This window comes from Corvus kubaryi, unplaced genomic scaffold (assembly GCF_017639235.1).
Source record: "Corvus kubaryi isolate FWS band 111438036 unplaced genomic scaffold, C.kubaryi_AGA036_p1.0 133, whole genome shotgun sequence".
Taxonomy (NCBI): Eukaryota; Metazoa; Chordata; class Aves; order Passeriformes; family Corvidae; genus Corvus; species Corvus kubaryi.
In genome coordinates, this window is record NW_024580667.1 from 2,839,559 (window position 1) to 2,911,647 (window position 72,089).

General features: G+C 42.9%; 2 long non-coding RNA genes across 2 annotated transcripts; both read right to left on the reverse strand.

Annotated features, from left to right (window-relative positions):
* Positions 1–11,522: 11,522 nt before the first annotated feature.
* LOC121667530 lies at positions 11,523–38,769 on the reverse strand. The gene is made up of 3 exons (XR_006017091.1): positions 37,363–38,769; positions 14,290–14,342; positions 11,523–11,924 (listed from the first exon to the last, which is right to left on the reverse strand). It is a non-coding gene; the product is annotated as an uncharacterized LOC121667530 (long non-coding RNA).
* A 7,559-nt stretch (positions 38,770–46,328) lies between these two features.
* On the reverse strand, positions 46,329–58,131 carry LOC121667534. The gene is made up of 2 exons (XR_006017092.1): positions 57,079–58,131; positions 46,329–46,684 (listed from the first exon to the last, which is right to left on the reverse strand). It is a non-coding gene; the product is annotated as an uncharacterized LOC121667534 (long non-coding RNA).
* Positions 58,132–72,089: the final 13,958 nt, after the last annotated feature.

Consider the following 72,089-nt stretch of genomic DNA (forward strand, 5'->3'; position numbering starts at 1 on the left):
GTCCTGTTCATCTCACTTGCACTCTCAAGATAAATGATTTTTAGATGTACATGGCTAGACCTTGCATTTAAACAGGCTCTAATCCCCATGGCCAGAGATACCATGAATAACTGAAATACCAGAGAATGAATAGTTTCACTAACCATGTTTTGTCTTAAATAATCTGAGCACCTGGTAGATCCACACACATTTAATTAATTTGCTGTTTGCTCCATTGCATAATTAACCATTTAATTTCATTGCCCTCTGGTTTTGCTCACTAATTAATTATTTCTTGTTATTTCATTGATCAGCTACTTGTACATTTCTTGCTTTTCCAGCATTCATGTTTACCTTCTTCTTTTTATATCAGCCCTCCTCCCTTTTTTTTTTTCTGACCAATTTCCATTCCTCTTTCTTTTCTTTCTCAGCTGTTTCTCACTCTTCTGTCTCAGCAGTGGAGCAGCCCAGTCCTCACTGGGGCACAACCACTGCCCCCAGACCCAGAATGGACCCAGCTGGGCACCATGTTCAGGTGTTGGAGAGGGTGGGGACCTCACTGACAGAGCAAAACCTGTTTGAAGTGTGATGATCCCAGGAGACACTGTCATCCCAGCTGCAAATGAGTCATTTCCAGTTATTAAAGCAAACATAACTGGACTGGGGAGACATGATTTAGGACAAATGCTGCTTGCAGTTGTTTGAAATGGGAAGGGTTTAATGACTTTGGGATTTTCTGTTCCTCAGACAGAAACTGCTCACTGGCTGATGTCTTAAACCTACCGTTAATGCTCTGTGGCATCCTGCAGGTTACTAAAAAGAGTGCTGTATGCACAATATAACAAAAATTATCTAGGAAATTAGCTCCTATGGGTACACAGAAATCTTTACTAATGCCGAGAATACAGATTTGTTTCCCCTCTCCTCTGTGAACCGATGTGCTCATTGTCCAATCTGGGTTCACTTAATTCTCCCAGAAGTCTTTAAAGCTATTTCTACTAAACATTTTGGGTATTTTCTGTTCTCACAAACTGCTTTAGTGAGCTTGCACTCTCTGCTGCAACCGTTCAGTCAGCGAGTTTTAGGAATGCAATGGTGACTTTGAATTCAATCTCGTAATGTTGGGCTCTCATTATCTAAGTGTAGCTGATGCATTTTATTTCTGTGAAAGCTTGTTTGGATTTCCGCCTGCCCCACTCTGCTCTGGTTTAGATTTCTTGTCTGAATGCTGTCCAGAATCCAGTGCTTACGCTACCATTCACCATATCACTTTTTGCTAATTGCTCCCATATTCGAAGGAGTCACGTGTGCCAAATTGCTGGATTGTGACTGCACTCTCAGGCAGCTTCTAGCACCTCCCCAAAGAGGCAATTAAAACTCCAAACAGTGCAGGGACAGGAAAATTGCCTGTCAGAGGCTCTGGGGGTCATCTGACATTCCTTCAAAAATGTCTTTTTTGTGTGTTTGACCTTTCTAAGAGAGGGAATATCTTTACTGCTGGATTTTCCTCTTTCTTTCAGCAGACTGAAAGCCTGTTTGGGATGATCATTGCTTGAGAAGATCAGGTAATATTTGCTCTGATGGATAGGACTATCATGGCACTTCTGCCCAGGTGGTGGTCCAGTGAAGGACTGAAGTCAGCTCTTCATTTCATGGACATGAGGAACGCTGCTGATCTCAGCAAGACTGTATGCGCCCCTTGATCCTGTCAGTAGCAAACTGGTCCCAGAAACTAAGAAACAGCTCAACTTGAGCTGAATCTGCAGAAGAGATCAGTACGTAACCGTGTGTCTTGATGAATTAAGCACTTTTCCTAAGGATTGCTCCTACAGATTGATACGACTCTTGGAAAAGGGTGACACAGAGGCTCTGAAACACAGAGCAAGGTGAGGCCTAGTTACTGCTCAAATCTGGTCCTAATTAGGAGCTTTTTGTTCCTATTACCGAATAAAAGGAACAAAAATTCCCTAATCCAATATTCTACGTAACAACAGGTGAATGTAGCAGGATGAAGGCAAATGACATTTCTGGAAAGGCAAAGAACCTCCTGTGACTGAAGGAACATCATTAAAAGCAGTAAGAATGGTGGTTTCAAAATCAGTTCAGAGTATTGGATCACACAGGAATTCATTTGGCTTAGGTAACAGAGGAACTAGTGGGGAAAAAAGACATAAGAATGCTTTCTGCCCTGTGCTGATGAGAATCAGTGAATAGCTTCACATCCAGTCCTGCATGTCCTTGGTAATCTGGGAAAAGCATCACTAATGCTGGGTGAGCCCTGAGCCCCAGAGCACCCAGGATGGGTCATGTTTCCCTTCACCTTCCAGAGGAGCCTCCTCTGTCTGCAGGGGGACACCAAAAGTCCTTAAATGTCCAGTGAAAGCTTCTCCATATGAATCTTCAGTCACGTTACACCTGAACACATGTTTTTGGACATCTGTCTTCCATTTGAAAAACAGAAGGCTGAAAAATGTTTCTGGGTCCTTGGAGGGGGGAAGGGGAGGGAAGGGACAGAGGATGCAGCTTTTCCAGCATCAGGATCCTTGAACCAGTTCTCCAGCAGGGTCAAATGTCTCATTCTTTCTCAAGAGCTCATTTTTATATTTACCCAGGCCCCTCCCTACACACAGGGAGCTGCTCAGGCCTGGCAACAGACACATGTAAGACAAATTGTTTGGTGCTGGGTAAAGAGCTCCATAAAACCCCAACCGCTCTTGGTGCTCTAGCTGGCACCTTGGCAAAATATATGTATCCATTCACCCTGAAGGTGGGACTGGCAATAGAAAATCTTTCCATAAAGAGGAAGAAAGCCTTCAACAAAAGGGGGAAAAGCTGTTTTTCAACCAAAGTATTCCACTTCTCAATTTTGTAAACTGATAAAAGGGTGGGCGCTCCGTGACTGATGGGAAAGGTGAGGCTCTTCTGAGGTCAACTGGTCCCATGGCAGCAGAAATGGCCCTGTTTGCCAGGTGCCAGCCAGCAGGTGCAGGTTGTCCCAAGGTATTCTCCCTCAGAGGGCCACCAAAATCCCCAAAGAGGACAGCTCCAAGGGATCAGCTATGCCTGAGGTCCGCACATCCCTCTCAGATGTCTAGAAATAACATCTTTTTCAGATTCAGCCCAAGTTTGCCAAATACTTGAGCTATTTCTTTGTCTCTGGGACCAGTTTACCAGTGACAGGACCAAGAGGAGCAGGACTGTTCGTGTGACCCTGCTCTGGATCAGGCTGCACAGGGGGCTGCCACAGCTGATCGATCCCTTTGGCCTCTGCTCTGCCGGCTCCGCGGCGGAAATGTCAAGGAGTGAGGAACAAGTGTGGATTTGTCTGGGTTCAGTGGCTTTGAGACAGCACCTGGCAGCACAGTGCCCAGACAGACATGAGCCTTCACAAAAAGTTGGCTCTGGCCCACAGCAGGCTCTGAGCTCTACCAGGCAGAGGGTCCAGGCAGTCGGTAGCTTCCTGAAGGGATGTTTCTGGCAAAAGGGGAACGTGGATGGAAACAGCCCTGGTTTAAATTGCTTAAAGTAATATTTGCTGGGGGAAATAACTTCAGAGAGGGGTGTTTGCAGCCCTGTTGTGGGAGGTGCCTGTCGCATAGGCAGAGGATGATGCTGTGTGTGGTTCCTCCATAGTTTGTGGCAGATTCTTCCCTGCCTCTTTGCCCTGACTCCTCCCTGTCATCAGTCTGGTCATCAATCCCATGTCTGATTTGCTTTTCTTTCCCTCTCCCTGCCAATTCCTTCCTCTCCTGCTACTTTGTACTAGCAAATCAAGGCAGGTGAATTTCTGAATTTTTCAGGAGAAAATGGCCACTGGCACCACACCAGGGACCTCCCTCACCTCTGGCTGCACTCAGTGCTGGTCAAGTCTCTGGTGAGGGTGGGAGGGGGCTGGGGGGAGCAGCCAAGTGAAGTGCTTCAAGCTGTGAGACATCTTCTGTTTACATTGCAGGCCAAACCTCTTGGATTTGAACCAGAATGGCCACTTTTTGTGGAGGAAGATATATCTGTGGAGAGCAGGAAGGAGTAGCATGTATCCTGGTCATGGTGTTCTCCCAGGGAAAACAATAATGTGAGGCAACACTCTACCTGCTGCAGGCTGCACATTGTCCTGCTCAATGGCAGCAATGGCTGGGAAAGCTGGCATTATACCCTAAATAGGGAGCAGCTCTCCGGTGCAAAAAGTCACCTCTGCGCCGCTGCCACGCTGCTCCAGATTTTCCTTTGGAGGGGCAGATTGCTCAGAAGGAAGTAGCAAGGCAAGCCCAGTGTCATGTGGAATAGCTGAAATTCCTCAAGTTCCTTTTTGCCAGGATTTCAAGCTGTGAAAGACACATGATCTCTGCTGCTTGAGATTTTAACTGAGGATTTTCCCCAACAGAGATGGATAGGTAGCTGTACAATTTTACTTTATTCTTTTTCCTACATCTGAGTTAAATCATTGTTAGGGCCTGCATTTGGAAACAGTAACCTCAGATGGAGTTTATCAAAAGGAATATATGACTCCTTACCCTCAGGAACTGATCTGCCCTAGGATCACTTTTAGAGGAAAACACAATTAATTCAAATTTTTTCTCCTTTTATGCCATTCACATTGTTCACAGCATACCATGAAACTGGAGGTTGAGATCTAGAGGCCTCAAACCCCTCATTGCTGTGTTTGGTCTCAGTCAGGGGCCAGTAACAAGCTGTACCTATAAATCTTTCTTGTATGTCTGTAGCAGGAGCTGCTGTCCATTTTCACATTGATAGGGAATTAAGTTTAAACACTGAACAGCTTCATGCTGATATTCGCTGATTCATCAGAAGTAGATGAGATGAGGAAAAGAGAAGTTTTATTCCTTGCCACGTCAGTCATTTGCTAATTGCCCAGCCCAGTCCATCAGGGGGTACCTGGTTAACTGAAGAGGCATTGCCATTTGAGGGGAGAGGAGAGATGTCAATAATTTGCAGACAGGAATGTTGGGGTCCCTCCCCCCTGCCATGTGGTCCTGGGAGAGGGGCCCTGGGAGGGAGACACGGGGTTTCCCTAGCTCCTGGTCAGCCTCGTTCCCCCTTGGTTGTTTTGTGTCCCTCTGCGTGGGCAAGGACCCTTGGTCCCGTGACTAGAACAGTTCCTCAGCAGAGCCCCGGCCATGTGGCTGGAGAAATAAACATCTCTGAAACATCTAGCAAGAATCAGTCCATATATATTTCTTTTCCATGGGCCTTGTTGTCTGATATATGTGTTGCAGTATCCCCGATGTAACAAATGGTGGAGAAGTGTGAGCAGAACAATCCCTGATCCCTAAGGACAGCGATTGATTTGTGAGTAAACTCTGGGTTTCTCTTCTTGTTTTTGTTTTGCTGTTCCATCTCTAAACTATGGAGGAACCGTGGAAAGACTCTTGGCTCTCAGAGCCACATATGGACATTTATCTTAAACTTGAAAAGATTCTTGAACAACGATTTATAAATTTTAGCTTAATTCAAGCTCAAAAGGAACGGAAACATTTCCTTTCGTGGTTGTTTAAGAACTTTTTCTATGTTTCTTGGGGTGTAATTCTTACCAAAGACTTTTGGAACACCACTTGGACACAGTTAATTTTTGAGTCAAAATATATGCCAATGGAAGAATATTTTCGTGAATATTATTTAATTACCGAGAGTGTTGAGCAGTGTCAGCTGTGTCCTTGCGAAGTTAAAACTGCTTCAGGGACTGTGTGGCCCAGGCCACGTGGACCGAGCGCTCTGCAAGCAGCAGCGAGGCAATTCCTGCGCGTGGGCGGAGCCACGCGAGTCGCAGTGTCGGTGGCGGAGCGAGGTGCGGCGGGAGCGGCGGGACCCGGCGGTGCCTGCCCGGCCCCGTGCAGCGCGTGGTGGAGCGAGCCCTGTGAACGCCCGGCCGAGAGGGGCGGCGCGCGGGCGGCAGCTGGCGGCGCTGGCGGTGGCAGCGGAGCAGAGCCGTACCCAGCCGAGACGTGCGCTGGAGCAGGGCACGGGGGGGTCAGCGCTCGGGGGCCTGGCCAAGACGTGGGCGTGGCCCCAGGCAGCGGCAGCGCAGCTGAGAGCAGAGGCGGCGGCGCGCAGGGAGCTGAGCGGTGCGGCCCGGCCCACGCGGCCCTGAATGCGACCCCGGGAAGAGCGCGCAGGCACGAGCAGCCCCGATGGCCCCAGCAGCCCTGGCAGTTCCAACACGGGAGTGAGCGAAAGCAAAAGAGAAAGCAAAAACACAGCAAGACAGAAAACAGCAGCCACTCGGAAAAAGGAAAAAATCACCGTAGCTAAGGTTTTAGGAATAGTAAAATGGTATAATGTTAAACAAAATTATGCTTTTATAACAAGGTGTGACAACCAGGAAGACATATTCGTTCATAGAACTGCTATTAAAAAGAATAACCCTGAAAAATACATCCCAAGTTTAGGAGATGGAGGAGTAGAATTCAAAATTGTGCAAGATAGAAAAGGGTTACAAGCAGCAGAGGTCACTGGGCCTGATGGTGTTTTTGTGAAAGGCAGTATATATGCTAAAAATTGTAGTCATGTTAGACAATATCCGCATTATAAACAGTCCCTACAGTCTTCCTTTCCTAATCCCACCTTTCCCTTTTACCCTATACACAATATGAACCCTTTCCTAAGTTTACCCCATCCCCAATTTATCCCTAATCTGTTTCCCTCACAAAACCATGCCTTTACTAATTGTTTCCCCAAAAATCCCTTTCCAATGCCGAGTGGGGGATGAAGAGGGGGAGGGAAGAAATTAACTATTGTTGTTTAGAGTTCCAACAGGTACAAATGGAAGAAACCCTCTCCTGCCTCAGTTTCCCCACAAAGCATGCCCAGAGAGCCCTGTCTCCCTTCTGTCAGCCTTAAGATGTTCCAGAGAATCTGTCTGGACATTTAAAGACTCGGGAGGGTGGCTTGTTTTGTTTTGAAACTGTTCTTGTTATGTTTATTGAGTTGTTTTCAATGTTAAGTTTTAAATCTCTTTTGTTAAAAATAAACAGGTGAAATGTCGGGGTCCCTCCCCCCCTGCCATGTGGTCCTGGGAGAGGGGCCCTGGGGGGAGGCACGGGGTTTCCCTGCCCCTGGTCAGCCTCGTTCCCCGTTGGTTGTTTTGTGTTCCCCTGCGGGCAAGGACCCTCGGGTCCTGTGATTGCCTCAGTTCCTCGGCAGATCCCGGCGATGCGGGTGGAGAAATAAACATCTCTCTGAAACATCTACCAAGAATCAGTCCATATAGATTTCTTTTCCACAGGCCTCGTTGTCTGATCCATCGTGTTGCAGTATCCACACTGTAACACAGGAGTGTTGAAACTGCCTCTTAAATAAAGTTAGAGATCAGCAACCTTTGGGGAGGGGGCGAGAAGATCTGGATTTGAAAAAAAACAACTGTAGGAGGCACCAAAGGAACATGGTGTAAATGAAGGTTAGCATGATTTAGCAAGAAGGCCCTGTGACTTTGAGCTCCTTGGAAGAAAATGAAGTGTAATTTACTTTAATTTCTCTATCAGTCATGTCTTTATGAACCTTTGCAATTCTTGTTATCTGTTCCAGATTTTTTTTTCAGATGAGTATCTTTACTGAACTTAAGATCACAGTTCATTTCCAGATAAGTTCCAGATAATTAGCTAACAAAGGCATTACACATAGAATTCCTTCTCCCTGTGTGTCTGGAGCACCCATACAAAGAGCCGACACCTCTGCAAGTTTCTCTGCAGTGTCCAAGTCGCCACCTTCCATGCCTTTGCTTCCCAGGACAGCTTGAGAGCTGACAGTGCAGGGGCAAGAGGAGAGGAAGTGTCTCCTGGTGACCCCATGCTAATCAGGGCAGTGAGGTACGCCTTTTTACCTTCAGAAAGTTTGCCACAGACTTCACTCAAGGCCAGGATTTTACTCAGGGTCTGTCAAGCTCTTGTCTGGCCTGTGGATTTGAGTGTTTTTGGAGCACATTTACCCAGCATGAATGACCAAGTCAGCAATATGCAGCTGCCAGCTCAGCCATGGTGGCTGCCTGGGAATGCAGGATGAGCTCCCTGCTGGTTGAAAATAGGGCAGGTAAAAGAACAAGGTACCACGATGCTATCACAGCTTATTTCACTTTTACCCATAGCTTTGAATGAGGCCAATTACTGCTGGTGAAAAGCAACTCTATCACCTCCATTTGAATTTTTTTTTTCTTCTAATGCAGATATCTACAGCTTTGTATTATTGCCTTAATTTTGGAAATGAGAAAGAAGAAAAGAGAAGGAATGACACTTGTCCCTGATGATACAGCCATTGTCAGACCCATGAGGGAGGCTCTGAAATGCCTCCTCTTAGTCTTGTTCTCATTCCTCTGGGTTATAAAGACATGACAGATACAGTATATGTTCTGTTCTTACACTCTGCTTAGCAAAATCAGACAATTAGGAAGATTCCTTGAACACAAAAACTGAAGACTGAATGATCCAGAAATGTACTTTCTGCTGTTTTCTTTGCTTTTTTAAATAAAAAAAAAGTGTTTATTTAAACTCTGAAATAAATTCTGTCTATTTGCTACCAGGTTAAATCTTATTTTATTTCCTCAATTATTCTCTCTAAAGGCTTTTTTTCTCAGCTTGCATTATGTTGGATAACGCTTAGAATTAATATCACATAATGTTAGTCTAAAAATACATGTACCATTATTATTATCAAATAGAGATAAGTGTTCGTTGCCAAGTAAAAAGAAAGCTGTGAAATATAATGCCATGTACTAGGATTTTTTTCATGATCTTCCAGAACATGAAGGATAGACATGGGCTGCCAGATACTCATTTCTGATGGATAAATGCAACTGTGGTTTCCATAGCTATGCAAGGTTTTGTATAGCACCCATCACCATGGTATCTAAGCATCTGTTGCTGCTGCTGCACACTTGAGTCCATGATGCTCTGAAGAGAATTAAATGAAACAAATGAATAGAAGGTCATTGAGCCTGGCCATCCATGATGTGGAGTGACTTAGGCCGGGTTCACTTGTAAAACAGGGTGGTTGTTAATCTGTCTTTTCACAGCTCTTCAGTTGCTCAGCTCCTTGTTTTGGTAGCACCTTACAGGAAAGGCGTGTCTGTGTCTCAGCCAGTGCCTCTCCCACTGTCCCAGGACATGACCACCAAGGTCCTCAGCTATGCACCCAGTCACACAGGCTGCTCCATGCAGTCTCACTGCCTTCTTTAGGACCTGTGGATCCCAAGATCCTTCCCACTTGGAATCACGAAATCATACCTATCAGTTAGGTTGGAAAATGCCTTTAAGGTCAAGGAGTCCAACCACTAACCCACCACTAATCCATGTCCCTAAGAGCCATGGCTCCAAGCCTTTTAGATACCCTCAGGAATGGTGACTCTATGACTAACCTGGGCAGCCTCTTCTAGTGCTTGACAACCCTTTCAGTGAAGAAATTTTTCCCAATATCCAGTCTACACCTCCCCTGGTATAACTTGAGGCCATTTCCTCTCATCACGTCACTTGTTACCTGTGCTAAGAGCCTGACCCCATCTGGCTACACCCTCCTGTCAGGGAGTTGTAGAGAGCCAAAAGGTCCCCCCTGAGCCTCCTTTTCTCCAGGCTAAACACCTCCAGCTTCCCTCTGCTGCTCCTCACCAGACTTGTGCTCCAGACCCTTTCCCATCTCTGCTGTCTTCTCTGGACATACTCCAGCACCTCAACATCTTCTTGTCGTGAGGGGCACAGAACTGGACACAGGATTTGATGTGAGAATTTTGTCTGGGATCACTTTCAGAGGTTTTCTTCCCTGGTCTTTCTAGCTGAAGACCTCTTATGCGATTGTCAGGCTTTCATCCTCTCTGCACTACAGGAAGTGTTAAGTCTTGGGAATTTGGCTTTCACTATGCAGTTGAGATCCCTCTTTGGCGGGATCCCTCTTTGAAGATTTATTCAGATTTTTCTTTTCTCCAGGAGATTTCCTTTATCTTTAATCAGGGAGGTTTACATCTTCCTTTTACCAGACCATTGGTTGTTCTCTCCCTTTTAACAGCACAAATATTTCTTTGGGATGGTCTGATGCAGTTTTTATTGGCTCAAATATTGAATAATTCCTGTGCTATCTCATCCTTGGCTATACTTTTTGATGATGCAGATGCTCCCCGTACTTGGAAGGCAGCATCTGAACTCAGAGCAAAATCTTCCTCTAATGCAATCCTCACGTTGTATAAGAACATGTGCATTGACAACACGATTTTACGCATTCAAATCAAGAGAATCAGGGGTGAAAGCTTTTAACTCAGCTGTGCCTGAGACCAGGTACAAGAGTCACTAAGAGTTTTGAGGCATTAATAGGGCCTGAAGTAACCTGGTCCGCAGGTTTTTCTCTGAGAGAGATTTAATACACCTCTGCATGAAGATGTCAGGATCAGGTCTTGGAAGGTGAACAGCCGTGTCTGTATATCACTGTCCTTAATCAAAGGATCATAGAATGGTTTGGATTGGAAAGGACATTTAAAGGTCATCTAGTCCAAGCCCCTGCAATGAGCAGGGACAGCTTCAACCAGATCAGGTTGCTCAGAGCCCCATCCAACCAAGAGGTCACAAATTCACAGATCCTTTCAGACTACACTGCCACTAATGAAGCAGTCCCATCAGCCCTCAGCACCTCTTCCTTCACCCACACCCTCCTTTTGCTTGAGCTGGCACAAAGCAAAGTGGTTTGGAGAAGTGGAAAAAGTCAAAACTAACTCATACAAACTCTTCTTTTTAAACCTGTCCAGTGCCCTGCTCCAGTTCATGGCACAACATGTGCTTGAGAAAGGAGATGGCATTAGGCAAAAAACTCGCAGCTGGGACTGGAAAGCATCACTTCTCCTGACCGGAGTCGTGGCTAATTCCTGGTTTAAGGGAGCTGTGAAATTGTGCCATTAAGGAGGGGTTAGCTGGCTTTTGAGTGCTGAAACGACCCCACTAATTGTTGAGCCATGCCAAGAGTTTCCTCATTAAACTCTGTTGTGTGACTCTGGATCTGTCACATTATCTGTCTTGAGTTCCTATGCTCCAGTCTTTTCATCCGTGTCTTGCAAATTAGCTGCAGGACTTCGGGGGATGATTCCTTAACCAGCCCTTTCAGAAGGACATCCATTTTCGTGGGGGGATATTACAACAGGCATTTGTAGTACCAGGTTTCTTAGCTGACCTATTTCCTCTAGTTTTCTCAGCACGTTATCATTGGTTAAATAAAGCCTCATTAGGAGAGCTGGCTCCTCTGTCTGATTGCAACGTTCTATTTTGTATTCATGGGTTCCTTTACTGTTTTCTGCAGTTCCTAAAAAAGTCTGGCTGAATGTGGGGCAGGAAAGGGAAATCTGCAATGCTCTCTTTTAGACTGCACTAGCAAATACCGTAAAAATCAGATTCTAGAACTTCCTATAAAATCAGATGCTTTGAGAAAAGCCTGGAGCCTGTGCTCACAGAGTGGGTGGATGTCCTGCAAGAGCAGCAATTACTGTACAATAAACTAGTCAACATGTCTTGTGTAACTAGCATGAGTCTTTATTATGGGAATATCACCCATGCTGACAGATCAGGACAAGAAAACCACCCTTCTCCACGCACACGCACGCACGCCTGAGCAGACGGGAGGGCTACGAGGATGCACCACAACAGCATCCCCCAGCTCCAGCTGAAATCATGCTCCTCTTCTTTCACTCAGCACCCACCACAAGCCTGGAGATGGCTGATTTTGTGGGACAAATGGAAAGGGGACCCAAAACCATAGATTTTCTTCTCAACCTTCTGCCTGCCACACCCAGGACAGACACCGAACGGGCAGGGGGGTGGCCGAGCTCCCCCAGTGCTGCTTCTGCACTCGCACGAAGAGCCGTCGATGGCAGCAATGTCCTTTCCATTCACTGCATAGTACTCACATCCCCTGGTTTGCTCATGGGAGGGGGCAGACTCCGTACTTGCCACTTGAAATCTCACTTGAAACTTGAAGAGATGAGTGGGAGACAGAGAGACAGTAAAACAAGTTGGCATTTAAATTTGTCAATTAAATCCGCAAAGATTCACTACCTTGGATTTTTGCTGCATCACTCCCTAGTTATCCTCTTTCAATGCCTCTGTCTTCCCTTCTGCAACAGCCTCCTGTGCACATGCTGCCTTACAGAGCACCACAGATAATTTTCTGGTTTTTATTAGCTTTCCAAAAACACATGTAGCTGGACTCCTTCACTTCAGCCCCCTTAAAGTTTTATAGGGTGTCTATTGTAAAGCTAACTTCTTCATTCATTTGCTCATACAGGGAATATTTCCTTTGAACAGCAGGCATGTTCTGCTAGAAAAGTCCCTCTGGGAAAATATGAAGCTTTGAGAAATGTTCTGTCCTCCCTCAAAGAGGTCCCATCTGAACACAGACAACTTCTACTGCGATTTGACTATCAATAACCACCCCCTGCTGTACCAGTATCTGCTGAAGCACCGAGCTCTGCAGCCATCCATAACTTCCAGTGAAATGTAAGCAATTAACCCGATTTTAATGTTACACAGGTATGTTACCGACAGTCATCTGTAATTCTTTAACATTCTTCTCAGTGTAAATCACCTCAGAGGTAGGGCAGCCCCTTTCCGAAGGAATTTCAACAAATGCTGAGTTAATAGCCAAGGAGCAGAGAAATAGCTTTAAAAAGGAAAATATACCTCAAGATTTTTCACTAAAAGAACCCAAACAAACAAACAAACCACAAACAACCCAAGACAAAAGCCTTCATTTTAAATTAATTCAAAATGTAAAAAGGCTTGGTAATACAGCTGCCCAAGAGAATGATTCCAAAGAAAATCTTTATGGGATTTTTTTTTTTTAAGGTAACTGAATTTCATATGATTGCACAGGAATAACCAAATATTTCTGCAGATTTGGAGTTTGAAACGCATTTTTGCATTTGAACCCTAATATTTCAGTTGCTCAGAGACCATGTAGGTGCATAGGATCCAAGTGGGTATTGGGTGAAGGAAGGACAAAAACTTCTCTTTCATTTCCTTTCCAAATCCAAAATTCAGTCTTCTGCATTTAGGGTCAAAAACCCAAAAAGCATTCTCCTCCATGTTTGGGCTCTCCCACATGATGCCACCAGTGCACAAGAGTGCACCAGCAGCACACCAATTCCCACTGCATGCACTTTTCCTCTCCCACTGAAGCCATCCCAGAGAACTGCTCCTGCAAAGGGAAGGGAGCAGGCCCAGCTCTATTTTCAGTGTCACCCTGGCAACCGCTTTCCCCTCCATCTGGATGTCACATCAAAGAGAGATCCTGCCACCTCTCAGGTTTAACACAAGCCTTACAACTTCTGGGGAGGTCTCACAGCCTCAGCCCCGGAGACTGGAGAATATCTTCCTGCACACTTCCCTTTTGAAACTTTGGAGCATTTAGCTTTCACACAAAGAAAACCAAGAAAATATGGCCTAGTTATACTTTAAAAATTGGAAATCAAAACAATTAATTTAGGGAGTTTTGTGATTTTAAGTTTATCTTTGGATATTGGAATGCCTGAGGTTAGCAGTACTGCCCCAATTTAGCCCAGAAATTTGAATTTGTGTTTATGCAGCTAATAAGAGAAATAGATTTTCCGTGTGTTTTACTGGAGTGCCTGTAAGGGAGCCATATTGTTTATCCAGCACAAATATCCAGGTTAGTGGGGTGGGAGTTTAGCCTTTCTGCCCCTACGCTCCCAGTGGGAGGCTGGACAACTCCCCCGGAGCAGTGTCTGCTCACCCTCCTTGCCCAGCCAGCCCCAGTCACTTCTGCTCCTCCAGCTTTAGGCTACCCACACCTGACCCCGGTGCTGATCACCCTCAGCCCTCACTTCTCCTGCACCAGTGGCAGCAACAACATCTCTGTGGGAGGGTGAGAAGAGAGGGATTTCTACTGGCATTTTATTCTACATTTATTTTTGTTTTATTGTTGTGTTGCTGATGCTTCAGAAGTCCCAGTCCTTCAGAGCATCCCTTGCTTGTAGAGCCACACAAGCTGGAATGCCTCATGGGGCCATTCAAGGTACAAGGACTGATCCTGAGTCAATCAAAATCAGGAAAAAAAGATATTCACTTGTAATTATTTTCCATGGCCAGAGCTGCACAGTGCAGAGCAGAGAGGACAACATATGGCCTCTTTTTGAGGCAAATGTTGCAGCTGTCCATTGCACAGCCTTGAAGTGCTTTCCACCCAAGCTGCTCATGGTGTTTTGGCCTTGTTAAGTATTATGATGTCCGTTTTAAAAACCTGTGCAACCTGTGGCCCATGGGGCTTCCTACAGCCACACAAATTGTCTGAGATACACTTGAAACTGCAGGGAAATACCATATGCCTTCAGTTCTGTCTTTTCCTCCCATTGGCTGTTCTTTAGTGCATATCTGAAAGAAAAAATAGAAAAAAAAATTATGAAAAAGACCGTAACTCCATAACTTAGGGAAAGTAGTTATTCTCCCACAGTATCAATGAAACACTCCCACAGTCCATCACTGGGTCCACAGCCTCCCATCTGCCACTACTGCCAAGGAAATCAGGAATTACTGAAACTGTAAGGAATTATGCAGTACCAGAGGTGAGAAAGCAGCATGTGTCTTTTGCTACCTGTTAAGGATGGGGACAGGATCTCTGACCAGGTTGCCAGTGCCTGGGAAAGGAAAGCTGACAGGCAACTTCCACATGCCTACCACAGTCACTCCAGGTCTCTGGAGCTGCTTTTGCCCATCCTCAGAGACACACAGAAGTGGGACAAAAGCTGGGTGGGTGGGAGGAGGATGTCTCAGACACCTGAGTATAACTGAGAGGTGCCCAGCTGGCAGTGACTGGTGCTAACAGCAAGTGAGGGAGCCTGTGCTGTGAAGTTCTACTTCTGTGTCACTTGCCAGGGGCAGTGTCTCAGGCCGATGTAACAAATAAACCTTTTTATAGGTGGATCTAGAAGCCTGATCCACATCCAAGCTCTCCATGACCATGGAGGGGTCTCATCTCCCATTAAATCCTGGTGTTTGCATGTGGGTAGCCACTGGATTAGCTACAGGTGCTGTTCTAGACCAAAACTTTACCTCTGTCTAACATCTTGGAAAAAAAAGGAGAAGAAAAAAGACAAAATCAACTTTTAGGGAATTAATTTACATATAGATTATTACTAGTGAAGACAATAGAATCTGAGTGGAATAGGAGATTAAAACCCCCCAGAATTCTCTTGTAAGTACTGAAAAAGTATCCTAAATATACAAAGAAATTTCCATTTAGGATGACATTTGAGATGCACTGCAAGAAAAAAACCAAACCCGAATCAACCTTCCCTGTAAGATCATCAATACAGTTGCTCCAGATTAATGCTGATAAAACTGAAATCTGCCTTCCACCCACGTAAGAAATCTGTGATTAGCAGGTGGGAGATCACACACAGTTTGCAGAAAATTTATATATTTAAAAAAAAAAAAAAATCAGCAATGGAACAGAGCCGGTTGACTTCCCATTCTGGGTTTGTTCCCAATAGCACTTATGCAAAGTTGTGGGTTTTTTCCTCCTTCAGGCAGATTTTGGTTGTGTGAAGCAGCACAACTTGCCCCAGAGCGCGCTGCAGAGCAGCAGCAGCTGCCTGCCACGAGCTGCTGTTCTGCAGGTCCCTGCTCCCCCGAGCATTGCTACAGCCAGGGCAGGAGTGAGCAGCACTGAGAGTGAGATGTGCCACCCCCTTAACGTGGCTCTAGTGCTGGAGGTGGAGAACATGTGGAGGAACATTTTCTTTCGAGCAGAGGCAGATGGAAGCAGGCACTGAACGGAGAGAACGTTTCTGATATGCTGTGCTCCCACAAAACCCACTGAATGTCTCAATACCAGGATTGCACTGAATTTAAAGGAGAGGAAAATAAGTGGAAAAGCAGAATGACTGAAGGGTCTATCAGATCTGACACTCCAAAAATATGGGAGACAAGTGGGAGAAAGGTAAGCCACACTTCACTCCATGTCTGTAAGCAATGAGTGCTGGTGACAAAAGACACAGATCTTGCTCCTGACAGTGACTGGGTCTGATATCTTTGATGTATTTAAGTTTCCAGTTTCTCAAGCAGAACAGGATAGTAGAAATTTAACAATCCCACACTCCCAACACAATGAAACATGTAAGATATTTCTAACAGGTCTGTAACATGAAGGTAGAAAAACAAAGGAGAAAAGATTACTGAACTAATGATTAATCTTGTCACTTGGGATGGAGAGGGGATTGTGATTTAAACACGAGGAAAAAAGACAACTTTGGGGATGGCCAGGAGGACCAAAATCACCTTCAGGAGAGGGACTGGAGATGGGAGAGGACAGTGCTCTGCTGACAGGTGTCTGCTGAAGGAGCCACACCACCAGGCTGTGTGGCTCAGAGGCACTCAGGTGGTCCCCAGCACAGCCAGACTGTCAGCACGTGTAGGGACTGGGCTGGTCAGAAGGGCCTCTAAATGCCTGTATAAAAAGAAAAAAACTATATATATATATATATATATATGGTTTGTTATGTGTTTGGTTTTAGACAGAGAATATAAACGAATGGTTTGGAATTTTTCCTGTGAGGTTCTTGATTTCAGAGACAGGGAGGCTGAATGAGGTTGCAAAAGCCAGTCAAGCACTCACAGGCTTTCTTGCATCTCTGATTCTCTCTCTGGGCTCTGCTCCCCCTTCCTCCTCTGGAGGGGGCCCACCTTGCAGTTTGGGAAACATTGCTGTAGGATAGAAACTGGAAGGTAGGCGAGGAGCTGGAGGCTGTTACAGGGAGTGTTTTAGTTTGACAGGGTAGGAAAAAAATGGAGCAATCTGCAGTAATGGCAAGGGAAAGTTTTGTTGTGCTTGTTTTGCTTTGCTTTGCTTTTTACTCTGTGCGACTCCTTTGCTATTTCATTGAATTCCCGACCTCTCCCTCTCCAGTATTGCTCCATCCCTCCTCAGCCATCCCCTGAAGCCTCCCACTCACACGTTTGTTAAGGATTAATTATTTCCTTTACACTCATCCTTGCCAGCCCTGGCCTTCCCCACATATTCAGAGCTTTACCAAGCTCCTTCACCTCTGCACAACCCAACTTCTGCTCGCTCAGAAACCCCCTGTTTGAGAGACGACAAACCTCTATCCAACTAGCCAGGACCATTCTTTCTTTCCCTCCCTCAGGGCAAATCACCGGCCCAACCTCGAAGCCAGGCCTTCCCTTGACCTTGACACTGGGCATGTGCTGCCACATCACCCAGAAAGTCTCACATCCCTGCCATCGGTTCCACCTGGGCTCCAAAACCCCTTTATTCTTGTTCTGGCCCTGGAAAACTGAAGAAAGCAGCAGGAAATCCTACAACTGGCCTTTATCAGATCAGTCTGGTCTAGGCAGAAGCTGATGCACTCTGTGCTTGGGCAGCCCAAGGGCTCACAGGAATGCTTATCCCAAGGGGTTGCAGCCAAGCTGCTCCAAGGCACTGTGGCCACCCTGGCTGCCATGCAGGTAGTCCCAAGCACTGACCACACTGCAAATTGCAGGATAAACACTCTCCTTGCCCCCCAAAAACCCAACCCAGCCCACCCAACAGGTGGAGTTTGAATAGCTGCAGTTCTGTCCATCACCTGTATGACCAAAGTGCAATGCAGCTACATGAACTATAGCTTGTGTCCAGGGGAAGGCTGGAGGCAGGAGAGGGGAAGACACAAATCACCCAGGCACAGAGAGGAAAAGATAATGAGGAAAGCATGTATTTATAATACTTTTTTTTGCCTGCAAGGACACCTACACCTTACTCACAACAGGAGTGTCAAACACTCAGATCAACTAGAACTGGGGGTTTGGGAGGTGGAATTTTTGTCTGGCTCTTTCCCTTTTAATGAAAAGTGTTACTCCATCTCAGTAGCTGAAACTTAAGGAGCCTTGTGAGAAAGAGGTACCCTCTCCACTGCCACTCAGGATGAATACATTGATTTAAAGACAAAACAAATGTGTTTGTCCTTGAAACAACTGTGACACTGCTGGCTGGAAGAGCTGTTTGCATTTAAAATGGTATGAGAGTGTGAAGTGTGAAAGTTATATATACAACAGAGATTAGAGAAGAGCAGCCTTTCCTCCTTACTAGGAGGATTTTTTTCCCCTTTTTTTTGCCATTTGGAGCAATGCATCACAGGTACTGATCGCGTTCTTCCTTTGCGTCCTGAAAAGCAGGAGGGTGTTTGCCTAAACATGCAAGCACAGAGGCAAGGCTTGTGTATTTTATATAGGAAACTGCTTTTGTTTGCTGCCAGTTGGATACACAATGTGCTCTCTACAGGGGATCAAGATGTAGGGCTGTACAAACACCAAGCAGCAATGCCTTACATAACCGGCCCTGGGGGAGAGCTATGTGTCATGAGGAGAAACAGTTTTGCCAGGAAAGGTAAAACTCAAGAGGCGATGTAGAATTCATGGAAGAAAACAAGAGGCTGGTGGAAAACACAAACCCAAAGGAAACAAACTCTCTGTGCAGATTATCAGCAGGCAGACGGCACAGTCGGAGCAGATTCACAGTCAATTCACTGCTCATTGCAGCGACTGCATCCGTAACTCTTCCCTCGTGGCATTTGCCTTGTTTGCCAGCACCAGGCACATGGGATTAAAAGCACGGGATGCTGCGGTGCTGGAGATGGGACCAGATCTGGGGTGGGAGCAAAGGTCCACTGACTGTGTGGTTTGGGGAAAGGTGTTTACTGTGAGGCTGGTGGGGAACCCAAGGCAGATGCTGTCCCCTGAGTAAAGTGCTGGGCCTGGAAGAACCAGGGATCTTGGGGACCTGTTAATGCACCTTTGCTCCCCACCAGGGAACTCCCTGGCTGTGTGATGAGAACAAAGCACATTGGGCTCCCCCTAAGAGGGCTGTTCAGAAACTCTCTGTTCCCATACAAACCACTGTGGACCTACATGATCAAAATAACCCCAAAATGGCATGGAACAGTGGGTTTTTTTGTTTTGCTCATGAATGAATAGGTAGGTTCCCCCATGGGTGACTTGGAAAGACAGACCCTCTGGGAAGAGAGAGACACTGGATGAAAGAGTGAAACTATCTCGTAATTTGTTGACAACCTGAATCTTTGCATGCAAGAAGGTCACTCACTGCTGGGCCTGCTGAGAATGTGGCCAACTGTAACCAGCAGCTTTTCTAAACCTGAATCAAGAGAGGACAGTGAAAATATCACTGACCATCCCAGGGAGTACCCCGAAACTGCAGATTGCTCCCTGATGCACCAACAACAGCTTCTTGCATTTTAAGCCACCCTATTAATACTTATTTCTCTTTGGGACACTCCAGGATATCAAGTGACCTCTCCAAAGCCTTGCAGACCACATGGAGAGCAGGTACATGAAATCAGCCTCACCAGCACCATCCATTAATTTAAAAAATTAATGAATTAAGACCTAGGAAATTAAGAACATCCCTTCTCCACCTTCCTATTAGCACTGCCTTCAAGGATGATCCCTGTCTATACAAATGTCTTGGAAATGCAGGACACCGTAAGGAGCTGAAGGTCTTAACCAAGACATCAGTAAACATCCAAGCCAAGCCAACCTCAATGTTCTCTCTGATGATGTACATTATTCCTGCCACTTCACTGAGGGTCCTTCACCTGACAGCAAGCACTGGCCGGTGATCACTGCAGAATTCCAAAGAAAAGATGGAAAACCTAATGTAAGCTGGAAGCAGCAGTGAGCTGCTGCACTGTGTCTGCTGCTAAGCAGGGAAATGGGTTTGATTTTTATAGATGTCTTTTGCACTTCAGAAAAGTACTGTAATTGCAGATACCAAACTGAGTAAGAAATGGCAGTTCTGCTGCCAGTGCAGACGAAACGCTCCCCAAAGCCTGTTATTAATAGAAAGGCAGGGGCATTGCTGCAAGATAAAAAGGCCAGGGAGAACTTTTAGCCATTTTCCAATTAGAAGGGGCTGGGGGGGAAGGAAAGTCATTCTAGACATATTCTGAGGTGAAGCAGAAGTCAGATTTATAGCGAACTTGCAGGCTGTGAATACAAATGTCCTGAACACCAAATATCGACTGAGCAGGGACACCCTGGCTGGCTCCCATCCCGGGCCCTGCAGCTGGGAACAGGGAGTGCCACTGCCTTGAGCAAGAGGTCTGTGACCCAGGCTGAAAGCTCTGGAAAGAGGAGGGGAGTTTTGGTGGTGCTGCTGTTGAAAGTAGTAGAGCTTTGCTGAGGGCTTGAGAAGAAGTTGGGAGATACTCCAGATCTGCTCCTACGCCTTCTCTGTCTGTGAAAAATGTTCATAAGACTCAAAGCCTCAGAACTGGCAGCATTTTTTTGGTAGAAAAGTCAACAATTACATCCCAAACTTCCCAGCCCAAAAATCTGAAGGAGATCTGGGGAATAAAAGAATCTCCTTGCTCAAAAGATGCATTGTTACAGTGGGGATTCTGTAACATAACAAATTGTATTTAAAATATCAAAACCACAGAAAAAGACCATACAACAAGCCCTGTGGAGAACAGATGCCTAAACAGAATTTCAAGAATAATTTCTATAAGAAGATAGTTTTGTAAGAAGTGATTTTGCTACTCCTTTGCAGTATTTTTTCTTATGTATAATCTTGCTAAAAAATGAAAATATGGAATTGGCATACCCTCCACCTTTCTCCTAAAACTGCTTTTTTTTTTTTTTTAAATAGGATTAACTGAACCAAATAACAACCTGAAACCCTGCTTTTAATGAACTCTATGGAACCTGAATTCAATTTGCAATCAGAGAAATATTTGATCCTGGATTTGGCAACTTCAATTTATGCTTGCAGGTCAGACACAACCATTAAATCTTTTCCAGAAGTATTTACAACCCTGAATCTGAAATTATTTGTGGTACTGGTTTAAGTGTTTGCAGGATTGGAGCATAATATACTTCTGAAAAAGGATTAATTGTTAATCTGTAAGGAAAAGGAGTTTGAAGTACAATTGCAGAATAATTTTCAAGTGTGCTGTTCTTTGGAGCGTGTAACATGTTCTTCTGGCCAACAAGATAAATCCTGAAAGCGTTAAAGTATTTTTTAGAATTTTACCTCAAAAACTTGATACTTTGATATTTTCTCAGGACCTCGATAAAAGAGAAGTTCATGATTTTAAATATTTTAGAATGAAACCTCAAGAAATTATAACTTATATTCCTTGATTCCTTAGTAGATTGTAAAACTCAAATTGAACCCATGCAAACTGACAATGAAATAGTGACTGACAAAACTGCAAAACATAAAATACACTTTAACCTCCCAATAAAAATCTATAATTATTCTTCCATTTTTTAAAGCACTGCAAATGGATTAGGAACTTGTCGGAATTACAGCTTTATTTCTATCTCCATCAAGGCAGTAGAGTATGACTGATAGGGAGAAATAAGTGTTTCCTAAATTGATAGGAAAACTTTGCTCTTAACATAAAAACGCGATAAAATGGAGAGATAATTTATGTAGTTCTATGATTTAGTTAAATAATTTATCTCTTCCAAGATAGAGATGATATTTTTAAGAGGCTTTATTCCTGTTGAAACAATTTTTGATAACAGATTACATGAGATGCCAACATATCATTAAGGGTCAGTTTTCCTTTCGATGTAAATCACTACAATTCTATCATGGAGGTTATCCAGTATGAGAGGTAAAAAAATATTTGTATAGCTCTTTGAAAAGTAAGTGTTTAATTAGTATGTTTTTATCTTGCACAATTGAGAAAGTATAAACATAATAATTTCAAAATTAAGTAAAATATCAGATGCTCAGCAAATGCTTTTTAATTTATAATAATGTACTTCATCATATACATTAGGTAGCATAACATTTCATCATGGAATAATTTTCAAAATGTATTTTATATTCAAATTCAGAACAATTGAACAAAGTGAAATTTAAAATCCTACTTTTGGGGGAGAAAAACCCAATCAAATCTGTAACAATAAACGTGGATTTTTTTTCATATTTCTCGTTTCAAAATCAACACTATATTTGTTTGGGGTTTTTTTTGTTCCTCCCCTCCATGCTCAGTAATATCCCCTTTTTTAATTCATAGAATCACAGATCATCAGATGAAAAACAGCTAACATAATGACAGGCAAATTGCCAACAATCTTAGGTGGTTTTCACTGCTGAAAATCCTGAATTGTGAACACTCTTAAAACCCATAAATTACTGGCTTGGGAAGTGTTCCACATAGGCTGTAAAGAAGAGGCATGTAAGGGAAATGTAAGGCTTTTTTTCCCCTGGAGTGAATGAATGTCCATTTTCAGATCTGTGCCTCACATTCTTTGATCTGCTCTTTCCTTTATACTTTATATAGTTTAAAAAAAAAAAAAAAAAAGTCCAAATGTAATCTGGAATTGGTTGAAATCCAAACAGGTCACCTGTGCAAAGCTGCCTGTACCTTGACTGTACCTTGACGAGGTCCTCCCCCTGTCTCAGCTATGTGGGAGCAGTTCCCAGCCTCTCATGCAAGTTGGGGCAGTTCTGCATTCCCTGAGCTAAACAAATATTGCACGAGGTACAACTTGATGAGGATTTAGGGATGTTTCAAAAACTGCAGGGAATCACACAGTACCAGTACACCAGGCTGAGCAAAGCATTCCCTGCCTACGTGCACGGTGTTGAGGTGTGAAAGCTGGGGACAGGGCGCTGTGTTAGCCTTGTGTTCACACACAGGAAGGAGAGATTAATGGGAAGGTTTTCCTATACACATATGAGGGACAAAAAAAAAATGTCTTCAGCTAGTAATCTGATTTTGGACTACAACTAAAGAAAAAATTTACACAAGGCATCAGGAATTAACAGGTTCCTTATCTTTGTATCAGTCTTAACATTAATTTGGGGTGCCATGGCTGTGCCATAACAGAAGGCAAAGGCTGCAGCTCAGGTAACCAAACGCCTCCATGCATTGCAGGAAAGTCTGTTCCTGTTAGCTGAGGAGCACAGAGAAGTTCCCATAGCACGTGGCTCCCTGAGGCAGTATTAATTCATCCTAATGATTATTATGGAATGACTATAATAAAAAATGACTAATCATTCATTAATGATTATATTAAGTGTTTTATTTTGCATGGATGACAGCCTTGTACCAGGCAGTGGGAAATATCTGCTACCCTATTGCTGCCTGCTTGTCAGTGTATCAATCTTTATTATGCTCAAGGAAGTGGCCAGCATGAACACTTTACTACAACAGGTAATACCAGGAGCTCTTCCTTTATTTAAAGTGAAAAGTGTTCATCTCCTAGCCCAGAAAGTATTGATTTAAAATCCCACTAATCCTGGTTGGGAAATGCTGTATAATGGACCAACACTTTCCACACAGATTTTGTTAGAATGTCCAGTTAAAATACAGAAAAGAAACCCCGTGATTTCCATATGCTCTTAAAAGATTTTAAGGAAATTATTTTAACATAAGCATTTCTCTTTTCTTTTACTTCTTAATTTTAAATTTCAGCCAATTATCAACAACAATAAGGATGGAGAAAGGTACAAAAAATGTCCTTTTGTCTCTATACACAAATCAAATAATTTTTACTGTATAAAAAATTCCAAGGAGCAAATGCCTTTCTCCAATAGCATTGTCAGAATATTATAGATTTTTCTGGTTCCCTGACGTCTGCACTGCTCCTCTCCAGCATCAGTGCTTGCAAGCCACACTTCCTCTGGTTCAGAAGGTAGCTGGTGAGATAATTGTATTGATTTCCTTCACCCCTCCATGTTCTTGGCTCACCTTCTCCCTCCACATCCAGCTTCCTTCAATTACTTCAGGCAGTCTTTGCTGTCCAGCTCTGACCCTGTTACCCAGACAGGACCCCAGCAGCAGGGTCAGTTCCTCCCTCCCCTCCCACTCCTGTGCCTGATCCCAGCGCTTGTGCAATTCCCTCTGCTGATCCTTGCAAACTGGGAAGGCAATGCTGCCAAAGCCTGTAAAACCATCAGCTCTTCCTCCCCTGAGCCACTTGCCAGGGTGGCTTTCACCTGGGACTGGCTGGGCTGTTACGTGGCTTCCCCTGTTCAGACTCTGCTGAGTCTCATCCATCCGCCTATTTCTGACTTGAAGTGTTTCTCCTCATGGATTACACCACGTTGTGCCTGGCAGACAGACAGTCACCAAAAGGAAGGGCCAAATTAGGGGGCTAAATGCTCAGAAATGACCACTCACAAAAGCAGCAGCAAGAGCTGCGTAAAAAATGTACCAGCCTGGAGACCTCCAGCTTTGGTACTTCAGTTTGTCTTTTTCCTGGTGTTCTTTGCCACAAGGGAAATGAGGAAGGAGTCATAGGCACTTTTACTTTCCATATTAACCAGAGTGGTTAGGGACATTCTTTTTGTTTGTTTGCTTGTTTGGAGGGTTTTGTTTTGGTTTTTTTGGTGGGTTTTTTGGGGTTGTTGTTGTTGTTGTTGATCTTTTCGTTCAGTTTGGTTTTTTTATTTATTAATTTTGAGTGGTCTCAGTTTCAGGGAAGATTTAGTGTGTGGCATAAGATATGTGTGTCTCACACACAGTGGTGCTGCCTTTCATTTGCTACTCTCTCTGGGATCAAAGCTGCCCCTGAGCATGAGATGGTGACAGGAATGGCCTTGCTCTGTTTCTTTGCTGTTGAGAAGCAGGTTTGGGTTTGCAGTTTCCTCTTGCTTCTTTTTTGGCATCTGGTGTTACTGCACAGAAAGCCTCAGCAGCATAGAAATCAGGCAGTTTCTCACAAATTTACATTTCTCATGAAGCTTCATTCCAACAAGATCCCTTATTTATGCAGAAGAAGGATACTCCTGTAGTTAGTGCTGCAGTCCAGGCATTCAGAGCTGTGCTCCAGGCTTCTCATGTGGCTGGGGGATTGTGGTACCACCATGCCCTATCCCTATGTGTACAGAGCATTTTCATATTTCCCCCTGGTTCTGGGAGTACAGCATACCTGGGAGATGCTCTGCTGTCACACTGAGTGCTGTGGAGAGACAGAACTGCCAGCTTGTGACGGGGACTCGCTGGAAAGCTTCCCAATTCTTGCTGGGTTCAGCTAACAGTGGTTTCCTAGTGTTGCACATGAGTATTATGGCTGGACGAGCTTTAAATGACCTGGAGAACAGATTTTTGACAAAAATGTGCCTCTTGAATAGTTCTGTAGTGTGGGTACCACGCTTTACATCCCCACACTATTCCTTTCCTTTGGGGGACAGCAGGGATCCCACAATCCTTGGTCTCCAGCTCCAAGACTGCATGAATATAACACATCTTCCAAACTCCCCATCTGCGGTCACAAAGCCAGAGTCTAAATCATTTGTAAACATGAATTGAAAGCTTGCATTCCTGTCATATGTAATTGTGTTTACACAAATATACCTATGTGTGTGCCCATATATATGCATACATCTTCATGAACTGAGTTATGAAAATATATTTCATCATCTTATAAGACTTGACAGTCAGCAGCTGCCTGGGTGCAGGAATCTTCCTTCTTTTAAAACTTCAGAAGGTTCAAACACGTCTCTGTTTATAGGATATAAAAATAATTTTGATTCTGTATTTCAATGTAGCAAAAAGCTTGACAAAGCTGAAATCTTGTGTCTCCCAAACTCCAAATGCTAGTGAGTCTTTCAAAAGTTTGCCGAAGGAATGCCTGACCACTGCTTTACCTCCCAACCCCCTGTTTTCTACTCCTTTCAGATAATAGACTGACTTTCCTGTTTAGGTTTGAAACTGTAAAGCTGGTCTTTCAACATCAACAGCCTGTATGCTGAATCCTAAGCTTATATTTACTGACCTGGAAAAAAAAAAAATCCCCATTACCTTCTGAATCAGCAGTCATTTCAATGCTGTGCAGAACTCACAGAAGTAGACATGCAAAATTTAACACCAGTGCAAAGCACACGAGGAGCAATCAGGGCTGGAACAAACAGTTTGATGAACCTGAAAGCTTCTTTAGAAGAATACTGATAGTCCATTTGCAAGTGAGAAAACTGCTTGAAACGTCAGTGATTTTTTGGAGGGGGGGGGAGGTTTGTGTGGAGGCTTTTGTTTGTTTTGGACTTCGCTGCAGAAAAATATCGTGTTGGTTTATGTATTTTAGAGTCACTTGTGCGACAATAAGGAATATAAAGCAGTAAATGAAAAGCAGTAAATGCAGCTCCCCATAAGAGTGTAAATGCTTTGAGTGTAAATGCTTTGAGACAGCAAATATAGGAAGAAAGCTGGCAAACTCTAAACATCTCATCTTTTGAGTCAAAGCACTGTGCAGTGCCCAGCATGTGCTCTAGAAGTACCTATATTCCTCACTGGAGGGAGAAGCCCATTCCCACACAGAAATTTTATGCTTGAAACGAGGTGATCTCTGGGGTACAAGTGAGTCTGTGCATAGAAGCTGCCCCCAGTAAGATCCAGACCTGTGACTTAAGCTCCAGGACACCAAGGTTTTACAAACCAATAACGTGAAAAGTAAATGCAGATTTAATAACATTCAAAACCTGAGTTTTGTATTGTAGACCCTGATCAGAACATTCAGTCTCTGAAGTTTTGCTGAGGTTGTGTCTGAGAATGAATTTGCTCTAACTTTTTATTTTGTGGACATCCTCAGGGGAAAAGGGTGAACAGATGAGAACTGTGGAAGTCAGTAAGGTACCACATTAAAACACAGCAGGTCAGAAAGATGTAATTTTGTGCTAGGCTGCTGCAGCATGTAATCATCCTTGAAATGTCTCATTTCTGTCAGGAACAAGTCTACTGTATCAGTGAGTAAAAGAAGTAGGAAGGAACACATCATTGTGAAAATTCAATGTGGTTGATGAGGCACCATAAAAACCCCTCATGTTTAGTATAAACAAACAGACATGACATTATGCCCACAGAAGGATGAGGAAATGCTCCATCAGGAGAAAAGGACATGGAAAGTCCACCTGAAAGAAACAGATGAAAGAAATGGAAACATCAAGAAATGGGGAACAGAGGCAGATGGACACAAAGGTTCTGTTAACGGGCTGGTAAGGGGCAGCCTGACTCTGGGAGTTTACTCTGGAAATTCTGTCACCCAGATAAAGTCCTCACTGAATCAAAACTGGATGGAGTTGATTCCAGTTTTGCATCCCATGTAAAATGGACCTCCAGTTTGCTTCTGGAAGGAGCTTACAGTGTATTAGTCTCTTCTCCCAGCTAACAAGTAATAGTACAAGAGGAAACTGTCTGAAGTTGTACTGGGGAGATTTAGATTGGATGTAAGAAAAAAATTTAGTCACCAAAAGGTTTGTCAAGCATTGGAACAGGCTGCCCAGAGAAGTGGTGAAGCTGCCATCCCTGAAGGCATTTAAAAGACATGCAGATGTGGTGCCTGGGGACCCAGTTTAGTGGTGAACTCTGCAGTGCTGGGTTAATGGTTGGATTCAATGATTTCCAATCTAAATGATCCTATGGTTCTATAAGCAAAATTGCATATGCAGTAATTCAACGGGGGACTGAGTCCACCCTGGCTGCCTTTTCTTTTAACCTCCTCCCTTGTCTCCTTCTCGTCACCTTTTTGTATTAAAACCTTTGGATCACCCATTGAGATATTCCGTAACAGGTGAATTTGAACATGGGGATAAAAACAACCCGTGCTTTGGAAAGAGCAACCCCAGGCATGCTGTGAAAATCAGGTTTTTCCTCCAAAATGAGAGCCTAGGTAAACCCTGCTTATTCCTGTGAGGAGCTCAGAGATCTGACTCTCAGAGCACCCTGCTTGGTGGCTGACAGGGGTGGGTGGCAACCTGGGGTGACCCTGGTTCCAGCCCTCCCTCGCTGCCACACTACCTTGGCCTTATCCGCACTCAGGGCTGCTGTCCTGGTGTTCCCTTCCTGCTGCTGTGGCAGCAGTGGGATCAAACAGAGCCAGTGAGTCAGCCCTCAGAGCCAGGGGAGCTCCATCTCCTGCCAGCCCCACGTAGGCACTCACTGAAGTGGGTCATCCCAGGCCTGCCTGCTTCCCGGGGTGGCTTCTTGGCTTCTGGAGGATGACTCCCTCCTCTGTGCTGCAATGCTCCAACTGTTAGAAGCATCTGCCCTTTGCTGGCACTCAACACTGGGACCTTGGGGATGTGAACTCATTTCTGAGAGTGAATATATTCCAGCCTCTTCCCCTCCACAGCTCCCCATTTTTCCCTTCAGCCCACCTCCCAAAAAACCCCCACCCCAAACCACAATGCCCAAGCCTCTCATCTCTGAAAGAATTGCTATTGCTGAACTGTGAAAAGGAGGGGAAGGAGACAAAAAAAAAGAAGAAATGGTTTCCATGGCAAATTTGCAGGATTTAATCTCAGCACAAAAAGAAGAATTTTAACATTCTTTCCCTGTTTTAGAGCAGGCTGGATAGCAAATGAAATTGTCTGTTGTGTGTTGGCTTTCAAGGGTATCGCACTGATTTATGTCCACAGAGACTTTGTCCCAGTATTTTCTTATTTTGTTCTTCTAATCAGAAAGTTGCTTATCACTGCCCTGTGAAGAAGATGAACATATTTTAAACCAAGAGCTTTGTCCAAAAGCTAGTCAGAAGCCTGCAGAGCTTGCTAGGAAATAACCAAGTTTCTAGAAGTTTCTCCCTTCTGAAACCCACTGTTGCAAGCACTGATATCAATGATATTGTTTCCTATTTGGCTCTTCCATGTGGTACTGGGTGCCTCAGTGGAAATTACCCTTTCTTAAAATGCTCCAAATGTCTTTTCTAAACTGGCTGCAAATATCTGATTTGTTGGTCTTGTGACCCAAGACACATTCAGTGTATGGATATAGAGAAGACTTCATCTCCCCCTGGAACATCAGCAGTGTCGCACTGCTTCTGGCTTCAAACACTTATTTTTTCCCACTCATGTGAATTCAATCAAATTGATCTGGGAGGAGAATGACTTTCTGATTGGCATCAAGTCTGCACACTCTTCAGTTTTGCAAGATATAAACACATCCAAACAAAGCCTGCAAATGATCAAAGATTATTAAATTAATGGATCTTTTGTCTTCTGTTTCTTTCGCTGTGGTGACCATTCTCAAATGTTCCTGATAAATAGCTTCTGTCCCACCCCTCAGCTCCACTTTCTTCTACAAATCACACAAGTTCAGAGCAGATACCAGGAAGTAAATCTCCTAGATATGTTTCCAAAAAAGCAGCACCCATACTGTTGATAAAACCACCTCTGTACTTTGCTGACACATATCCCAGCTTAGCACCCTTTTTATTGAGAAACAATAAAAAAGTGAAATAGTAGGGAAAATACCAGTCTACGTTTAGTTTATGTAAGTGAAGCAAGATTTTTGACTTCTGGTTTTCAGCTGGATTGCTCCTGTTACCCGGAGGGATTTTAATGGAATAGCAAAATCAGTATATGTTTATTTGTAGATAACTAATTGAACAAAAACCTATACATTGAAAAATGCTAAAATGTACAGGTAAAATTGAGTTGCATGAGATCCAGTTCGTTCTTCAACTGTAAGTTCCTCTTCCTTGCTCTTTCCTTGTATAAGAATATTCATGTTTCTATATTATGCTAATTTCAAATATTTTCCTTGAGACCTCTACCATGTTTAGTTAATTGTTAGGTCTCAGTGCACTGAGTACATAGGTATGTCCAAATATCAGCATTAGGGATTTTTGAGGATTCCAGTCCTGCTTGTCCCTACAGAATAACTAATTACATTATGATCTTTGTAAAAATGCGTAGATAAGTTTTTCTCTCCATCAAAATTTCTACACAATGTTCCAAGAAGAAGTAGACCCAACATTCAAACTCAGACCAAAGTTTTTGAACCACCTTGCATTTATTAAAAAAAACTCAGGCAAAACCAAAAGGATTTGTTTGGGCTCTCTTATATGTCCTGAGACACACCTGTGCAGGAAGTAAAAGGATCTGTCAATCCTTATTCTGAGATCAGTGTCTGCACTCCAGGGCTGTTTATTATATGTGCAGCTCCTATAGGTTTTGGTTGAGGTCTGGGTGCTTTCCACCTGTGGAAATTCTGTGTCATTATAGGATTCTAAAGACCTAAACATAAGAATCCTCTTGGCACCACCAGAAAATAAATTGTGATAGAAATGGCAGTTCCTGCTCTAAAGTACCCACAGTTAAAGTTTGGGAGTTTTCTCTTTTATTTTCCAAAAAGAAACAATACAATAATCCTAGATAAGTAGGTATTACCCTTTTTTACAGATAAAGGTAGAATTTGCTGCTTCTTATGAATAGTGAATACCAATAAGTAGAGCATAAGCACATGCTTGTTTTATTGTTTAGACTTCTAAAATGCTTGTGAAATTATATATACATGTACTTTTAATTCCTCTGTTGCATTTTTTCAAAAGTTTTAATAAAAAAGCCTAATCAACAGTACATAAACATTCAACAGTGTTAAAATAGCAGATGCACAGGTAAAGTTCATGTTAAGGTGAAAATTTTCAATGAAAATTTATGACAGAGGCACCTTAATTCTGTTGAGTTGGCTCAAGAGCTGCTCAGTCTTTTGAGGAGCTTATTCTAAATCTAACAATTTAAACCTAAACAGAAGAGATTCTGAGAAAGATCTTCGGCTAAGAAAGGAAAGTGTTTACAACCCATCTTAATCGGAATATAGTGAAGATGGAATCCATCTGGAAATCATTTGTCATTACACTTCCACCTCTAAACTTTTTTCCCCACTAGCGCTGGTGAAAAGAAAGAGAAAATAATTTCATATCAACAAAACATGTTGTTACAACAGGTTTGGGTTTTTTTCCATTACATTCCCAATATAGAGAAGCTTTCTTTGGCCCTGTTGCTTGCGAGTCACAGACGGTGAAGTGGAAGATGTAAAACTCCATCAGACACAGTTCTCTGAGGATCCCTGCACACGTTAGTCGGCACATCAGCTAATTATTTTTGCAGATTAATCAAATCTGCGTTTGTCCTGAGCTCAGTGCAAAGCTAAGTCCTGCTTATAGAGATCCTGATGATTTCGTTTCCTTCAGCACACCCAAATTCACACGGTGGCTCTAGAAGGAATTTTTAATTGCTGGTAATTGCATATGAGCCTCCTAATGAGTCAGATGAGTTCTTGCTTTCCTACTGCATTCCAATGAATTCATCTGGGTGTGGGAGCTGGGGAAAGCTTGTTAAATATAGAGCCCTGGCACTGAGAGACAAATGCAATGCTGCAGGACTGCTGCTATTTCTTAAGAGTTTGGGCTGGGTGAGGGCTGTCCTCGTTAGCACTTTGTAGTCTTTCATAAATTTCTTTTCTAATTCAAATAGCAGAACTAGAGAGCATTAAATATGCACTAACATGATTTACTTGCTGCCTTCATTTTCATCTTTAGAAATACAAACACTTGTGTATTTGTAGGTCTCTTTTTCAGACAGATGCCAGTACCTGTTTTCTAGGCATGTGCATTAAAGGTTAATCTCATTAAAAAGCCTATGAAGTACGAAACTTACAGGAAAAACTGGAAAAAAAGTATACTCATTAATTACTAAACTGGCTTTGCTGAATTTTTTGCAACAGAGTGCTTCAGAGCAATTGCAATGCTTTTTCTTGGTGCATTAAATACAGCCAACATTAATTGAGTAAACAAAAATCAGACCTTGAAAGTGTTCTTAGGAAGTATCATCATCTGTCATCTTTGTCAAAATTACAGCTGCACAGCATGTATGGATCTCTACATGTACTCTCATCTACAAATGCTTCTTGGTGCACATATTTCTGGAGGTGATATACATTGATTTAATTCATGATTCTAAGATTTTCTGGCCAGTCTCCGTCCACATCCACACACAGAGAGTACAGTCCATTTCTCAGTGTAGCTGTGCTTAATTCATGGTCAAAATGCAAGTAGGGCTGATTCAAAAAGCAGAGTATTTTCACCTCTATATGAAAGCTCTGTAAGAGCTCTCTGGGCAACCTCTGACCACCATCCAAGTCACTGGACTTCCAGTCTGACATCCACCCAGCTGGAAGGCTGCTTTTGCAAGTGCCATTTGCTGACGACACCTTCTATTATGTAGCAGTGAATTAAGTCTGGAGATTGCTTTATTTTTTAGGAAGAAGTTTCAAAGAGCAGAGAGCACTGCAACAAAGGAACAGCTACCCAGGAGTGAGGTCCATGTTCTATACTTCAGAAATGTCTTTATGATAGGAAATCTATCAATTTGATGTGAAAAATATGTCAAAGTCGTGTTCTGTTCTCCAGCAGTAAGGCCTGGCCACGGCATACCCTCAGTCATACTGTGATGAAGAACATTTCTGGTTCTTTTTAAACAACATGCTCTAGCTAAATTGTCAGGATATAGATAAAATTTACCCAATGATTAATGCATGCTATACCAGCTTGGTAACATTTCAGACCGCTCTGTACTGAATAACAAATCCTATAGATTTCCTTGCAACAATTAAAAAGGGGCCACAGAAATTTAATTATGGCCAAAGTCGGATTATTAGTGGTTAAACAGGCTAGATTCCTGGGCTTAATTTTGTTACTTGTTCAGAAAACACTGCAGAAACTAGTACAGGATGTAAATGAAGAGGGCAAGCAGGCATTCAAAAGGAAAAAGAGTTCAGGGTGTTTCCCGTGTTTTTAGTTGTAATCCTTTCTTTTCCATGGAGCCGCTGCAGTGGCATGTGATCTATAATGGCTTCTCAGAGGCTGTATCGATATTTGCTGACAGCAGAGTAGGATGATGTGAGTGTTCCAGGCTTCAGGCTCTGTCAAGCAGCACCTTCTTTCCACTTTCCCTGAGCTTGGGTTTATCTTCACCAACTTGTCCCTGTCTCCTCTCCTTGTTCATGTCACTTTCTTCCCACACACATTGGTGCTGACTATTCAGTCAGTCCTAGCCGACAATTCAGGATTTCCAGCCCCAGTCTCCTCATTCAGCCCATTCTTTCTCTCTCATTTTTCCTTCTTCTATCCCTGCTCTCATGTACAACTCACTCAAACACACACTTTACACCCATGGTCCATCTCTCTTGTTCCCTATCTGACCTGCCTCTTTCCTCCCCCCACCATATCTTGACTTCTTCTCTTTTCATCTGGTAATGCAAGATGTGATCTGTCCATCTGCATTGGGCTGTTCTCTCCTCTGACAGAAAATGGAGTTTGGGATTCATGCCCCATGAAACAGTTGTATAAACTACATCACTATGACAGCATTTCTTGGAATCAGGCCCTGCAGTAGTAGAAGTCCTTGAACCTTGCTCATGACTATCCACTTTTTTCCCCCATCTCTTGGAATAATGTGCCTTTCAACTCCATGTAGCTTTACATTCTCCTGAATGCTTATTATTCAGCTGTATTTTAAGTGCTCTTCCAGTTTTCCCTCTGCATGTGACCACCCACTTCTCCACCTACAGTCTCTATAATGTGATTTCTATCTGCTGTAGCTTATAACAGTTTAAATTATGCTAATTTTATTCAGAGATTAAAGTAAAAATCAGTTTGACTATTATTCTGCCCATATACTGTACCAGTGCTGGTAGTTATTCACTTCAGAAATGAACATGGCTAATAAGATAAGAAAATTACACTTGCATACAGTTAGTCAGTTTCATATTTAATTATCAAGAAAAAAAATTATTTCCATGTCTTCTTCTTGAAGCAAAATTAACCCTTTTGCCTCTGACTATGCTCACTGTTGAAACTCCAATTCATACCACGCTAAGTGCCCTCTCTAACACGTTGAGATTTGATTTCCTAAATCTCTTAGGCCAGTTCAGTAAATATTTTTTCTTGAAATACCATGGGCAAACACATCTACATGCATCACTGTAGGCCATGGAGGCCGTGCCTTGGCAGCACACACAGCAGGGAGCACACTCCCAACAACCTCATTCCTTATAAAAGCACGAGAGTTCGTTCAGCAAAACATTTCCTGGTCTAATTTTGTTAACGTGTCATGAACAGACTGGTCTCCAAATCACTCATAAATTTAAGATTAAACTTCTTAAACATTTACTGTGGCAACAAAAAAAAAAAGTGCTTTCAGGATTTAAGATGGCCATGATATGCTGTCAGAAGGGGCCAACACACTCCCACTCTTGCTATAAATAACGAACCAGAACACAAGTACAGGCTGGATTTAACTGAATTTCTTCAATCGCAGCAAAGTACACTTTGCTACATGGTGAAGAGACAATGTGTCACAACACATTTTGCATAAAGTGAAGAATCTATCCATGAGAAACACTTCTGTTTTGGATTTCCCTCCAGCCAGCACCATGGCAGGGTCCCTCTTGCTAAAAGCTGTCTAAATCTCCATCTGAAGCAAGTGGACACCACCTTGCAGAGGGAAAGAGAGGCTCAACCATCCATACGCAGGTGGAGTTTGCCATGTGGAGCTTCACTCCCGTTGCACATGGATGGGCAGAGTGCTCCAAGAACTCCTGAACTCACCTCATGTCTCTGACAGAAGTTCAAAATATGTTTTAAACCCTTTGGTTAGTTTTTGATAAAACCACAGGTGAGGGAAGAGAACCAATTCTGCTGAAAGGGGTTAATTTGGTTTGTGCATCACCTTTGAGAATATGCCCCTGTTTTCAAAAAGCATTTGTCAGCAGTGGTGAAAGCCCTTCTGCCAAACCAGCATCCTGTCCTGTGAAAGACAGTTCAGGGGCAGACTAGAAGTAAGAGCACTTCTGGACATCATGTGTCCGAGGGCTAGGATACTTTCGGAATATTGGCAATAAAAGTCAATTTGCTTGTGTTGATTCACTAATATCTGAATGCTCTTGGTTGCAAATTGCAAATTTATCTCTCTGTGACTGCAGAGTTTAATCCACCATGAGCAGCTCAAACGTTCAGCCAAGTCAGTGCAAACCAGCTATTCCATTTAGTCTTTTGACAGCATTTTACAACCACACCTAATTGCTACCAAGGATGTAGGGCAATGGAAAATCAGTCATAACTACTACAGATGCTCTGCCTTTCCTGTTATTGGACTTTCTTTATTTTGTTTATGTTGTGACTGTTTCTGACCTTGCAAAATTTATTTCTTTATCTAATACTCAATGTGTCAATATGGTCCCTATACTTTGATGGGCCACAAGCTACATGTCCATAGTCATATTAAACACTACAGTTTAAGTTACTTAAAGATTTGGTACATTTTTATGGCAATTCAGTATATTTGTCTCAAAAAAAAATCTGGAGAAGTCATACTGTTTTACACTCCCTTTTCCAGCAGATTTTAATTTTTAATATTTTTAAGCACACACACATACACACACACACACACACACAGAGGTAGATTGTTGTCCTCCCTGTCAACAGAAAGACTTATGGGTGAAATTTGCATTTTATCACCATTGGAAAACCTACAGTGCCCTTGCCTAGAACATCAGGAACATCTAATCCCTTAGCACATGCAGGAGAACCTTTTTTCGCAATAGCAAAACCTGGCTCTCTGCCTGGGAGGTTGAATTTCTTTCAAGCTAGCATGCTTGTGGGGATTTAAATACCTGATTTAGTGTTTTTATGTTTCTTCTTAGTGCATTGAAAGTGTTTCTGAGCACGTGACTGACAAAACCAGCAAGAAATTTGGATGCCCTGCATTTAAGAGATGCAGACATGTTACAGAGTAATATCGGTTTTATAATAGCTACGATTTGTTATTCTGGACCATTGCAATTACTGGGAAAAAAATTGGGAAAAATGTGTATTTATGTTTATGTAGTACACCCAAAGATGCACAGCTGGGGTGGTGCCTTGGCATGGAATTACTCAGGTGGAGGGAACACCTTCATTTGCTTAAAGCACGTATTTGTCCCAGCCTTTTCCCCTTGGGTCTTCTCACTTCTGTGACTTCCTGGACTTCCAGGACTGCTCAGCACCACCTTGACTGTCTCACTGTACCACATCTGCCTCCCCACAGGGGTTCTTTCTTCTACCCTCCCCCTTTCTACCTGCTCTAGTGGAAGATGTCCATGCCCATGGCAGGGGGTTGGAACTAGATGATCTTTAGGGTCCCTTCCAACCCAAACCGTCCTATGATTCTATGAATGGCAGTAAAGCAACCACGTTTAAATACAGTTATCTCACAGCAGTGACATTATATCTCCTTTCTGACATGACCTGTTCAGTGTTGCTCTTCAGGAAAGAAGTTCTGTTCTCTCCTGGTTCATCAATAAGTAGCTTTGTATAAATCATTCCCATTAATGATTATGTCTTCATGATCCAGAAACCTCAAAATGAAGTGTATGACAATTTTTCTGTTAACAGGGTAACAGGTTTTACAGTAGCAGCACCAACTGGAGCCTAAATGAGTGGGTGGGAATAGGCAGAAGTCTGGTCCCATGATCACTGTGGCAGTGCCCATGTTCTAACTTGGCTTTATCTACTAGGAATCAGCCAGTCTCTTTAAGTCCTGGACTTAGTTTTAAATGTATCCATTTAAGCTTCCTTGGATCTCTGACACTCAATAAACCATCTGCACTGCCTTTGAAGAAAAGCATTAAACCCTTCACTCTAGAGGGAAAGTCAAACTCTGCATCAAAATTAGCAATGATCAGCTGTGGTCCAGACCTGAATTACACTCAGCTTTACAAGAAATCAAGACTGGGGCTCTGAAAATGAAAAAAACTATTTGCTGCTCTGCAAAACTAAACACCTTGGTAGATCTGAAATGCTTCAATGGAATGGACTGTCCCTGGGCTCCACCCCATCACAAAAACCTCAGCTGGGCACTGGGATCTCTGCTCTCCTGGCACCTTCATTCTGGTCTCTTTCACAATGCTGCCACAGACGCTCCATATGCACAGAAAGAAAGAGAAGGCTCAGGCTTGGCAGAAGATTGAGCTGGACAGGGCTCTTTTCTGCTGACGAAGCAACAAAATGATTTGTTTTTGCCTGAAGTAATGATTGCAGTGTCACAGAAAAGCAACTGGTGCCAGAAAGTTAATCATCAGACCCTTTGCACACTTGCTTCCCACACCCTGAAAGTTCAGCTCCCTGTGTTAGTGCAAGCTCCTCATATTGCCATTGCAACCATGAAATCAGTTAACCTGATGTGACCATTCTGGATTTTACCATCATTTTTTCTTTGATATGTCTTAGCTGCAGTCAAGGTATTGCCAGGTAAATGAAATCCACGTTGCTGCATCACCATTGAACTGCTCAAATTAAAATACACTTCAGTATTTTATTTTGTTATCACACCAAAGTATTAATTACCAAGCTCATGTACAGATCCTCAAATGGAAATCAACACAGCCACTTCTCATATAGACACAAAAAAATTACTTGTAAGGTTTATATAGTTAAATGGTACAGAAATCCTGACTACCACTTAGGAAAGGTATATCTGGAAAGGACTGGAAACACAGGAAAACCTGCAAATCTTGCACGTTGAAAGCTCAAATCTTAATTATTCTTACTTAATGATATCTCATAGCATGACTCCATGCAGCTGAGGAAATAAATCCCTTACCTCCTTATGAGTCCAAGAATAGCTCTTCCTGCACAGAGCAATTGATGAGAGCCTTGCCCAGATTAACGGGAGTGCTTTCTAGAGCACTCTGCTTGGAGGATCTCATCTTTCCAGTACTTGTTATGCTTGTCTGAACTCTTGTTTAACTCCTTTGCTGTTCTGCATTTCCCTCTGAAATATTGATTTTGATCAGAGGCCAGAAAGAGGGTGGGGTTTTCCAACACTTGAGCCATGGCAGCTGGGGCTGCAAGGATTAAAGACATCAAGGAAGAGGGCGTCCACTTCTCCAGGATCAGCACTTCACTGCCACTGCTGGGAGATTTCATAAATATTCACAGCCATTAGCTAATTACAGACGCTTGAATCAGCTCCCATTTTGCTCCTCTTTCGAAAGGTCTTTCTACACTCATTTCCCTTGTCACAGTTTGGATTTCTTGTCAGAAAAGTCAATAGTAACGAAGTTAAGGAAGAAGTTACAAGCCAGATCAATCCCTATCACTTTGTCTTTTGAGACAATTTGGGGAGCCCTGTGTGGGCTGTGCAGCCAGAGCCCATGGGACTGAGAAGAACACTCGTGGGGTTAAGGTTCAAGCACAGCCTCCACCCCTCCCAGGCTTCAGGTTTATTTCAGTGTGTGTCTACACCAAATAACACAAATTTGGAAAAAATCCTCCAGCTACGTTCCTCCTACACAGCTTTAGATGACATTTGCAGCAAGGAAAATATACAAATTAACTATAAAAGCGTATCTCCTATCCCCGGAGATCACAGGCTTGGTTTTCCTTAGCAAACCTACAGTTCTTTCGGACACTGAGAAGAGCTGGATGCAGCTGCAAGTGGCTATTTCACATCCAGTAGTGGATGCTGAGTTCATCCTTAATGAACAAAACCACACTCCTTCCTCCCACAGGACTTCCCAGCAGGAGATCTGCTGTGCAGCAGGACCAGAGGCTCTCCCTGATGTGCCCTGGATGACACCCATGTTATCACATCTTCTTTTCCGACAAAGTCAAATCCTTGGGTAATTTTTTGGGGGAGATCGTTTTAATTCAGAGCTGCAGCCAGGCACGCAAAGGCTGCAGTAAAGAGGAGTGCAAGGTGTTGAGCTCAGCTCTCTGTCAGGCTGGACCAAGACTACAAATTCAAACAGGTCTGAAAGCTCATCTGGGATGGTCTCGGGACATTTGGACAGGAACAGCTTGTACGTCCCCTGGTAGGCAAAAGTAGGTCAACCAGTATCACCAGAAAAATAAACATTTGGGTGTAGCAGTCTTCTTCAGGTGTATGGAATCACTTCCAGTGACATGACTGGACAAAATTTGGAGATTTAGCAGTTCTTCCAGCCTAGGATACATGTGGCATCAGTCATGGTTAATCATCTTAACTGCTGTACAAACTTCTCCCTTGCTTGAGGCTAAGATAGGTCTGGAAATCAAAATGTGCAATGCGGTTTCTGGTAACATTTGCCCCTCTATTGTGTTTTCTTCACCTGAGACACACAAAGCATGCATTAAACATGAAACAGTTGATCTTGGCAAGGTCTTTTTGATATAGCTGAATACACTCATGATTTTATGCTGGAAGCTAGGGCATGGATAAGGTGTAGGGACTGGCTATTGTCACATACTAGTACAGACAGGATATCTGTCTGTTTCATTATAGTTATTTAACAGCAAGTTTTTAAGTTTTTCTTTACTGTTTTATCCATAGGCTTATCTGCTTTCCATGAGGAGTTTCCATAGCTCTCCTTGAGCTAGCTTTAAACTAAATAGCTTAGAAGCAAGACAGCTGTGTTGGGTTTGCCTCTGGGTTTCTGCCCTTTCCCAAATATCATAGAATCACAAAATCATAGAATGGCCTGGGTTGGAAGGGGCCTCAAATATCATCTGCATCCAGTCCTCCTGCCCTGTGCAAATCCAACATTGAGATGATGGGTTTTCCAGTGGCTGCTAGTTTTCAGGTTCCCAGGTATCTTATTTAAAGGCTCAATGTGAGTTGCAGAATATGTAACTCAGAGCTTCCCATTTACCCAAAGGGCCTCCAATGGAGATGCAGTTATTTTTCAGGAATGATTTATATTTTGTGTTCATCCCAGCAGACACAATAGTAATGAGAAACTTGCCCACTACAAGCCAACTTCAACTCAGAGGTGAAACCTCACAGAAGCTGGCTGGCTAGCAGTCCTTCATAGCATCTCAATTTCACAGCTGTGATTCTCCTTTTCTAGCAGCAACAATGAAGACACAGGTGAGAGCCTTTACCACTTCATCTCCCTTAGTTTTGATTTTACTCAGGATTTTCAGACCCAGGTTCCAGACATTGTAGAAACCAAAAAATATCAAACCTGTTTGAGCTCGCTATGCTACTCTTATTTATTCACAACTTCTGTTGAATTAATTTTCCTCCCGCAGACTTCACACTTGGGCCTCCCATGAACCTTTTCAAGCGTTCCTTTTTGTCTCCTTCCCCTCTGTGAGCATGGGGCCACCAAAGCTGGTGAAGCAACAGTAATCAGGGGTAGGCAGTGCATGTTGTTAGCAAGGAAAACCCACCAGGGTAATGCTGACCAGCTGTGATGCCCATGTTTTAGAAAGCCCAAGGCCTGCTCCCCATCTGCATAGTTATCTGCTATAGGCCCTAAGGGAGGGTCTTAGATGGTGAATGAGGCTGCCCAAGAGGGCATCCAGCCAGGGATCTAGGGTTTTGACAGAGTGAAAGAAGAACAGCACTGACCTGAGGCAAATGGACCTGACTGTGGATCACAAAAGCCAGACTCAAGGTGCATCAAGCATAAGCTAACTTCCACCTTGCCAAAATACCTGGGACAACATCTGTCCCTGGAACTCTGCACCGACATGGAGCACGCCAGCCCTCTCCTCCAGCATGCCTCACTGTGGGGGAATCATGTATCAGGATAGGTATGTCACTGCCAGCACCCACGGGGAATCCCAAGCCTAAAAACCCCACAAAAGTATTTTATATCCCCACCTACAGCAATATTGTAGGCTATAAATTTTGTATGTGGTCACTGTGTTCTTCCAGAGCATGTAGGCGGCTGTCAGCTTCCTAATCCTGGATTTATTGGCAGCAATGAGAGGAGAGAGGAGGCTCATTTCAGGGACCAAGAGGACAAACCTATTCTCGGCACCTTGGAGGACTTTCCTGATGGTGGTTAGATGCACTGGAGTCCCTGTGGGCCCCCATGAATGTCACCCTTCCCAAACCTGAAGATGATCCACCTCTGCAAGCAACCCCTCATGTTTCCATTACAACCTGCCCTCAATTCCCCTTCCTCTCTCATTCCCACATTCTGGATAATAATTCAGCACCAGCACCTTCACAGCTGCTGATGAGGAGCTGAGACAGAGAAGACAGCTCAAACTCTGTCTGCTTTAAGGGAGGCAATTCCCAGGGCAGCATCAGACCTATGAAACAGAAAAGGAAGACTTTGTAAGAAATGTCAGTGATGGACTATGGCTGTGCCATGGTGCTCACAGGTTGGTTACAGCTCCAGAATCTCCAAATCAGAGCTCCTGGTGCCAGGTTTGGATTTATTACCAGATTAACATGACTTTCCTCACTGTCCTCTGTAAATTTTAGTGTTTATTTCAGAAACGTTTGTTTCTCTGTTCGTACCTATGAAGAGTGCCTTTATCTGGAGTGCTCTTCTATGAAAACCAGGCAAGAAAACATTCCAGAAGAAACTGAAAAGCAAGGAAACCCAGCACTTTCTTTACATTATTCACAGGGACTCTGCTACCTAAACACAGTCAAGCACAATTCGTGTGTCTCACATTGTGCAAACATGTGAGCATCTGGCAGGAGTGCACGACTTACCCATGGCTGGTGTGAGTGAGTGGAACTCTTGCATCCAGCAAAGAGCAACAAGTATTATGCTATATAAATAAGTGACAGCTTTGGAAATGAATTAATTTTAAAAGAGCTGGTCAACCTGAAACCTGTCCACTTTGCAAAAAACCATCTCAAAACATTTTCAGGTTGATATCTTCCCTGAATTTTCCCCATCACTCTTAGTATATCATTTTTGTATCATTTAAACTTGCTCCCTCTTGCTCTGCTGTGAAGAATATACACACACAGAGACACAAATCTAGAGGAAAACCAATTGTCTATGCAGATTTACATGGTAAGACAAAACCAGGAATGTGTCACAACTGAGGGAAAACTATCAAGAGAAATCAACATGAACTGGAGAGGGAAGGCGGGAGAGGATGTTAGATGACTTTAATCTTGTAAAACTACTTTTTAACATACCTGTAATAAAATTGAGCCTTATCTGCTTACCAGGACAAGCAACTCCAATTCTGCAAGCTTTGCACAGACCTCTAAACCAATGCAGACTTGCACTATTTTAATTTAATTTTGTTTTGTTTTATTACTGACTAACAGCACAGCTACAGCCACCTTCACATATCATGCCTTGATGCAGGGAACTGGGTTTTCACAGCAACACTGGTCTGCAGCAGCACTGATTCCAGGCAAAAAGGGTCTCATCAGGCTTTTTTGCATTTCCCACTTTGGCTTCATCCAGAGCTAAAAAATGAGTCTGTTTAAGCATAACTCACAGTTATCTCTTTCAGCTCGTCTGTAAAATGTTAATGCAACGTGTTCCCATTTAAAGATCCCTTTGCACTGAAAGAACCATGTGAAGCAGTCTCTATAGACAGGAGTGCGGCCGGATTAATCTACCGTGGAAGCAGGAGGGATGAGGAACGTTTCCAAAAGGCACGATGAGATCCACCCAGTGCCAGAGAGCCCACTGGCTGTGTGGGCAGGCGGCATGATCAGGATGGGCGACTCTGTCCACCCTGGTGCCAGGGAGCGCCTCGGCTCGATCCTACAAACCAGGCAAGATGTGACTCACGCAGTTTGCTTGCAAAGAAGGAGGACCATCTGCTAGTCATGAGCAGATGACAAATTCACTGCATTGCGTCTTGTCGCTACTTCCAAATTTGTAAGTAAACACATTTTGTAACCTCTCTCGGAATATTTGAGAGCTTCGATAATGGAGGAAAAAAAAAAAAAAGAAGATAAAAAAGGGGAAAAAAGTTTAAATTTATGTAACGCACGGAGGGGGGGGAAATGTTTTATTCTGAATGGGGTTCGCAAGCGCCCGCTCCAGCTCGGTGGCGGCTCCTGCGGAGCCCCGCGGGCGGAGCGAGGCGCGGTGCGGGCCCGCGGGCGGCGGTGCCTGCGCTCCCCCGGGCGGCCGCGGCTCCGCGCTGCAGCCCCGCGTCCCCCTCCTGGAGCGCGCCCCAGAGCCGGCAGCGTGGAATGGGAGCTCTCTGATCCCTCCCCGCCCCGCGGGATGAGCCCCCGCGGCCGCCCCGCAGCGTCTGCCTGGAGCCAGCAGCACACCCGCCCTGGGTGGCGCGGGTCTGTCACAGCCACATCCATCCGCCACCAGATCCTGAAGCAGTTCAGGGCACGAGTGTTGACCTTCTGGCAAAACAGCGAGGCAGCAAGGGCTTTCCGCAGCAGTACCTGCCTTGACAACCTCTGCACCTCAAACGGGTCAGCCCAAAACTCAAGTAGGTACCTGTGCACTGAATTTAAGCGTGTATCTCCAAAGGAGTCTTAGGAATTGCACCAGAGGATGTTTAGATTGGATAGCAGGGAAAATTTATTCACTGAAAGGGTGATCAGGCATTGGAGCAGGCTGCCCAGGGAAGTGGTGGAATCACTGTGCCTGGAAATGTTCAAAAGTCATTGAGTGTGGCACGTGGGGGCATGGTTTAGTGGTGAATATGGAGATGCTAGGTTGCACTCAATGAGCTCACAGATCTTTTCCAACCTTCATGATTCTAGAAATTTAAACATCCCTATCTTTCTGTCCCTCAGTAAAGACTGAGAGAATTAATGGAAAGCACGACCAGGGAACACTTATTTGGCTTAGCAAGGACATTGTCCAGACAAAGTATTCCCATGATTTTTGAAGGACAACAGTCTATGATAAGCAAAAACGTGCATTAATCAGGGTTATGGAAGCTGTACATTAAATGCAGACATAAGAAGGACAAAAATCTCAGAACCACCTTCATTTTACATCAGTCCAGCCCTTACTGCTCTTAGCCACAGTGCAGTCTTCACTGAATGCAACTTTACTGCTTTTAGAGAGAGACTGTCCTTTTCCAATCACTCTCATGGTGAATAACTGCTTTGCTCTGAGTCTCTGCCATCTGGACCAGACTGACAGGATGATAAAGGACTAAAACCATGCTGTCTCTGAAAACTGAAATCGGGGGAGTAGGGTGATGATGAACCCTGTAGCTGTGCAACTCAAGTGTTTGCTAGCCCAAGGAAAGCCTCTTGCTGTTCTGCCCCTTCTTTCCCAGCTCTCTGTACTCCACAGTGCACCTGCCCGACTGATTCCCTGACTCTGACAGCTTTCAACACCTCTTCTTCTTCTGGGTTTCAGTAATGCTGATCTTTCAAGTGCTGGAAGATAATGCAGGATGTCCCAGCCTGTCCCAGTCCTCTGTCTCCTTGGTGTTTGTTCACACTTGAGCAAGGAGAGCAGAGCAGCTGAAGACAGAGAAAGAAAGTCAGAGATCAGCAAGAGACCTCTGCAGACCAGCCTGTGAAATCACAAGGAGCCGTGCACAGCCCTGAGGACACCACCTGAGTCTTTCACTGGCCAGACACCCATGGAGCCACCATCCTCTCTTGGTGACCCACTGATTTCTCTTCCTTGCTCAAGTCTCCACCTGAGTCTTTCACTGGCCAGACACCCATGGAGCCACCATCCTCTCTTGGTGACCCACTGATTTCTCTTCCTTGCTCAAGTCTCCTTCTGCAGATGCTTCTCTTCACTGCCACACTCTCCAGTGACCTCTGCAGCTGCTTTTCTCTTCTGCTCCTCTCTGTGTCTCCATGTTGTCTCTGTGCAACCTCACCTACAGGGCCAAATTCAAATTCCCTTTCCCTGTTGCTTGTGATTTACACATCTGCTTCCCTGCTCCATCTCTCCCAGCTGAGGCCTCTCTCTCTAACACCACCCAAAAGACAACTCCCCCCCAGCTGCAGCCCAGTGTGGTGGGAGCAGAGCTGACAGCTCTGGGAGGTACCACATGGCCTCAGGAGCATGCTGCCTGTCCCACAGGCATCCTGGGAGACATCTTTGGCTCAAACTTCTCACATCCTCAGTGATTTTTTTAATGTTTTTTCTTTCTCAATACCATCTTTACTTTGTGCCCTTTCCTCTCCTTTCAGCTAAAATTCCTGTGCAGGCTTCTGGCATTTGGAATTTCAGCTACTCCCACCTCTTTTTCTTTCTGGCCTTGAAAAGCACTGTCTCATCCAATTTGTACCCAGCTCAAACACTCCTATGAGCATCCTTTCCTCAGGGGTGGCTTTTGCTCAGCTGCTGCTGCCTCTGGCCCCCTTCCCCTGCCCTGCTATGTTCAGGAGAAGCCCCTTCCTTCTACTTTCAAGGGTCCCTAGAGCATCATTCTCTAACCAGATATAATTTCTGCCCTTACCTAGCCCTTAATATAAGCCTAATTTGCCCACTTGATAGATTTTCAGGCAGGCACCTTTGCCCATCACTCCCACCACTCAGGTGTGAGACGGGCCCACCGCAAACACCCACGCAGCCGCTCTCTTGTCTTCTGTCAAAATCACTATTACAAACTCAGAAAATCTTTACTGTGGACTGCCCCTGTGCTGGGCTCATTTCTGGTGCTGCTGTTCCATCATTTTGTTCTGCTTTCCTTTCTCTTTGCCTACTTTGTCATTCTCCTTTGCCTCTGCTTCAGTGCTAAGCTCTCTAGCACAGGGCCCATCTTTTTTCCTTAACCATTCAATACTCAATGTGGTGATGTCCTGGTCCTTGATTAAGATTCCTATGGTGATATGAATCATTAGGATTGATTCCCAGTGCTATAGTGTCATTTGGTGCATTTGCTACAGCTCTTGGTAGCAATTTGTACTTAACTTTACTTCAGCACCTCAGTTCTGAAGGTAGGAATTGTGTGATATTAATTACCTCTAATCACGGCTGGCATTAAAAGTGCTGGTAGAAACCCCATAGAAATAAGTACCATAATTCCTTGTCTCAGAATGGAGATACAAGTTTCTCTAGCATTACATTTTTTAACCCATTTTGCTGAAATTTAGTGTAGTTATTTAACTTTCATTTTCTTCCAGTTGCTAACCCCTCACCTAGTTCAAATGATTCATCCCTGCTGCATTCACTGCCCAGGAATGTTGGCTTTCAACAAACTACAGCAAATAATGTAAAATAAACACAAGTGTGCTTTCATCTCACAACAATCTGGGTTAAGTACATATTTCACACACTGCACCACAGGATATGTTAAATTAAAATCAGAACCACCAGATTTTAAAATCCAATGCCAATTCAAACCATTGATGAGTTATTTTGGTATTCACTTATATACAACAGTGGGCATGAGCAACAGCCAGTGCTTTGTTAACCCTGAAATGTGCCACTTGACAACTTTTTGCTGCATTAGTTGAGGAAAACCAAGAATTTTGATTTGAAACTACACTTCGTGGAAATTACTTTTACATACTCTAAAGTAAATCTCCTTGAATGAATCTGAGAGCGTACCAGTAGTTGTGTCTCCATCTTCCTCTTGTTTTAGTGTTGTACATTTCCTAAACTGCTTTCAATCACTCTCTGAAGAAGCAACCTGGAATGGCTTCCTTGAAATGATAAATGTGTTTTTAAATGTCTGCTCCCTCATGCTGCCGGAATCATGCAGTCTGGGGTCTTGCATGTATTCATCTCCTAGTCAAAAGATGTAGGGGAGATACATTTAAAATAAACAGTGTAAAGAAAAGGTTGCAGGGATGGGAATCTGACAGAAAACTGTTGATGTACTGGGCAAGACTCAGATTTAATGCACTCGTACTTTAGATTTTCATAGTGTAACACTTTATGAATCTAGCTTCTCATTCCAGCAACACTAGGATAGGAATAGTGCTTAGTTGTTGATTTACTTCAAAGATATGCAGAATAGACATTATATTTCCCTTAGACTTTAAATACAAAACTAAAGACACCCTAAAATTTAGAAAGCCTCCTGTTCAGTGCCATGTTGTTATGTTTAGACTCTAAAAGTCAAAAATTAAATGGTGGGACTAGCAAGAAGAAAAGAGAATTAGTGTAGTTCATTTCTTTTCTCTATATTATGGCTTGATTAGGCTGTTGCTTTCCTTCTGCAATGTCTGCTTGAAGAGATGAGCAGGGACCTTTTGGGGAGCTTTGCTTCTGCACTCAGCTCTCTCCGAGTTGCTTGGAAGGATCTGCACTTACGGGGCCGACTGAAGTGTCCTGGGGACAGAAAAAGAAACAGTTTCATTTTAATAGGTTAATGGCTCCTGGACACTGAAGGATCTACCACTTGCCAAAACTACTTCTTGCTTTTCTTCTTTCAGCTTTCATGCTGCTGTAAATCTAGACATCATCTTTCCCTGACCAAGGAAAAACATTGACCTTTTCTGGTGTTGACAAAAACAGCAGAAGACAAATCCAGATACAAATATTTTCATCCATTGCCACAGAAACTCCTTGAGTGCCATATAGCCCTGTCTGGTCAGCTGAAATGTGAACTTGAAATGTGTCTCCCTTGGCTGGGAATGGATGGAAAACCTTTCTCTAACAAAGCAGTGCTATGTATTCTTCCACCCACCTCGGGAGGAGAAACATCTCTGTACCCACAATCCTGCTTTGGTTCTTTTAGGTCAGGTTTTGTATAAGGAAAGTGATGAAACTTACTCTTAGGACTAGAGGCTGGAGGTGGTGATAAGGAGCAGAGCAGTTGGCTTTAAAAGATAAATGCCTTTTAAAAGACATTTTATTCTAGCTGAGACTTTGAGAGACAAGGGAATGTTTGTATTCCCAGAATTAGAATGGCTCTTTTGCAGTGCTGCTACAGTAATTAAGGTTTAGAGCTCAGTTCAAAACCTAATACTACCACAGCTGGCAAAGAAGAAAGGATAAATAAGCTAGCAGTTCTCCCTCCTTCAAAATTAAAAAAAAAAAAAAAGGTAAGAAAATATATAAATGTCAGGATTTTCAAAATTATAGAAAAATTCATTATAAGGGATTTTCTCAGCTGGCTTCAATGATCTTTGGATCTAGCCCTTGGAGACAATACTACTAGGAAAACATGGAGCATCAAGGGAGAAGAGCACTGAATCTCATAGCCACTGTAGAGCAGAATTAGATCTTCCCACATTTCTGATAAGGTCTATACACTTGATTAGAGTAGCTTTTCAGCTCCTTTCAGTGTCTGAAACTCTTTTTCTCTAATCTCCAGTTGTGCCCATATTACAGATTAGGAGAGTGGTAGGGCAGGCTTGTGCAGGGACACAGGGAACAAAAGCAGGTACATCACTGGAGAGGAGAAGCTGAGGAGACCCTCGGTCAAGTTTTGTTCCAAATGTTTCTCTTCTCTACCACTGATTGGTAAAATCATTCACAGTATCTCCATGGGCCAGCTCACTACAGAGCTGCATGGAAATCTTCCATGGTGACACCTTTTGTACCAGGAAAAAAAAAAAAGAAAAAAAAGAAATAAAAAGGAAAAAAAAAAGAGACTAATTTGTTAAAAAAAAAAGGGTTTTATCCAAGCAGGACAAATAAAAAGAAGAAAACCCATTTTGAAAAAAATTTTAGAGAAAGTCTTCAAAGGTCTTGCCTGAACTTTCTGAAAGCAAATGTTTCAGTTTTTCAGCTTGAAAAGATGGTTTACCAGGGTTTGACTTTCATTTTATAGTACATGAAAAAAAATATTTTTCAAGGTGGAGTAAGAATGAGATGTTGAGGTTTTATCAAAACGAAACTTGAGAGCAGTTCAAAAGAGGTTTTTAACAGTGTTTGGGGGGATTTGGTTTAGCATCATAGTAAATTTGGGAAAAAACATCAGTGCTTTTTTTTCATTCTGAGAAAGAAGTTTTCCAAACCCACCACTTGCCCTGTAGACCAAAAAAATCCATCTCTCACCCATCCTTAACACTCAGGAGCCTGCATCTTTTGCAATGGCAGGGCTGGAGTCATGCTGTGTGTGCTTGGTGGGAGCATAGCCAAAGAAAAGCACTGTTCTGTCAGGGGCATAGAAACTGCAGCTCGTGGGCAGGAGTGGGTGAGCCTGAGAATTACCCAGGCTTGTCTGAAAATTGGCAGCCTGGTTGGAAAGCATCCATGATCTCCAAGTGCCCAGAGTTTACAGGCCAGCCCAGGAAACAGCCTGATTTAACAACCCTGGGACACCCGGGAGGCCTTTTTTGGTGAAGTGCAAACCTTTAGTCACATGCACACGCCCCACCTCAAGCAGCAAACCCAGTCATTCTCAAAGAATGTCTTGAAAATAATTAAATGGCTTTACATCATGTTCCAGGAGATTAAATTTTTCTGCCTTGCATTTCTTAAAGCTACCAGCTTACAAGGTAGCATGTCAAAGCAACAAAAGGTCATACGTGGCACTACTTTCTGCTTCCAACAAGGAGCAGCCTGGCACATTACAACCCCTTTTCCTTGCTAAGGAGAGGAAAGAGGAAAAGTGCTACAGTCTTGTCTTAGGCTAAGTAGTGTCAATAGACTTTCTGCATCTACAAGTTCTCTCTAGTCATGAAATGTTCACACAAAATGGGCATTATATTTAAGCAGCAGAGCTGATGCACCCTTTTCCTGCAAAATTAGTTGTTTTGTACACATCCAACTGCTAAAATGTATATAGTGTCCCCCAGTCTCCTTAATACGAGTGAGGAGTGGTGCTTTTGGGATTGCTTTACCTCCTGTGAAGTCGTAAATCTCTTCCAAATATGAAGAATAATATGGAAATTATGTATTGAACATAAAAGTGTTTCTCCTCAGGTGGAATTTGGAGATTCCCTTCATTTCTCCAGTATTTGTAAAAACAAACAAACAAAACAAATCATTAAAAATTAGGAAAAACCTCTAAATAATACCAGTGTAGTATCACTGGCTGAGCTTGGAGGGCTGTTTTGCTTTCCTTTTCTTTCTTTCTTTTCAGTTTCATGAGACTTAAATACCCATATTTTAAGACTATCTGTGGTGAAGAAAAAATAAAGTGTCATCAGCAACAGGCAGAAGCAGCCCTTGGAATAACACACTGCGAACAAACGCCTCGACCTCACAGCGAGACCTTTCTGTTACACCACCTTTGCAAACTCCTTTTTCACAATGCTTTTCAAATCAGCTTAATTGTGATTCTTAGGGGAATCTCAGCTTCCTTTTCATATCAGGGCAATGAAAAGTTTAGGTGCTATTTTTGACCACTATTCTACATCGCAACCCCGTGTCTTGTTCCAGTTCCTGGCACCCAAAAGCACAGTACAGATATGGCTCTAATAACTTCTCCTGGACAAGCTGCTGGTTTCCTCACATGGAGAAAGGGCATAGAGAAGACTGGAGAGCTCAGGATAAATGAAAAAGCTTCTCAAAATTTTTGTCTCTCCTCTCAGGTTTGACAAAAACATTATGGAGGAGGAAATAGGGAAAAGTGAAAATGACAGTCTATGGGCTTTGTGACAGAATATGAAAGATGGGAAAGGAAAAAGAGGCAAAAGAAAGGGAAGAAATAATATAAAAATGAATGAAAGAGAGGAAATGACCATGGTATGGAAAGAAAGTGAGAGACAAAGTGGCTGAGAAAAGAGGGAGAAGAAAATTTAAAGGAAACACGTGAGGCAGCAAAATAGTAGCTGTACATGTCTCTAGTGGAAAATAATTATGGGGCACGTATAAGCAAATATGACATTAAAAATTACACAATAGCAGATAAGTAAAGGCTATGGGTAGGTCTGGATAGTTCTCCTCCAAATAAGGCAGCTGAAAGTCAGCATTCCCTTATTGCAGCTATTGTGAAGCTAAAGTTCACTTGTACTGAAATGTTTCCTTACTTTGTATCATAGCCTGATAAGTGATTTGTTCCACTGGGAGAAAATGTTTTATCACCATGGCCCATGTGTGTTTTGTTGGCACAGAATCTGAGGTGCAATTATTCAATATAATTTTTCAGCTGGTGGGTATTTGTTTTAATTTTTAACAAAGGCAGGGTAAAACAAGTGTTTTTCCAAAATTCTGGTTTGCACTTTCTGGTCTCTTCTTTTGCTACTTTTCCTCTCTGTCTACAGCCAGATCCACTCCCTAAAGCACCGAGGCACTGCAGCCCTTAAAGCAAAGACCCTTTGAGTGTTTTTAACACGCTCACCCACAGACACTCACACCACTTGTTGCAGTGGCTGTTCCCACTGTCCCTGTGCTGATGGGCTCAAGGAGGCCAAGCACTGTCACTTCTGATTTCATCAAGGGGCACTGCAGGGACTAGACACATAGCAAACCAAGTGCCAAAGCTGCACAAGGCCTACTGCTTCTCCCAACACAACCACTGCTGGGTGACAGCTTTTACAACACTCTCAGACTTGTTAAATTCCTCCTCTCCTTGATTTCATATGCTGAACAGTAGCCAAAGCCATAATCTGTGATCTTTATACCTCCCAAGAATCTTCAAGCCATACAGTTTAATAAACTGGTGCCCTCTTACAATTAATTTTGACATGGAAATGAGAAAGACCTTTTCCTAAATGTGCCATGTAAACATCACATTTCTTTCAAGATGGTTTTTTTTTTTCCTCTCAGGTCTATTTACACAATAACCTTTATTTTGCTGGACTTCTTTCTCTTCAGTTCTTGAATTATACAGGCTTTACATTAAAAGAAAAGTTATCCCTTTCCTTTGCCTGTGCAGACATGTGAACCTCTGTCTAAACTGAAGAAGATCACAACTTTCTACCATAAAGCATCTGATGTTTTTTGGTAATGGTACCTTTGACCATTTTAACCAATAATCTCTGAAATGTACATAGAAATTAGGCAAAGTTGGGCAATATGTAAACATTATCTGCCAAGAGAGGCTGTTATACTGTACAACTGCTATAAATCACAGGCTTTGTAAAAGCTGATGCTGGACTAAGTATGCTACCTTCAATAATGAAACAATTTTCTTTCTTTGATGATGGGTGACCATGCCCAAGCCACTGACCACATGTCATGAGATATGTCCCATGGGATTTCCTTGGAGATAAGTGGAAGATCAACACACTGGAGTGCTGCTTGACTGCAAGTCTATTAAAAATCAGCCAGAGACTTAAAGTAAGGAGAAAGCAATCATACAGCGAAAAAAAAAGTGACCCTACATAGAAACCAGAACCCAAAACTTTTTTTGGTTAGAGAGCTGACTGACAAGTCCAGCCGTCATTTCCCAACAAGGAAATGAACTTGTTGATTGTTCCCACTGGTCCAGGAAGAAAAACAAAGCAGGATAAATAAACAGGGTTGCCCCAAATAAATATTTGTCTCTAAGTATCAGTGTCAAAATAGCATCCTCCTGGAAATGAACTGGCATGATCCTAAATGTTCTCTCTTTTACTGGGATGAGGAAAAAACTGCATGCAGCCACTGGAGAGCTCATGGACTTAAGGATACAGAACTGGGGAGCTAAGGTATTGCAGGGAAGACCTATCTCTCCTTCATATGCAAAAATCCTCAGGTCTAAGGAAGAAAGTACCAATAAGTGAGAGAAGTAGCGTAACGTCTCTCACTTCTCAAGGTGACCTGTCTTCCCCTCTCTCTGAGCCAGTGCTGTTGCCTTATTGAGCTGGCTGAAAACCAAAGGGAATTTCACCACTTGAAACTGTTCACATTTAGAAAAAAAGACTTTCAGAATTCCTACAAAGCAGAAATTTAATGACTCTTGCAAGTGTGGAAAATACTTAGTGGGGTATTCTGAGACTTCACTTAAAATGTTGTATCTTAATGCATGGGGTTTCATCTGTGGATTGGTTAAAGGCCTGGCAACAGGAGTACTGGGCATGACCATGGACCACTAACAGTTCCTCTGAAACACTGTCCCTTACAGCCCAAACTGTTCTGTGGTATTTCAGTGGCAGCCTGTTACAACGATCTCTGGAGAGTGATAAGGATCAAAGTGATCACAGAATCATTAGGTTGGAAAAGACCTCTGGGATCATCAAGTCCAACCTTTGATTGATCGCCACTGTGCCACCCAGACCATGGCTCTGAGTGCCATGTCCAGGGACAGTGTCTGCACCACCTCCCTGGGCAGCCCATTCCAATGTTTAATCATCCTTTCTGTGAAAAAATTCCTCCTAATGTTCAACCTAAATCTCCCCTAGCACAGCTTAAGACTATGTCCTCTTGTCCTGACACTTGTTACCTGGGAGAAGAGACCAACCCCCACCTGGCCACAACCTCCTTTCAGGGAGCTGTAGAGAGTGACAAGGTCTCTCCTGAGCCTCCTTTTCTCCAGGCTAAACACCACCAGCTCCCTCAGAACTTGTGTTCCAGACCCTTCACCAGCTTCACTGCCCTTCTGTGGACTTGCTCCAGCATCAAAATGTCCTTCTTGAAGTGGGAGGCCCAGAACTGGATGCAAGACACAAGATCTTCAATGTTTGGGGGGCAGCCAGCAGGCACAACAGGGTGGTGGCACTGCCCCATTCATGGGTCCGACCTTCTGAGCTCCTTACATCTGGGGAGCGCTGTGAAATCAGTGCTGCTCAGTATACAAATTGTAGCTCCAGTTTGCACAGACATGGAGAAGACACAGGAACACAGATTAGCTTCAGTTCTTATAAAAGCTTGGGATTCGGCACATCTTTCTATCAGCTTGCTGCACACTTGCATAATAATCCTCTTTATTTAATTTGTTACATTGCAGAGGTATGGAATGGGAAAAGACCTCTTGAATCACCATTCGGGTCCCCCTTCTCAGGTGACTCCACAGGTGACTACATCCCAGAATTATCTTCAAAAATCTGCTCAAACTCCACCTTAAAAATATTTTGAGGTTTTTTTAACATCATGGCTTAACACAAATATTGAAACTTGAGATCCTGATAGCATTCTGACTGCAAGCTTTGAACTAACCTTTGAAAGCCCTACAAGCAGGTTATTTTGTGCTGTTAGATGACTTCTTATTCTGCAATGACATTTGCCTTTCCTCTGAGTGTGCCACGCTGTGATTAAGAAATGAGTTGTTTATCTCGTGCTCACAATCACTTGTAAGGACCTCAAATACCCTTTACACATCACCAGCCACCCCTCCTATGCTCTGTTACTTTGTCCTTTAGCTTTATGACCAGTTTAACGTTCTTAAGCCAGATCTGAATGCATGGGACAGCACAGTGCTTGTTCCAGACACACGGAGGGAACGCTGAGGTAGGATTTTATACACATCTCTGAAATCCCATGGTGCATTCTGTTATGATCCCTCCACCCAGAAGTTTTATGGAACAGTCAAGTTTCAAGGCCAGGAGTTACAAACACGATCATCTGCAGTTTTTCACCCACTCAATCCCTTAATACCTCTAAGGGAATTGCTCTTCCCTCTTATGTGAATGAACTTTCCTGAGCCAAGTAACTTCTGTTTAAAGTAAAATCTGTTCCTCAAGAAAAAAAAAATCCAGCCTTGCTTACGTCAGCTTTCACTATCAAATACCTTCTCTTAACATAAGAGTTCATAAACTATGAGCAAGCCATCTGCTGACTTCATCAGTAAGTTAAACACATAGAGTTTCAACTCTGTGAAGCAAATTTTTCCACATATCCAAGGCTTTTTGAACTCTCTTTGGTTGGTCACATTCATTTTGAAGAAAATGCCAAAGCAGACACAGCACAGCAGAGGAGGTCTTGGAGTCTGGCTTAGTCCAGACATCCAAAATAGGGATGTCTATTCCTGAGGCTCTCCCAAAAGGCCACACTTCTTCTCTGGAAATCTGTAGCACAACTTCCCTGTGCTGCCCACAAGGAGCTGCTTTTTAGGGCCTGGGAAATGGGAACCATTTCTTTGAACCCCCATGAGGAATCCAGGTAAAAGTTGCGAGTCACTGATTCTCTCTGGGGATGGGAACAAGGGAGAGAACCTGCTTTTGATGACACTTCTTTCTCACCAGCTCTGATGCAGTTACCTGTTTAGGAGATAGGTTTTTGTATCTACATTGTCACAGCACTAAAGAGATGCAGAGTCATGGTCAGAGCCCCACTGTGCTGGACATTTCTGATCCAAGACCTAAAGCTGCTCCCTGCTCTGGGAACAACAAAATCTATCTTTTTTTTGCTGCAGACTCAGAGTGCTCATAGGGCTTTTGTTTACTGTTTGTCTCACTATGGTTTAAAGTAAAAAATATAATAATGATCAGCCTGGTTCTTCTGTATTTTTTCAATCATTGCCTTATTTTCTTTCTTCCAACTCTCCAGCAGTGTTTCCAGTGGTTCAAAGGGCTTGAAAGCTAGGACATCAGAAAACAGATTGTCAAGTCCAGCAGACAAATATGTAGTACAAAATAATAATAATTTTCTCTTTTTTTTAAATTTCTGAATCTTTAAATTCCTGACCTGTAACAAAAAGATGTATAAAATTATTGACATTTTAAAGGAAACAGGGAGGATCATGAGATTTCTACATTAATGATTTATCACTTCATTAGAGTTTACTTTCCTGTTTAATTCTCAGTGACAGCTCTGCTCGTTGTGCCTGGCTAGTAAAGGTGTTCAGTAAAGAAACTGGGGCTAAACTCAGTAGGAAGCAATTGAGGAACACTTTTACCACAGAGCAGCCTTATGAAAGCAGAGATTGTATTCCTTGCTGTCACTGTGGAAAATAGTGCTGGGATGTGGATGAGGAAAAATTAATTTATACATGCTGTTACTCTTCATTTTATTCTCTGAATAATAACTGATATGAATTCAAGCCAAGTCATTCAACTCTGGATTTGTTTAGAAAAAAGACAAGGAGTGAAAGAAATGGCATCTGATCCAAGGTTTGACTTGCATCTCATAAAGAGATGGGGAAGATGTAACTGAACTTAATTCCTATTTAATGTTGTGGATTTTGCCTCAATTCTTCTCTAGAAATAAAAATTTAGTGTATCCTTATTTAGTAAAGAAAGGCTGTGATGAAAATGATGAAGCAAAAGGTAGTGGGAAGGTTCTGGATCCTGATAGTCCCTCTGCTTTATCTGCTCTCATCACTATCATTTTTATGGGCACTGGGCTGGACTGAGATGTGGCTGCTGTTTGCACAGCAGATGGATGGTGCTGTGACCAAAGCATTCAGGAGGAATTGGTTTTGTTTCAGGCTTTGACACAGACTTTCTCCATAGTGTTGAACAAATTACCTAAGCAAAGAAAAGGCATAATGAGGCAAATGCATTCAGGCCAGTGCTTAAACAGTGGAGTTCATAGCATTTCAGCTTTAGAAACAGTATGGTTTTTAAAAACTATATAATTTTTAAAAGAAACATAACATCAAGATTTACCCTGTTATCTTGTGATGTGAGTTTTCCCTACATAACAATTTGGATGATTTTGTTCGTAGTAAAAACAAAATCAAATCCTTTAAGAGCAAAAATAGCTATTTAGAAAAAACAATAATAAGCAGACAACAATAAATGTATGTCATTACTGCACTCCAGAAATGAAGCCCATCTGAAACTCGCTCTCTGAATCTTACTCCACTGAGATCCTGTGGGCAACCAGACCTCAGTGAAGGAAGGAGAGATGGCAGAGAAGTGGATGAAAAGCTCAGCCAATAAAACCCAAGAGCAGTGCTTGATAAAATAGATGGAAAACAGTAAGTACCGATGTCAAACAAGGAAAGTTGCCCACTTCATTTTCCTCAGCCTCAGAGGGAATGGTTGGCTGAGTTAGTTTTGGTCCCCAGAAAGTGTGGTCTCCCCAGAAATTGCTCTCTGCAAAAGAAATTGGAAGGCCACCTCTGCCAACCCAGATCTTAGGACCATTTCATCACATTGCAGAGATGCATGAAGTATCTGCCATCCTCCCAGGCACCATATGGACCAGACCTTGTGGCTGTTCTCAAGGGATTCAGTAATTATATTGTCGTTTTCCCTCTTGTTTACTGGAGGGGAAAATGCTATCAAATTTTAAAGAACCGAGTGGAAAAGCCATGGAATAAAAGGAAACAGAAGGACTGAGTGCTGAATTACTGAAGAGTGGAAGAAAAAATAACCCACCTTCCAAACTTGTAATGCTTCCAGCAAGAGAAAAGAGGCACCCAAATGCAAAAAAGACAGAGGAAACAGCAGTGACTTCGACGGTCTAAATCTCCTCCTCTGTGCTGTACAATGTGTACAGTTTTGACTTGTGTACACACATGGAGAAAGTGAAATATCATCTCTTCTCTGAAAAGTTAAATTACTCAAGAACTTTGGAACATTACAGGACATGTTCTCTAAAATTTTCAAGCAAGTCAGAGGACATGCGGCAGCTCCACCTTTCTTCTGTAAGACAATATTGGCACCTCAAAAGACATGATGGCCATGGAGAACTTGTTTTTTATGGTGGCTAAGCACACCTGAGGAGTGCCAGCACCAGTCCTGGTGCTCTGCCAAAAACAAAATATACAGACCTCTCATTAAAATGAATTCCATGTAAAGGTTCAACCCAGACACTCCAGGAACCAGTGGGAAGGTTGCAAAGTCAGTCACAAGAATATAGGACTCTGCTTTCCAAAAATGCCTTCCTAATGTAGAAATATCATGATCGAAACTGACCTGGACTCTCAACATTGTAAATCCCACTGACAGACACCTTAAAAATGCCTCTCTGGTTTTTGCTTTTGAAAATGCTGTGCCCAAGAACAACTAAAAGCAACTCACCCTGTGGAAAGCACACTGAGGGAACCGCAGACTCCTTTAATGTCACTGGATTTAGAAAGCAGATCTTGTAGCCACACAGTGTCCCCAACTTCCTGCTTACAAACTGCTTTAGCATTGACTCAGTAGGAATAACACCATCCACTGAATCACCCACCCATCTGCAACACCTGCTTCTTCCTTAGCTATTACGCCTTCCCTGGGATGACTCAGTTTGGCTGCTCTGAGCCTGGGAGATGGGAGAAGACCATACCTTAAGACGCACGGGTTGGGGGGTACTCAAGGCCCCCTACTATTTACTGGCTTTCTGCAATCTGGGATGCAATAATCCCTTGTCCACTCCCTCTGACTCCACGCAGTTGGGGGGGTGTTTTGTAACTTGTCCAGCCCTGCCTATCTGGAACACTTTCCTGCCGAGACAGTGACTCACTTCCTCTTTAGGAAGCTCACCCAAAATCCTTTTCACTTTAGCTTATAAACTATTATTAACTCCATCTGTAAAGTAAAACTTTTACTCATCAGTAGTGCTAAATGGGAATTTTCCAGTGATACACACTTTTTTTTTGTTGGAAGATGTTGATTTGTTAGAACATAAATCTTTTTTAGAAACAAACCAGTTTTGCTTAGGCTTTCATCAGAAAAAATGCTTGCATCCAAAGAAGGAGAACAGCTCAGCTTAGCCAAGACACCAGTGGTTAGGTCACTGACATAACAAAACTGAGCTTTTTGGCTACGTAGGGATCTGAACCTGGCCCCACTATCCTCCACAGTGCCATAACAGCAATCATCTCTTAGAATGGAGCAAGTTCATGGTCTCCCACTGATGATGTTTTATTAAGTGACCAGTCAGTGCTATCAGAACCTGGTCCTGATATCTTCTCCATTTCACATCAGTGCTTAATCCTTAGGTAACTGGCAGTTCAGCAAAACCACGATTTTTTTTTTAGTCTTTCTCATTTTCCTGTGAAGCTTCAAAAAATCCAAGTTGTTCCCACTGAGGAGCAGGATGTTTTCAAAACCTTTAAGGTTGTCACAGAAGAGGAGAACTACAGAAGATTCCAGATGAGTTGTACTCAGTTTTTCTCAGAAGTAGTCCCAGGCAGGAGGTCACTCCAGTCACCTCACAAACACACAGGCTGTTGCAGTGTTTTTCTTAGGACTGGTAGCAAATTTCTTCGTTATGTGCCTCCATCAGGAAAGAGACCACGTGAGTCAAAATGTTTCCTCTGAATTCCTTTATAAATATAAAGTTTCTGATGAGTGAGGTGATGGGTTTCTTTGGCTGATGGACACTCCAAATTTCCCAGAACATAGGCACAACTGCGCATTTGGATTTTGTTCAGATAATACATTGTGCATTACCCATGTGTCTGTTTTTCCATGGGCTATAAAAGCAAGACTCAATTAGCAAGTGTAGCTTTTTTCCCCCTCTATTTTCACCCATGGCTCAGGATATGTCTTTCAGATGGAGTTTCAGAAGTAAATTTAAGATTAAAGTCTGATATTTAAATATACATTCAGTAGTTTAGTCTTTGAAAATGTTCCTTTTTGCAGCCAGAAGAATGCCATTGTCATATGAACTATATCCCAATTTTCTATTCCCATAGTATCGCTCAGTAGGAATCGTGGGGCTAATGGAACTATTCCCACTCATTTTGGTTTTTCTAATCTGTTATTCATCAAGTGTTGAGCTTCTGGGCATTTTAAGAACTGTATCAACTATCTTACACCTCTAGATTGCTCCCCATCTAACAGCCAAGAAGTACTGGAACTGCTGACCACCATGGCCCTGCAAAAGCAATCATGTGCTGCTCAGCACCCATTTGATCCACACAACCAAACAGGGTAGTACATCTTTCTGAAAAGCAAAGGCTTTTGTTGCTATTTAGGCTGGAACATCCTCCTGTATGAGGACACACTGTCTTTTGGTACTGTTTACTTAACTGCGAGACTCCATGGTGAGAAAGGGCTTCTTTCTGTTAAGAGAACTTCATCATTGGAGATATCTCATTTCTTGGGAAATTGCTTGTCATCTGTTTCTAGGAAAGACATTATTTTAGGGACATTTAGCATTGGCTGTGTCTGCTTTCCATGTACATGCTGTGGACCCATATTTACTGCTAGAACAAAAGGACAAGAGAGGGAAATGTCTGTGCAAAGGAAATTTTACCTAAGAGTGAGGAGTCTCAAAGGGTTTTGACTGCAAAGGAAAAGGAAAGAAAAAATCCAAGCCAATCTGCCTTTTCCACCCCCTCTATTTGTCAGTTGCTCCCCCTCCTTTAGACTGTCAGATTTCACTCCCATTCTACTGTATGGGCACATAAATCTTGCCAGAAATACTTCACTCACTTAACACCTACCTGCTGGAGCTTATATTCAGAGAGAGGGGAGAAAAAGCAACCTCAAATCCTGGCAATTCTTATAAATCACAGTGTTGCTAATCTCTTTTCAAGAGAGTCAAATGTAAAGTCATGTTCCTTCTTGTGAAAACATTACTAGCCTGTGGGTGTCAACACAGCCTTCTTTTCCAAGAAATCTGTTGCATCCCACAGCGACTCTAGAGAAATTGCACTCTGATGACAGTGAAGAGAGTCTGCTAAAAAACCAGCACACGCCAATTCCATACAACAGCAACCTCAACAAGCACTTGTTTTTGTAAGATCAGCTCTCTTTAATTTCACAAAAAGCAGAACTGAACTTGACCAAGATATGTTTTATGGGAGTTGTTTTTACAACCTCATTGTTGTAAGCTCTTTCCCCACCCCAAAATCACATTTTCAGCTTCCTTATTCATTCCGTGCCAAGATGCACTATCCCATTTCTTTACAGCTCCCATTTAGAATAAACAAGAACATAAACCACCTGGCTGCTACCTTTACACATCCTTCTACACCCTGTCTTCCAACAGTGGGACTGCCTCCTCTTCTGGGAGGATACCTCAGCACCAAATAGGTCAGCCCTTGCAGTTACCCTGTTTCGATAGAAGTCTTGTCTCTTCCAGAGGAAAAGATCATCCCCAGTCCCTCAGACCCTTGTAGAAATCCATCTAAGCATGAGATTTGAGGAAATCCCAAGATGCTTCCCAGATTATTATCTGGAAGGTGTCCATAGACCACTTGCAGGGAAAGAGCCTTTTTTACAACAAAGTGAAGGAAATAAGAGATGCTTTTTGAAGAAAGAACAGAATCTCAGTCAGTCAGAATGCAGTACATTACTGAAAGGCAGCACCCATTAAGTATTTTGTTCCAGTATTTAAAGGGTGGCTACAAAGAGGATGAGAACTCCATTTTCCACATGGAAAAGACAAGGGGTAATGGGTACAAGTTACTCCTGGAGACATTTTGATTACAAACAAGATAAAAATTTTTACAATGTGAGCAATCAGCCATTGGAATGATCTGCCCAGGGAAGTGGTGAATTGGACACTTAAGATGCAGCTGGAGAGGCTGCTGGGCTATCTTGTCTAGACTGTGCTTTTACCCAGAGAGGTTAGACCAGAGATCCTTGAGGTCCTTTCCAACCTGGTATTTTATGATTCTAATTGCATTTGAAGTCACCTGGAGTGTGGGTTCTCCTCTATGTTAGAAGTTACCAGAACAGGAAAATCATTTGAATTCATGTTCATGATGAGGAGCACCATAAAATGACCAGAGATCCTTCTAGTTAATTCCTGCATTACCCAGACTGAATCATTGGGACCTACAGTTTGTGTGTGTGTGTTGATTTTATGTATTCATTTGTTTGGGTAGAGAGAAAAGCTCATATACCCATTTGGTGTGTTGCAGTAGTGTCTAGAGCTCAGACCACAACTTTGCTTGGGCTGTGTTCCTGTCCAAAGTAATGACTCGGCGTGTGACAAGTTCATATGAAGTCATGGGGCTGTCTGAGAAGGCTCCACTGCAGACAAAACTTATCCTTTCCAGCCCTCCTGCTTCCCCCTCTGCAGTTGCCCCCCTGCCAGGGTGAAGTCAAGCCCCCGCCTTTTCAGACTGCCCTGGGAAAGCACATACCAGGCTGTGTCTGTCAGCCTTGCATGCACACCTCAGGCATGAACAGGCAAAGTTTCATGCCTCACAGCCCTTGGGGGGTGCACTTGCTGGCTGATGTGCTGTCACCATGGGATACTTCATTACGGGAGGCTTTGTTAAAAAATAAACAAACTTTGCGCTACCAAAAAGAAAAAGAAATATTTCACATGAAAGTGCCTTCCCAAGAGGAAACAAGGAGAACTGCTGCTGTTTGTGATTCCCTCTCTCCCAGGCTGCAGCCTGGACTCCCCAGACCCAGGAGAAATCAGCCCAAGAACTGGCTGTGCAATGGGGTTTGGAGCAGCAACCCCACCAGGGATCCCTGCAGTTCCCACCTCACAGCATAAATCAGCCCCACTCCCTGGTCTCACCTCACTGTGACCACCTCTATGGAGCATCTGTCCTCTCCCAAATCTCTTTCTTCCCTGATGATCTACAAGTCTGGGAAAATCTGACAAAACCTTCCCAAACCCACCAACAATAAGGCAGGAAAAGGAACTGAAGAAAAAGTCACTGAAAACTAATGAACTAAAGGACAAAAAGAAACATACACATGTTTTAGAATTACTGTCTGAGATATTTGGAAGGAAAAAAAATCCTTTTTCTATGAATTGTTTCCTATTAAAATTTTGTTGCAAATTATGACCCCAATAAGAGCATTGGCATGCTGGCATCTATTTTGTTCTGGTTCATTAATCCATTCTGAGAGGTGACAGCCCATATAATGATTTCTTGGCAAGGCAAAGAGGCAGTTCTTTGGGTAAATCATAACTCCACTGGCATCACAGGGTACCACAATAATTTATACCACACAAGGGCCTATTCCACCATCTGAATTCCCTTGCCCATCACATTGCAGCTTGTATCCAGGCCAGCTTGACTTTTATGGTTAACATCCCCATCGTTTGTTATTCACACTGTGGCAGAAACTTGAAGTCACAATCGGGATGCTGCTTGCACAGGGTTAGATGCTGTGACAACATATGCAAAACGATTCCAAAGATCTTTCACTCTTACTCTGCTGTTATCTGTCACGTTCCTACCCCAAGTCCATCCAAACAGATTTTCACCAAGTGCTTAAATGGCTGAACTTTGGCCAAGAAGGCACCATGGAATTATTCACAGTGGCAGGCCAGATGAAATGTAAGCATCACCAATTCATCCAATTATTTTTCAATAGAAGCTGCGGCCAGAAGGGACTTTGTACATCATTACTCTTGATATTCCAGACATTCTTGTTTGCAGTTTGGTTCTGCAGAAAGAAATAATAGTTTGTTTCATTGACAAGAGAGGACAAGTAAAAATTAGCAGATTTTATGGGACATAAAAAAGCCCATTAGAAAATGATGTTTAGAGAGAGACGTTTTTCATTGTGCAACACAACTCTTTACCATGTATCAAAATAAAATATTGATGAAAAGAATATGACTATGCTTACCAAATATTATTTTTGAGTCATCTATAAGTTTAGAGAGATTTTAAGAGGATAATATAGGAATGTGATGGACAAAAAAAGAGAAAGGTGATTGTAGTTTAAAAGGCATCTTTTTTCTTTGGCTCCGTTCACTGAAGGAGTTAATAGTGGCTTCCCAAAAGTTGATTTTGGTAATGCTTCACTTCCATGCTTTAGTTCATTTACTGTTCCTGTAAACCTGAACTTCAGTACAACTCCAAACCATAAATATGGGCACCTCAGGACTTCTGGATTGCTTGAGATTTGAATCCAGATCTCTGTTCTGCATATGAGCCAGGACAGAAGTCTAGGTCAGAATGCCCTCAAATACTGGGGCTCTACTTGTGGGTCCACAGTATCCTCAGCTGGGGCTTCTCTCCACTGGAAAGGCAATTATTAACCAGGAAGCAAGCAGGGAGAATCTCTTCAAAAATACTTACAAAATGACTGTTGAACAACTTGAGCTGGAATCTGCTTGGAAGTGACTCTATAAATGGAACTACCCGTGAATCAAAAGCCTCTTTAAATTTTTGTTGCAACTTGATTTAAATTTCTGGGTTATTCAAATTTATGTGAAATTGAGATAAACCTCCAAGATTCAGTCACTTTTAATAGCATGAGATACAGACTTCGCAAACCTGCTGTGAAAGCTGAAACCTGGGCCAGCTTTTCATCCACAGGCTGAACTTAACATCAGTAAAAAAGACATCACACTCTTCTCTCATTTCCTATACAGTTTAAGGAAAAGAAAAAAAAACCAAAAAAACCCCCCCAAAAAACCAAAACCAAAACCAAACAAAAAAAAAAAAAAAAAAAAAAAAAAAAAAAACAACTCAGGAATATCCAGGACAGAGAAAAAAATTATTTCTGAAAAACACAGTCCTTTCTCATTCCGGCACTTCCATTTCAATCAGATGCTTTGTTTCATACATTTATCAGCTTGCATGCATCCCCAGATCTTCCTGGGAGATACACAATCTCTTTACAAGCAGGGCACACCTCAGAGGTGACCCAGAAACCCTCTCAGCAAAGCACTTGCCTGCACCCGTCAGAGGCTGAGCACAGCTGAATTGGCACCTTAACCCATACCAAGCCACCGCTGCCAACTCCAGGCAGGAATTTTCTAACTCCTTGTTCCAAAAAAAAAAAAATCTCTCCAGCCAAAATCCCCTCCTGGCCTGCAAATATGTTCAGGCATACACCTCTGTGTTGTAAATGAAATATCTGGCTTGCTGCAAAGCCGTACTGAAGGAGCCAACTGGAACCGAGCAGAGCGAGCACTGGGAGAAGGTGTTTGAGCTGTTGAATTTAGTGAATTCGTGCATGCCATATCCAAAGGAGCATTGCACATTTCCCTTTAAGAGTCATGCTGGTGGGGATGGATTTACCACCTGGTCTTCTCATACCCAATAATGGGTATTTTGAGAAGGACTTCTTGAATTGCCCCATGTGGAAGACACTCATCTTTTGTCCCGCTTGCAAAGGTGAGCAAAGCCCTTATGCCATCCGCTGACTTCAACAGGAAGAGTTACAAGGGACTCAAGGTGCCCTGTTTAGTCCCAATAACGTGATTATTGTGCCCAGACTATATTTTTTCAAGCCCAAAGAAAGTGAGGCCTTTGAAACCACTAATGAACACCAGTCCAAAGACTGCAACTTATATATGTCTTTCGATACACAAAACATTTCTAATAGGGTTGGTATGAGCTGCTTAAAATTTGATATTATGTTTTTTCTGCTTTCTAGATTTCAGCACTTTTTAAAGGGTCACATTAGTAAGAGAGGGAAAAGGGGAAAAAAATGAATATTCAGTGGAAGGGATTTTGTGTGTTTCTTAATGAACTAGGAGGGTGACTGATCAGCATTCCATCTGGGGCAATGAAAAGACCAAAGCATGAAATCATAAACTTTCATTCTAAGAGTAAATTGGTACCAAAAACTGTCTGAGTCAGTGCCAACAGTCTGATTTCTGATTTTTGGTTTACATGCATTCAGGTTTATTCCAATGTAATACATGAGGTACTATGAAGTAATAATGAAGTAATAATGAAGTAATGAGGTAATACTGAAATAATGAAGAAAACCTAAATTTTCCCAGATAGCAGTTGTAGAGTATCTAGCAGTCTTGAAAAGCTGTGCAAGGTTTGAAAAGCACCATATCAAACATCTATTGGGCAGAATTTATATATTACCATAATTTTCCTCCAGATTTTACTCTCTTCAGAAGTCAACAAAGAAAAGCAGAAACAAAGGCTGGATGATTCCTCAGGAAACATTGGTCTATTATTTTCTCAAAGGCATGGCTCTCCACACCTAACAGACATCTGTCTGATCTAGTAACAAAAATCCCCAGCAATAAAGACTCTATTAAGCTCTTGTTGAACTTGGCACATGGTAATTCAAATTAATTTCATAAAGGTGATGAGCAATTGTAAGGCCCCACATGTGTAGGAGGACACAGTTGTGCAGCAAATTGTGGGAGGCAGCACCTGACCATGTAAAACATGAGGGTTCTTCCTTAGAAGAATCCATCCAGTCTCTAAAAGCTGAGCCTTGCAGGCAGATGCTCCTTCTACTGTGTCCTGAATAAGCAGCTCTTCCCCTCTCACAAGCAAGAAATAAAAGTTTTTAAGAGGGGAGAAAAGGGAAAAAAGCATCAGCTTGGGAAAGCATAGCCACTCCCTGTACAAATGAATACCAGGGACACATTTAGCAGCAGTCTGAGTTTACTTAATTTCCCACTTTCCATGTGGGGATGCCCAACAGATGAATGCAACTTCTACACATCATTCACGAGCATCTTCCCATCTTCCACACATTACAGCACAGCAGCTCCTTTCCCACTTGTGTCCACCTTCCCAGAGGCTGGTTCTTCAGTGTTCAGTGTGTGTAGGAAGCTTGCATGGGTTTCCCCTTGCTTAGAAAGAAACTCTTCTATCCCAGGAGGTTTCTGGACCCCACTGCTGTCCTTTGGGAGTTGTGATGTTTCCCAAGAGCTCCCAGTCTGCTGAACTTTGCCTGTGTAAGGTCTCTACATTCGGGTTTTCCCTTCATTCACCAGGAAGGGGAGCAAAGGACACTTTTCTCCTTGGAGCTTCTGGCTGCAAGTTTTACAGTCTGGGATCTGTCTGGGATTTTTTCCTCAATTGGCAGCCTGGCCCTTTGACACCTTTGACACCACTGTGGTGTCATATGAGTCCCCAAGGCCAAGCCTGCTGAGATGCATTTCTTGATACCCAGTATGGAGAGACTTTGGTGGGGTAGCATCCTCAGGAGAAAGTACGAGTGCTTTTCTAAATTTGTCAGGTGACTATTGCCACATCCTACATCAGACTGCAGGCCCAGCAGGCGTTGCCCTGTTACTCGTGAATTTTTGGACTGCAGTGTTGAGGTGCAGTGAGGGATGGCTGCTCCCTAGGAAAGGGGAGCCAGGAGCCCAGACTCGTAACGAGGCATCAATGCATCAGCTCCAGGGCTTGTTGGACTCATTGTGTAGTTCCCTGGCCAGGCAGAAAAATAACTTATTAAAAAGAAAGAAAAGTGTAGCTGTTTCCTGACCAAAGGAACTGACTTAACTCATGGCAGAGGCTGAGAGAAGAAAGGAAGGGTCAGGACTATGCAGGCAGGAGTGGGAGCATGAGTAGAGGAGGATGAAGAAGGGTGCAAGGTGGTGTTCCATAGGTGGCAAACCATAATTCTGATTCACCTGCTGTGGGTGAGCACACATTGGTCACCTCTGTGCTGTGCAGCAGGAGAAACCCTGGAGAGCAGCCCTCTGGAAATGGGAGCTGCATGTCCCCTCCTGGTTACCATTGCTTGATAGCAGGAGATCTCTCCTCTCTGAAGCATTTTTGTGCTTACAGTTAGTTAAAAAGCAGTGCTGTGCTTGTTCTTTCCCTTTTTACCTATGGATGGGAGTAAAGAGCTTTTTACCTCTGAATCACTAGGCTTACAATAAATATATCCACTTTAACAAAATGCAAGACATAGGAAGTGCTCGCAACAGTCAAGAAGAATAGATTATCACATCAGTCTTGGCAATATTTATAGTTTTCCATGCATTTATACATTTCATGTGGTGCAGCTGACGTAAAATACAACCCAGAAAAAACAAGTTGGCCCAGCTTGGAAAAATCTCATATGCTTCAAGGTATTTGCCTAGGCTCACCAAGCTCATTTTTGGTTTTGCATTAAAATTCTACAAGGACACAGAATTAACCCCACACCAGCTGTTTCAGACATGGCAATGTGGTATTTAAAAGTTTAATATTGTAATCTTAAACCTCTAACTTGGGCCAAATCACCCTAATATACTTCCCTTGGAGCAGCTTTTTATAACTATCTTTGGGAGCTGTATATCTGCTGTGCATGAATCTTGTCCTTAATTTTGTGTTTTCTACACGATTTTTTAAAAGCCAAAAATAAGTATTAATTTTACCTGTTTAAGCACATAAAACTCAAATATATATTAAAAAAACTGCACCTACTTAAAAATACCCCAGCAGATATAGAACATATATAGAAATGAGATAGTGTTTTCAACTTAATATTTTTTTAAATGGAGCTGTTTTGGTATGAGAGTATTGGTAGAGGTTTGATACTCTTCCAGATACGTTTGATGCTATAGGTTTTATCCCAGAGAAGTTGTGGACGCCTTGTCCATGGAAGTGTTCCAGGCCAGGTTGGGTGGGGCTTGGAGCAACCTGGTCTAGTGGAAGGTGTCCTTGCCCACGGCAGTGAGTTGGAACTGAATGATTTTTATGGTCTCCAGCCCAAACCATTCTATGATACATGACTACCAAAACATTCCTTTCAAAAGAATGAAATAAAAACTATTTTATTTTTCTCCCTAGCATGGTCTCTTTATTCTAGCTAAAGCAGATTATGATGAAGACTAAATGCTTTTGTCTGATCACTTGGTCATGTTTGCAGAGAAATCTGGATCCTGTCCCTGCCAGGTGAGTTTCAGGACTTGTTAGGGTCCAAGCCAGGCTGATGCAGACAGCTAAAGACCAGGTATGTTTCAGGCAGGCACTGCCCCTCACCACTTTTCCAGAACAGCAGGTAAGAAACTGCAGAGCTGTGGCACATGCAGACAACCTGGGTCTATCCCCAGATGACTTTCTTTGCAGCTTGCCTAGGAATGTCTGTCTCCTGCCCTGCGTAACCTCCCCTCCCTCCTCTTTCTCCTCCTCTCCCAAGCCCCAGAGAAGCACAACGTTTCTGTGCCAAACACGCTCCCATTGTTTCCCCTGTAGGACACTGAGTGCAGCATAATTCATTTCCCTGATTTGGTTCAGGAAGAGCACCAAGCAGGAGACTTGAAGAGCTCCATATGTTTAGCCTGTCAGAGGAAAGATCGAATACTCTTTTATTATAAGTACCTTATGTACTTTAATCAAGCAGAAGACAAACATGAATCAATATCTGAGGGTTAAATATGGAAAAATTCAAATGAGAAGTAAGTCACAGTGTTCTAAGATAATGATTAATTATTTTCCCAAACTACAACATGAAGAGATGAATCCTTTATCTCAAGCCCAGGTGCCTTTCTGGAAGAGATGCTTTAGACAAATACAAGATGTTGAAGCCAGGTAAAGGTGGGTGAAGTTTTCTGGAAGTCAGACCACTAGCTTACTTGGCCTTGAAGTGCAGATATCTAATAATCACTTGATTATAAAATGTATTTAACTTGAACACAAAGGATTCAAGGCAGAAAAACATTTTAGAAAATTAAAGTCTATCTGCAGTTTGTGCTGTTCAAATCTGTAAAGCCACAAGAAAAGATGATCATAGTCCCTTCACCATGGAAACACAAGTACACTGAAGAAATCAAAATGTTGGTTGTTGTGTGATAGAAGACAAAATGGGACATGAGGGCTGTGAAGTGAATGGTTAAAAACGAATTAAAAAAGAAAAAAGCAACTTGCTACAGACAGAAATGCATTCTGTAATTGAGATGGGAGGAAGGCAGCAAAAGACACATTTCTTGGGAAGGGCACAGGTAAAACCCGAAGTCCACACTCAGAAAGCCCAACATACGACAGCAAGTTGAGGAGGAAGGTTGTGAGGTAGCATGGCAAGATAGAAGATGATGAAAAATAAAAATCAAGCTATCCTAAAAGTTGGGCCAGTAGTTATTACATGAAAAAAAATCATGCCATTTCACAATTCTGAACTGATTTTAATATCATTCACTTCTCTGTGACAGTGGAAGGACAGCAGTGTGAGGTTGTTGCTGGCCATTTTTCAATTTAGCAATGCTTTCTGTTGCTAAGACACAGATGTGATTTTTCTGATTGCCCAAACATGATTACCAGTGAGTTTTCTATTAGAAATAAATGTGAAAAGTGACTATTTCACTGTGGATATGGAAATCAATGTCACAAACATGAGGAACTACATACGGAGTAGGGCAGCTATAAATTCAGAACCTCTTGGATATTGTTTGTTCTCTCCCTGGAGTAAATCAGGAATAAGTTGGAGTAAGTAAGGGCTAAGGCTTCTTTCACTCTCAGCAGCTTCTGGGAGGGCTTCCCAAAGTCATGGGACGTGGCAGCCTGTCACTGAGGGATAACATGGATTAGGTAAGTACACTTAGCTTTTCCTATCTTTTTCTTCTGAGAAAAAGCACCTTTTTTTTTTCCCTCAAAGCAATCACAGCAGTTAGCCAATATTGGATACCTTGAGGGTTGTTTCTATTGGGAAAAGAAGCCACTGCTGGAGCTGGGTGCTTTGTGCAAGGCTGATTATTGAAAAAGGATGTCAGGAGCCCTATTTCCCTGAACTCAGCATGGATGGACAATAGGACGCAGTTTCTATTTCAAGACTCTTTTCAGCCAACACAATCCATAACAGAACTTCTTTTTTCCTCTGGTCTCTCTCTCTCTCCACAGCTTTATCTGAACAGCAGATGACAAGTAATTTTCTGGTGTGTCCTCATTTTCCATCTCTCTCTATTTCTTTTCCTGCAGACAGGGCATGCACACTCAGCTGGTATTAATTCAGTCCCTACGTCTTTTTGTTCTCTGTGTTCCCATTCAGGCTACCATTTAGATGGGTTTCTCCCATGAGGAGCAAAGAGGCCATTAATTTGTCCACTGTTTCACTGATTCAAAGGTATTAATGCTCACCAGATTCAGAGCAGAGATGCGACTGCATATGGATCAAAGCCAAGGTTTGCTGAGGGCCATTCACTCATCAAGACAACGTCACCTCAGCTGTAGCTCCCTCAGCCTCTCCTCTTGACTTGCTGGCACATGCTGTGACAAACCACTGGGGACAAGTTTCTCTCCTAACACAGATCAGTTGCAAGCCAAAAACTTCATTTGCCGAAAGCTGTGCCATACCAGTTTATGTCTACTTGAGATGCCACTAAGGCTGCAAAGTCAAATAAGGGAAATCCTACCCCCAGATGTGAAAGGGCAGCTCTCTATCTATACCAAAAAGACTTATTTATTTTGTTGTCACATTGCTTGTTCTTTTGTGGCATGGTCTATACTTGATTTGGATCTAAACCACACCCTGGCTCACCATGCTGAAATGCTGTGCGTGATGGACTTGTGGGCAGTGAGTAGACCCTTGACAACTCATAAGATGATGTGAGACACAGAACACAAGGAAGCAAATGCAAAGGCTTCAGGTCATCTGAAGCAGAAATCACTGCTTGCTTATTACTTGTTTTCCAGGGTTTTTTGTAAGTAGGTTGTTTCCTGTCAAGCTGAGCCACTGCATTTCGAAGAGCCCCATGATAGAGGAGCATCTAAAACTCAACTGTCCAAATGAAATTTTTTAAAAATCAGGTCAGATAAATCCTGTCTCTGAAGAGGGTCAAGCAGTAGAAAGAAGAGAGAACAGAAAGGGGGGAAAAAAGTATGGCTGTCTTTCCTGTTCTCATTTAGACTGAATAAGAAATTAAGGAGGGGAAGAGGGAAGGAAGAGGAAAGACAGAACTAGAACAAAACTATTTCAGGATCTTTTATGGATGACAATCTTTACTATTTACATATGAAACCAGACTGGACAAAGCACTAAAAATACACTGTATCTCATTGGGAACAATCCTATAGCAGCAGGGAAATACAGCAGTTGACATAAATGGCCTTTTTCTATCATTAGCCTCTGTGATTCCATGCCCATTTCATCCACAGCATGTATCCTTCTCACAAGTCTCTCTGTAATAATAGTTCCAGAAATACAATCCACCCAGCCCTCATTCTCTGCACTACTGAAGAACTGGTGCTTTTTAGTGCTTGTCATATTGATATGGACATTGATGACAGACGTCCCAATGCTCCTCTCTATTCCATTAGTTTTATAGCATTATAAGTCATGCAGGGAAAAATGTACATACAGAATGTCTCACACAGGTTTTGGGGTGATTTCTGCAGAAAGAACAGAGGATGTAGCGTGATGCAAAAGTCCTGGAGAAAATGAGCATTGTTATCTGTCATTGATGTACACTGAAATTACTTATCAGTCATTAAACAACTGCCTTGACTTTTACACTTTCTCCCAGCTCTCCAGGTCTAGAGTTACCTGTCTTGATTATACTAAAGGTGTCTTGTCAGCCTTGCAGCAAAAGCTATTTTTACAGGGCAAATTCCCCTGACCTGATAATATCAGGGGATTTGTCATTACCAAAAATATTAAGCATACGAAGAGTTCCTGTTAACAACAGAATAAAAGTATGAGGCATATGAGGGGTTTCAGTTAACACCAGAATAGCCCTTAAAGCACTCTCTGGGAAGGTAAAAGGCCATGTAGGGCACCTACTGTAGGTTTTGAACCCTACCCAACACTCAAATACCATATTTTGTCTTTCCCTTTTGAGGTCACCACTTTAGCAGGAGATTCCAGCTTGTTTAAGTATGTGGGTACTCTGATTGAAGCCAAAGTAGTCAGGAACTTTGTTCAATCAGTGTTTTTGTTTCAAGCTTTTCCCCCTGAGGTTATCTGGAGATCACCTTTGATGTGACTTTCTGATTTCTCTGTATTGTTACAGAACTGACCTGGCATGGCATGCAGGTCTATACCAGGCAGATATCATGGAGGTTGATATTCTTCTCCACATATTCAGCTTCTCATTGCAGGCTTGTGGTTTTGTTGCTCGATGTGGGACAAGGGGGACATTTGGGGTTGGCTGGCCCAGATTTCTTGTATGAGGTGCTCTTGCAGCATGTTGTTAAGTCCTAAGGTCAATCCAAATCCAATTGACAGTCTTAGAAATATTTCTAATTCCAAGCTGGCATCATTTCAAAGAAGAGGAGAAGAGGAGATATGTTCTATGCACAGATTACTCAAGAGCTCAATCAGCCCTTTCCCTCAAGTGGAAAAAGGTAACTTCTCTGTCAGAGTTAGAGTAGGCTGCCCTTAACACATTGATCACGAACTGACTTTGGTTGTTTCTGACCCAGTTGCATCATTTTAACAAGAGAATGAGGAGTACTCCTCATGAAACCACAGACTTCCCACTCAAGCTGTCTCGCCTGCAATGTTTAATATTCCACTCGACTGACGATCATTGCAGCACT